At 32.0% G+C, this 56680-nt stretch overlaps 4 protein-coding genes and 1 non-coding gene across 8 annotated transcripts; 1 reads left to right on the top strand and 4 right to left on the bottom strand.

The window, feature by feature from the left end:
* Positions 1-13185: 13185 nt before the first annotated feature.
* On the top strand, positions 13186-15021 carry LOC130997005 (60S ribosomal protein L38-like). Its single transcript, XM_057922287.1, has 3 exons — positions 13186-13320; positions 14277-14460; positions 14864-15021. The coding sequence occupies exons 1-3, from the start codon at positions 13318-13320 to the stop codon at positions 14884-14886; spliced, it is 210 nt and encodes a 69-aa protein (XP_057778270.1). The 5' UTR covers positions 13186-13317; the 3' UTR covers positions 14887-15021.
* A 1570-nt stretch (positions 15022-16591) lies between these two features.
* Positions 16592-20994, bottom strand: LOC130995833 (probable plastidic glucose transporter 1). The gene is made up of 12 exons (XM_057921286.1): positions 20640-20994; positions 20460-20562; positions 20027-20227; positions 19524-19623; positions 19173-19285; positions 18850-18943; positions 18595-18751; positions 18328-18474; positions 18175-18248; positions 17820-17908; positions 17253-17367; positions 16592-16999 (listed from the first exon to the last, which is right to left on the bottom strand). Exons 1-12 carry the CDS (start codon positions 20836-20838, stop codon positions 16817-16819), a joined length of 1575 nt encoding a protein of 524 aa, XP_057777269.1. The 5' UTR covers positions 20839-20994; the 3' UTR covers positions 16592-16816.
* Positions 20995-27593: 6599 nt separating this feature from the next.
* On the bottom strand, positions 27594-29148 carry LOC130996144 (protein SHORT-ROOT-like). The gene has a single exon (XM_057921653.1). It carries the CDS (start codon positions 29005-29007, stop codon positions 27742-27744), a length of 1266 nt encoding a protein of 421 aa, XP_057777636.1. The 5' UTR covers positions 29008-29148; the 3' UTR covers positions 27594-27741.
* An 11262-nt stretch (positions 29149-40410) lies between these two features.
* On the bottom strand, positions 40411-43943 carry LOC130995846 (uncharacterized). 4 transcript variants are annotated; one of them, XM_057921318.1, is made up of 11 exons: positions 43712-43943; positions 42859-42991; positions 42640-42761; positions 42359-42558; positions 41985-42266; positions 41836-41894; positions 41706-41742; positions 41545-41616; positions 41308-41458; positions 41107-41238; positions 40411-41032 (listed from the first exon to the last, which is right to left on the bottom strand). In XM_057921318.1, the coding sequence occupies exons 2-11, from the start codon at positions 42977-42979 to the stop codon at positions 40637-40639; spliced, it is 1572 nt and encodes a 523-aa protein (XP_057777301.1). In that variant the 5' UTR covers positions 42980-42991; positions 43712-43943; the 3' UTR covers positions 40411-40636. The 4 variants fall into 4 exon arrangements, with proteins under 4 accessions (XP_057777301.1, XP_057777284.1, XP_057777291.1 ...); XM_057921301.1 differs by having other exon boundaries at positions 42859-42988; positions 43712-43918; XM_057921308.1 differs by lacking the exon at positions 43712-43943 and adding an exon at positions 43057-43405 and having other exon boundaries at positions 42859-42988.
* Positions 43944-54553: 10610 nt separating this feature from the next.
* TRNAR-UCG (transfer RNA arginine (anticodon UCG)) lies at positions 54554-54627 on the bottom strand. Its single transcript has one exon. It is a non-coding gene; the product is annotated as a tRNA-Arg (tRNA).
* Between the last annotated feature and the right edge of the window lie 2053 nt (positions 54628-56680).

Genomic DNA, 56680 nt, shown 5'->3' with positions numbered 1-56680 from the left:
TTACAACTTTTCATTAAAACTCGTGCCGTCCCCAAAGAGGAAGCCATTTCAGGGACGGGGGAGTATTAGGTTGTGAGTTGTGTAGGTGGATGAGAGAGAAATGAATATTTTATTAAAAAATGGAGTAAGGTTGGGTTGGATGAGTGTCACGACTGTGGGTAGTCTAAGAGGTGTTTGGCCGACCCTACAAACTTTTCAAATATGAGCTGTTTAGTTTCAAAATATCTGACTAAATAAGTTCTTAAATAACTTATAAAAATAAGTTTCAAAAGCTTACAAACTTCCCAATTATTGACTAAATAAAATTTTAAATAACTTATAAGTTATAAAAATAAGTTTCAAAAGCTTACAAGCTTCCTAATTATTGGGGTGTTTGGCTAAGATTATTTTAAAGAGCTTATAAGATGTTTCAAGAGTTTATAAGATATAGTTTCTTAAGAGCTTATAAGTTGTCAAACTATTTGAAAAACTGAGCATGAATTTTTAGTTAGAGAGAGAAAATCGAAAATAAATTAAATTAGAATTATATATGTTGAAAATAAAAAATAAAAATTACAGTTGAGTTATTTTTGTAAGTTGAGTGTTGCTTATAAGATAATGAGAAAAATAAGTTGGGGTAGAAAAACTTATCTTTTGGAGAGTTTATAAGCTCTTAAAGCTTATTTTACAGCTTAAGTTGTTTTAAAAAGTTTATTTTGCCTAACATTTTGAAGGATTTTATAGGTTTATAAACAATTTATTAGCTGTTTTAAAGAGCTTATAAGCTCAACCAAACACCCTCTAAATAAGTTTTTCTACCATAATTTTTTTTCACGGTCTTATATTTATGCAATAGTCATTTTACAAAAATTATTCAAATGTTATTTGTTATTTCTATCGTAAACTCTTTCAAATTTATCGTTCTACAATTGTCTCTCTAACGGTGATTTTCTTTATTTAGTTCAAAATTAATTCTTTCTCAAATATCCCAACAATTTGATAATTTATAAGCTCTTAAATTATTTTATAAACTGTTAAAAAATATTATAAGCTTTTTAAAGCTTAGCCAAACACCTCCTAAAAATGAACACAAAAATGAGATTATGGAAAAGGTATACTACGTAAAACTCAAGCATACCTTTCCCTGGTAGTAGTAGCTCATAGGCTGCATTCTTAATCAGCTCGCCCTATAATTGACAAACATTTTGGAAGATTATGGAATTAGGGTTTGTGTCGATTAATTTGAGAATTTTCACAAGTTTGTAACAAGAAATTATAGTCTAGCTTGAAAAAGAGTTTGATAGTCTATCTAGCTGGGACCAGCATCCACGTAAAACTCAAGTATAATTTCGGCTCATATAGTCATATACATATTATCTCAACATTTCCTCATAGATTTATGATCTTTCATTTGCATTATATGACATGTGTTTAAGGTCAAAGTTTGATGATACGGACATCCTGGGGCTATTTGAAGCGTGCGCGCCACATGAGATTAGTTTAACTTTGTGTCGTTATTAAATGCAATAATAGTGATCAAAATTGATAGTACGTTGAAATTGGAAAAGGTCAAAAATTGTGAATTTATCTAAGTATATACCAATTTCACGTGATGTGGCATTCGTTAAATGAAATGAAAGAAAAATGTAAAATTGGGGAATAACATTAACATTTATATATATAAATTACATACGTAAATAAAAAAAAAAGGGAAAATTGCACCTAAATACACAAACTTTGCCAAAAATACATATTTGACGCGAAGTTAGGATTTTATATTTTAATACACCAACTTTCGTTGTTGTCCAAATTTGACACAACTTAATTCTTAAAAATTCAAAAAACAACCCCTTTTTGTAAATAATTATACAAAGACCCACTTATGTTGTAGTTTGAGACATTTAAACCAAAAGAAGATATTTCCTTATGATGTTTTCTTTTAAACCATTTTAGGCGCGGATCAAAGATTAAAAGAAAACATCATAAGGAAATATCTTGTTTTGGTTTAAATGTCCCAAATAATAACATAAGTGGGTCTTTGACTCTTTGTATAATTATTTACAAAAAGGGATTGTTTTTTGAATTTTTAATAATTAAGTCGTGTCAAATTTGGACAACAACGAAAGTTGGTGTATTAAAATGTAAAATCCTAACTTCGCGTCAAATATGGATTTTTGGCAAAGTTTGTGTATTTTCACGCAATTATCCCTAAAAAAAATTAAAGACTGTAACAATTAATTAACCTCCAACTACTAGGCCAACAGACGCACATAAAACTTCAATATTTTTGTTTACCCAATAATTGTAATATCTTAGAAAGGAAAGCCAACGTCAACAATCCACGTCAACAATAGTCATTGATTGAGCTAAGTTAATTGCTCATTAATTCATATCGTCCTTCTAGTCAAGAGATCCCTCATGATTTGTTAATATAAAAAATGATCTAATTAAGAAATGTTAATCTAAAAAAGTCTTTAACATTTTACAAGAATTTAGCAAACCTAGCAACTCCCTAAGAAGTTGTTTGCTTGGCTTTAATTAGTAGTGATTAATTTGTTGGATTAGGTTATGGTTGTTAAGTAGTGCATGCACCTAATTTAACTTTTAATTATATCACTCTGAGATTTTTCAAATTAGCTAGGGCCCAATTTGCCGTTTTTGTTTTGTGGCCACGGCTGTAATTTAAATATTAATTGATGGTTTCTTGTAAACTAATCTAGGTCTATTATCGGTTTCTTTTTTTTTCTACCGTAGCCCCAAAAATTAATTAAAAATACAAATATAATGTTATAAACATTTTTAACTCCCTATAACCTCGAACAAAATAAAATAAAACAATATAGTGCACATCATTATTAATCAGGAGGAGTCTAGCTAGTAGTGGAGTGACAAATTTATGATTGAGAGATTACAAAAATTGAATCTCATCAACGTCTCAAAATTCATATCTTGTGTGCATTAATAATAGTGGCGCCGATGAATAAATAAAAATAAAAAAGGCGTTGGTCTTCAAAATCATTAACAAGAAGAAAAGAAGTGTTGGATGGGCAATTAGCCTCATCTAAAATTGGCTTATATATACTTTTATGTTATTGTATTACTATAATGTAGAAACAACATATTTATTTGTAATTATATCAATTGTGTCATTGATTGAATTGATATCACTATGCTTCAAACTTTTTGAGGATCTGTAATAACATAACTGATTAAATGAATGATATAATTACATTGTAATAGCAAGTCAAATAGAGCAAGCACGCAAAAAGTTGATTAAAAAATTAATCAAGTCAAGTTTTGGGATCCCCAGCATCTTGGGTAGTTGTAATACAGCTGACTTTGCGAAAATTAATGAACTACATCACCTAATTAGTTGCTTAAGCACATTTTTATGGATAAATCTCTACGGATCAATTTGATCCGGATCAGTAGGGGTACAAAAGTCATATTTTTTTTTTACTGAAAATATGTTGTACCTTAAATGTCCCTAATTAAAGTTTATTATTTGAAAATACTAAATTTAATATACTATGAATATAAATTTAATGTCTTTTCATTTTTCTAGGCCATAAATTAAATACATGAACATAAAATTAAATGTTTCATCTCCTTAAATCTATGCAATTAAGTGAATTCATTGAACATAGTAAACCTTTTATATTTCGTTTCTTTCATAATTAAAAAAAAAAAAAATCGCCACTTTCACAATGTCTCACTTTATAATTTAGGTGACTCCTTGTTTTAGTGTTGAGGATTGTTTTTAAGAATAAAAAACATAGGAATTTTGATACTCATCATTAGGTGTGAAATGTGAAGATTAACAAGCTAATCATCAGGCATATTAGTAATATTATTTTATAACATTTTTTTATTTGAACACCCCCACTCACTATAAAACATATTTCAATTTAAAAATCAAAATACTTATATATTATTATCATGATATCGGTTAATTTTTCAGTTTGGATTATGCATATGTATATGTATATCACATACTTAATAAAATTTGAATACTTTCTATAAGTAAAAAAAATTTTAATATGAGAAAAAATTTGTGTGAGATTGAGCCTATTGTAATCTTCAAAGAAATTATGAATAATTACGAAGAATATGAGTATATATATATATATAGGGGTGGGCTACCGTGAGAGCACATATTAAAATAAGAAATAAGAGCAATTTTTAATGTATTAATTTTATGTAGAACACGTATGAATTCACTGTATAAAGGTATGATTTGTGAAAAATAAATTTTTGCTACCTTTGGGATTCGAACTCCATCTAACAGGATTACAAATCAATCGTAGATCTTGATGATCTAAGGGTTGAAAGTGATTCTTATTTTATATCGTAAGAAATGCTCTTATTTTAACCCTTCCCTATATATATATATAAGTTCCATGGAGAATGATATATAAGTAGAGAATTGAGAAGCATTGAACATGTCATGAACATGCGGTTGAACATACCAATAATTTTGTTGAACGTTTGGGGGTTTGGGGGTTCGAACCCTGTATAAGTTCAACACAATTCTCGTTGAACGTTAAACGAACGAAAGCTGACCATTAGATTAAATATGATCAACGACTGAGATTGCTTCTCATTTCCTTACAAACATTTACTTTTCCATAGATCTTTCTCGTAAATATCTATATATACAATTCTATTTGTACTTTATAATAGCTATTAGATAAATATAAATTCAAGTGCATGTAAGAATAATATAGTAATACAATGTAGTTGAGCTCATTTCATGAAATGCTCAATGAAATATCAGTGCAAATTTTAAATATAATGAGAAATGAGTAACGCCACATTATCTTAAGATCTAATTTATTTTAAGTTCAAATAAATCCTAAATTCCTTCAAATTCCACCAAATATTCTAGAAAATAATCTAATATTATTTTATGAAAAAATCAGGGTGTTACATTGAGTTTACTAATTTTAAGTATAATTGTTAAGTGCCAATTATAATTTATTCACTCTCAATCATAGAATATTTTTACTATATTTGATTAGTTTTGGTGAATATATTTGGAAGATGACTATCTATATAATTTATAAATTTATCCACGAAAAAAAAAGTTTAAAAGTATACACCATTTATATAGTTATATATATAGATATCTATACATATATATATATATATATATATATATATTCTTGTAAAGAAATCATATATATATGATAATAAAGCGCAATTCAATCTAATCAAGTGTTCCTGTCTTACTTCAATTGTTGATCGAATAATAGGTTCTTGTGTTGTGAAATCCAAAAACTCGTTTATATATATTCAAGAACGACTGTGCTACTACAAAAATTTTGACACTTGATTAGATGTTTAAAAAAATAAAAAAATTAGAAATTAATTATTTTTAAATAAATATATATTATATTTTTGAGAGATTACATAAATAAAAAATATAAAAGTAATTCTTTAAAAAAATAGTATATAAATTATAATGAAACGCAGTTCAATTGATAAGACGTTTCTCATCCAATCTTGAAGTCAATGGATCGACTCATGTGTGCATGTGTTATATATGCAAGGACGATGTACGAAATCTTGAACCATCTGCCATTGACAAAATAGTGCAGTCTTTATTTATAGTTAATAAATATTAATAATTATAAATTATTTAATTATATTTAATAAAGTATAGTTTATTTTCGTCAAGTTACGATATTAAAAAATACAAAACTAATACAATCACTATAGGTAAGTCATTATTCTTATATTTTAAGAGAAAACTTTTGAATGCATTAAGAAATCCACAAAAAAGTATCAAATGTATACAATATATTTTTAAATTATGTTGACGATCACTAGAGGTAAGTCGTTATTCATATATATTAGTGAACAAGATAAATATATATAATATATTTCAATTGTAGAGGAGGTGACAATTTGATTTACACGAATTTATTTTTATTTTATATACGTAACATATTTTTAAAATTTTTGACTCTTTATTTATTGTTAATAAATAAAAAATTATGAATTAAGGTGGTATGAAAGAGTGGTACTAGTTACTTTTTCTTATTCTATACCGAGAATAAAGGTGGTAGCAGGAAGATTTTTTTTTTCGCGCAATAGTATGGCATGAAGAGATCAGTCACTTTTATTTAAAAATCAGACTTCGAATTTGCAACTCTTCCAATCAAATTTGTATGTTAATTCTTAGCTTTAAAATAAATTAAAGTAAAGCATCTTAATTAACACAAATAATAATAATAATAATAATAATAATAATAATAATAATAATAATAATAATAATAATAATAATAATAATAATACATTCATGTATGTCATCAAAATAAATAGATTCATGTGTGTTTACAAAATACATTATAAACTAGTCAAACTTCTTATTGAAATTACAAAGTTATTTAATGAAATTAATGTTCCCAATAATATGTATACATATTTAATTAATATATTAAAATGAAAAATACATAAAGGGTAAAAATGTCTTTTTATGTTGAACTCTAATTAATTTTTGGATTTGATCCGGATCAAATTGATCCAAATAGCAAGGTCCCATTTTTATTTGTTAATGGGACGTCGACATTAATCAAGTACTATGCATTAAGATAACTTTAATTAATTTATTGGGAATAGGTTATAGGCTATTTTCGGTTCTACACTTTAGTTGAGAATGTCAAACTCAATGTGTTTAAGAACTTAAAATAGAAATATTCATTAAGTTGATAAACATATTGAAGACGCTATCTCATGACATTATCGTCTTTAAAATTAAATTAGTTAATAACAAAAGGTACACCAACTTTATTATTCTTTGCTATGCAGTTCAGAATCATCCATTAATTTTCTATTTTCGTATACATAGTCTTTATTTGCAATATTTTTAGAAAAAAAGTTTCAAGTTAAATTGCAAAAAAGTCCTATAGTATTTCCTTTTTCGTGTCCTTTTGGAGTGCAATTTACTGTTTTAATTTGATTAAGGGAAGATTACATAACTTTTTATGATGTGTAAGATAACAAGACCTTGATAGTGAACTTGGTGCAAATTTGAGTGCTTTTTTTTTTTGGGTGGGCTGAAGGTATATATGGATTATATTTTGAGCCCATAAATTTTATCTCCATGACTACCTACTTCCGCTATTATCGAATAAAATGAAAGAAAAGGAACAAATTAATTCTATGAAACCCACTTGTAACATTGAAGGGTAAAATAATGAATCGACAGATCACATAAGCAAAAAGGATTTTCTTTAAAAGTGTTTATAAAGGTATGAACAAAAGAAAATGTATTAAAAAGATCGTGGATTTTATCTAACCATAACTATAAGGGTAATATTCCTAAAAAAAAAAACTATTAGGGTAATATATTCATAGTCTTCGTTTTATTCAGTATAGCTCATCATCTAAAAAAAATACTACTAATACTCATTTCGTCCTTACAAAAAGTATCAATTTTTAAATGGCACATGTTTCAATAAAATAATTAAATATGTTGTAAGTGAAATAAGAGTCACATTTTATTGTGAATGAAAAATTTACCAAAAAGTAATTAGGTTACATTTTATTAAGACATACGAAAATGACAAATTGGATACATTTTATGAGGACGGAGAGAATATTTATGAATTTAACTATTTTATTCTATAGTTCATAACTCCCAAATTAATTATCCTATGATCCATAACCCCAAAGTAATTTTTATTCTTCCGTAATTCGCTTTTAGAGTTTGTGAATTAGGGCTTCGATAAAAAAAGCACTTTTTTTTAAGGGAATACGTAAAATTTCAGCTTCTTTTTCCTATTTATTTGGAGTTTTTGTATGTGTGTGTAAAGGATTGTTTGTAGAGATAGTCGATAGATTTAGATTTGTTGCAATCACTTGTGAAGGTAGAGCTCAAGAAAAAACAAGAAGGAAAAATTGAAACATAAAAAAAATAAAAAAAAAATCAACTCACTCTTTAACAGCCAAACCAATAGACGAATCTGCTCTTAATTAATCCTTTATTAACAAAAAGAAGAGTTCTCAAAAGGAAGAACAAAAATAAAAAAGAAGAACACGAGATGTTGTAATTTCACCAACCAATCCATTTGGCCATGAACTCAATAACACAATAAACTAATCACTGTTACCTAATTGCATTGCAACTTCAGCAATATAACGCATATTCGTCAAGGAGGGTACAAAGATTTATTTCGCCAAAAAAGATAAATATTGTTTGGGGATATAGTGTATTTAATTTGAGGCTATAAGTTATGGGGTAAAATAATAAATTTATAATTATTTATTATTAATTTTTTGATGATGGGCTATACCAAGTAAAACAAGGCTAGACCATTATTAAGTGCTAATTTGGTCCTTTTTAATTTTGATAGATAAGCACGTCAGGGCCGGTCCTGAGAATAATGAGGCACTGGGCAAAATTATAAAAATGGGCCCTCAATATATTAGGGCATCAATATATTAAAAAATAAAAGGCTTAATTGCTAATAAAATACTGAACTTTCGTCCAATTCTAGTTTTGCACATAAACTTTGAACTGTAGCGTGAAAATTACTAAACTTTAGATTTTATCTCATTTTGCTACTAATCCAAATTCCAGTCAAATATTAAGCTAATATGACGTGCCAATATTTGACGAGGCATATTTATTGTTAATTTCTTATTTTAAAAAAAAGAACACTAATATATCAAATCAAATAATAATACTTTTTAATTCTCAAGTTTAAATTAATTTTTTTTAGTTCACTATTACACAACTGATTACTCCAATATATAAAATAGAAGTCATTCAAATAGTATAAATATATATAGTTTATAAAAAAAATCCTTAGATAATGAAAATTTAATAAACTTTATTACTTAGCTAAATAAATTTTTTTATATATTAAGTTATTGATAATTAAAATATTCTTTGGCTGACACACCTAAATTCGAAGAATCCCCTTACTATTATTGAATTTATTCAACTAAAAAAATACTATTATTTGATTTGATATTATTAAATTATGGGTTAATTGCACCAAATATCACCAACTTTGCCCAAATTTCATTTTTCCCATAATTTTAAAAAATTCCATTTTTTTATCACAAATTGAATTAATCGTTCAATTTTCCCACGATTTTTAGCTTCGATGACCGGAAAATTGACGTGGCGCTGATGTGAATTTAAAATTTACACATAATATTGATATGAAATAACTCAAATAACAAAATCACATAAAAAAGCCCTAATATCATTTAGAAAAAAATCACTCACGCTGTCTCCTTCTTCACCAAAATCCGCTGCACGCCACCCCTCTTCTCTCCACGCTGCGGCGTCGCCAGTCGCCGCCCCAACCGTTGCACGCTTCCCCTCTTCTCTCCACGCCGCAGTGTCGCCAGTCGCCCCCCCCAATCGCTGCACGCCACCTATTTTCTCCACGCCGCGGCGTCGCCAGTCGCCGGCCCAACTGCTGCACGCCACACCTCTTCTCTCCACGCTGCGGCGTCGCCAGTCGCCGGCCCAACCGCTGCACGCTTCCCCTCTTCTCTCCACGCCGCGGCGTCGCCAGTCGCCGCCCCAATCGCTGCACGCCACCCCTTTTCTCCACGCCGCGGCGTCGCCAGTCGCCGCCCCAACTGCTGCACGCCACCCCTTTTCTCTACGGCAAGACCACCGCGCCTTTGATCGAGAACCGCTCGAAGAAGAGAGCCAGGTTTTGAAATTGCTTTATGTGATATACCTTTTTTTTGCTGACTTTGAAATATGAGAAATCTGGAAAACTAATTGGAATTTCATCTTGTTAAAGTGGATTATTTGGTTGGGTGGGAGAAGAAGGTCTGTATTTTTCAGTTTCTAACATATATTCTGTATTTCAGTTTCTTATTCTTGTAACTAGGGCTGTCGATTGGTTCGGGTTCGGTTACCCGTACCCGAATTTTCGGTTACCCGAACCCGAAATTGCCAAATTTCAATAACCGTTCCCGAACCGTTTTAGAAGTTCGGTTACCCAATACCCGCTTCGGTTAACCAATTGGGTTATTTGGGTATCCGAAATACCCATTTAAAAAATAAAATTCAAATAATTTTTGCTCTATCCACTCTAAAAGAAATTACAAATATATAATATATATTTACAAATATTATATATTTGTAAATATATAATATATTTGTAAATATATTATAATATATATGTAAATTATTTGTAAATTTACAAATATAATATATTTGTAAATAGTAATATATATTATATATATAATATATTTGTAAATTTACCAATATATATTATAAATTTACAAATTTATAATATATTTGTAAATATATAATATATTTGTAAATATATAATATATATGTAAATTTACAAATATATATTATATATATATATAATAATTTACAAATATATATATATATATATATATTAAATAATTTACAAATATATTTATATATTAATTTACAAATATATAATATATTATATATGATATATTGATAATATATATATTAAATAATTAATAAAATAATTTTTGGTTATTCGGTTAACCCGATCAGTTTTTCGGGTTAACCGATAACCGAAATTTCCAAAAAAACAATAACCGAAACCGATCCATTACCCGAAATTTTCGGTTATTGGATACCCAAACCCGGGAATTTCGGTTCGGTTAATTGGATACCCAAAACCCGATAACCATTTAGACAGCCCTACTTGTAACTGTTGTAAAGTGTTGATGCTTGAAGGAGCATAGCGTTTGATACTCGTGTGTGTGTGATTCTGGGAAGAATTTTAACAAGCTTTAAATTCTCAAATTTATTGGTGCGTTTGATACCTTTGTTGATTTCGACAGAGGCTTATTCATAATTGATCTAATTGATCTAGTAAGGATGCATACGCCTCTTTTTTCATCTTTTTGTAACGGGAGCTGCACTAACCGGAGTGGAACGTGTGTGGCGTGTGCCGGTGAACCACATCAGCGCCACGTCGTCTTCGATTTGAGAGGAGCAAAAAATCGTGGGAAAAATGAACAACTAATTCAATCTGTGATAAAAAATGGAATTTTTTAAAATTATGGGAAAATGGAATTCGAGCAAAGTTGGTGATATTTGGTGCAATTATGGGAAAAATGAACAACTAATTCAATCTGTGACAATTTGAGTTATTTGTTTTGTGTTCTTTTTTTATTGATAAGAAATTAAATAAAAAATATTATTTTGCCAACTAATTGTCACGCAAGAATAAATACGTCACGTCAAAATTGGCACACCATATTATATATTAGCTTGGTATTTGGCTGGAATTTGGATTAGTAGCAAAATCAGATAAAATCAAAAGTTTAGTAATTATCACGCCACAATTCAAAGTTTGTGTGCAAAACCAGAAATAGATGAAAGTTCAGTATTTTATGGGCAATTAACCCAAAATAAAATTTTTCATTACTTATAAAAAATGACTTTATCTAGTAAAAAATTTTACTTGCAAAATCATCGACATGTTATCTAAAATCTCTTAATCTCTTTTTCTATATATAACTAGTATTACTCGCGTGCGATGCACGGCAAACAAAATTATATTTTTTAAAATATTATATTTAGAAAATAAAATTCTATAAGTTACTTATATTATTATATAAAATAACTCTAATAAAGATAATAGCATTAAAATGAAGATAAAATCATCTTATAATTGGAGACATATAAAATGAATGACTAAGATCTTGACAAAACCTTTTTAACTAACAATTATTATTATCTATTTAAAAAATTTCCACCAAAATATCTAGATATTTTTCTTTCAAATTTTCTAGTAGTTTTGAAAGGATTTTTGGAACTTTTAATTACTTTTTACTGATTTGCATTTCATAATATATTTTTTTGAGACGTTAATTGACTGTAAATCCACAAACTATTAGTGAATTTTGCTATTTTTTCAACTATATAAAGTTGCAATATAAATACAAAAACTTTAGCTCATTCCGGAATTTTCCCTGAATTTTAATTTCGTTCATACATGACAAAATTAAAGATGATATAATATATACACATTATATTAAAATAACTTATACAAAATTTCTACTGAAATATACACAGTACTAATATATATATATATATATATATGTGTGTGTGTGTGTGTGTGTGAGTGTGTTAATATATTATATCTATATCTATTTTATATATATATATATATATATATATATTTAATGAAAATATAGTTTAATTTTAAAATTTGTATTTTGATAAAATTAACAAATACAACCTAGCAAAGATGAAATTTAAATTTTGTCATGATCAAGGATCATAACATTTTAAAATTTGTTTATTTTATTTTATTTTTTCATATTTTTACTATATATTAATATTTTTATATTTATATTTTTTATTATAACAATTTAATGCAATTACAAAGATTAAACTTATATTTGTTCATTTTAGAACTCTTTAGCTTAAAATATAAATTTGTAGATAAATAATTATATATATATATATAATATATATATATCTTAAAAATAGAATTTCTAATATGATTTACATTTATTAAATTTTTAGTACGTTTTTGTATGAATTTATTATTATTATTATTATTATTATTATTATTATTATTATTATTATTATTATTATTATTATTATTATTATTATTATCTAGTGTAAACGAAATTGATAAAAAAAATAAAAACAAAAATAGTAAGGTGATTTTTGACAGGAAAACATAACTTACTATTTTTGAAAGTGGTTGAGCTTATATATATAAATATTGTCAAATCATTCAATCTCTCTAGGGACATTGACGATCTCAAATGCGTTTTCAACGATTTTAAAATTGAGAAGCTCCTTTTAGTATAACAGTATGTCAATAACTGGCATTGTCAGTATAATTTTATATTTCGATTTGAACTTTGAAGTTTTAATATAATATAAATTTGACAATAAGTTATATTGCCCAATATTTTTTAGTATATATAAAGTTTATAATTAATGAGATATATTTAAAATTTTGGGCCCTCAAAATTATTTTACAAAATTATCATCAAATTAATTTGAAATTGATTTTAAATTGAACTTTGAATTTTTGACAATAAATTAGGTTATTTAAATTTTTAAATATACATAAAACCTATAATTAATGGAATATATTAAAAAATTGGGCCCTCAATTTTTTGGGGCCATGGGACATCGCGCATGCCCGCCCGCCCGCCCTTAGGGCCGGCCCTGAAGCAGGTAAAATGAAAAATATTATGGGCCGAACACGAAAGCAACTTGCTAATGAATTTAAGCCCATTAGGGCTTTAGATCGCAATTGACGTACGTATAAATCTACATTTGTTCAGAACAGCGCCTCAGGGTTTGGAGCTTGCTCGTCGGTCTGCACGATTCCATCTGCTAAAATGGTAAACTGTTTCTAAACCTTGGATCTTTTTGTATCGTTTGAATTGTTAGCTAATTCATTAGATTGTTGCTTTAGCTCGTAATCAAGCTGGAGTATTGTGATTAATGGTTTTAGTTTTTGGTTTGTTTCTCTGTTTTAGTTTCTGCGTAAATAAAATCTGATAATTTTCTTTATGTTGATTGTTATGCATTTTACGCTATTTTACATTTTCTTGTAATTGTCTATGTGTTTCTGGTATGCCATTTCTGTGTCTGCGGAGAAAACAAATCCGGTACCCTGTAATAGTCTCTTTATATTTTCTAAATTACTAGAAAATCTTGTTTAATTTAGAAACTTGTGAATTGTGCATTTTGTTGAATTTTTGTTACTGTTTCGTTTTTGCTAGAGGAACTAATACATTTCTTAGTTACTAATGTTTTTGAAGTATGTACTTTCTATGTTATGAAACAACTCGAATTTCCTCAATTTCTGTTTTTAGGCTTTGATTGCATGTACCAGATGTGTTGTTTATTCATATTTGTTTCTTGGTGACCTAGGAAGATAAGATATAATAGACAGCCATGGTTCTATCTCTTAATTATTAGTTTGGCTTCGAATGCACCATAATTTGGTAAATAATGTCTCCAAAGCTCCAGTGGAATTATGTGAATGTGTACATTTCCTAACTTGGCAACTCGATTAGTGAAATTTGTTACTATATTATCACGTGTTGACCTGTTTAAAACATTGGGCTTGACAGCCATAGTTAAGAGTCTTGTTTGTATGTTTTGAAGTTGTTGATTTCTGTTGCATGGCATATCAAAGCACTTCTATTGTTTCTTTCCGAAAAATTGTAGACTGAGCTACAATGAAGATAGAACTACTGTTAGGAGCAAAGTGTTGAGTGGTTCGACTGATTAGGTTTGTGCATGGAACAATTGTTTTAACTCTTGTTGTGTTCTGCTATGTAATTTGCAGCCGAAGCAGATTCATGAGATAAAGGATTTCCTTCTGACAGCTAGAAGGAAGGATGCACGTTCTGTGAAGATCAAGAGAAGCAAAGAGGTGGTTAAGTTCAAGGTTAGGTGCTCAAAGTACTTGTACACCCTCTGTGTGTTTGATCCGGAGAAAGCTGACAAATTGAAGCAGTCCCTTCCTCCTGGTATGTTGTTTTCTGTTTGAACTTCATTACTTAGTTGATTTTTTGTCTTTGTATGTATTTTAGGGGATTTTGATCTCAAACATCTTGGTGTCATTTGTATTTCTAGTTTCGTTCTTGTGGAAGAATGTGATCAATGACTACTTGATATACTTCATATGGATTTAAAATATGTTGGCTTATGCTTCTATAAGAAACTTAATTATTATCAATGCACATTGGCTGTGTCCCATCTTTTTATTCATAGGAAAAATGAGTGAGATACTTAAATACTCAAAAATTAACTTAATTATTATCATTGCACATTGGTTGTGTGACTTGTGTCCCAGCATAGCTTTTTTTTTTCCCCAACTTTTCCCATGTGTTAAATTCTTAAAAATTAACTCTTCTTTCACTTTGTTTTCAGGTTTAAGTGTGCAAGACCTGTGAGTACGCCACCCAGAAAGAATTTTGGTTGTTTTTTTCTTGCAACATGTGTTTCCAGAAAATTGGTTGAAAGATTTCTCTAAATGAAATTTTGGACATGTTTTGTAGTAAATCAGATTCTACAATTTTGGTTTATTATTCTCTCTTGCCTCTTTCTTTGTAGCTTTTGTCTTGATTCAAGACCTAGGCATGGTATTGCAGAATTCACTATCTCACATATAGAATTGAAATCATTAGGATTGAATTTTGAAAATCAAATTGGAATTTGAAACAATTGACATAAGACTTTATGCTTATGGGTTGTCTATTGCTGCTGATTTAACATGAGATTTTAATGTATGAGCAGTGTTTGTATGCCAAAGTTTACTCATCATTGCTGGTGTATTTAACGTAAATTGATTTATGTCTATAAAGTTCGGAGTATTATAGAGGTTGTTTGGGTGAGCTTATAAGCTTTTTAAAACAGCTTAACTTGTTTAAGAGCTTATAACAAGTTCCTTCAAAGTGTTTCACAAAATAAGATTTTAAACAAAACTTATAAATTTTAAAAATAAGCCTCAAGTCTCAACTCTCAAGAACCTGTAAGTATTATAAATAATAAATTCTTCTATTCTATTTTATTTTTTATAATTTTATATGTAATAATAATTTTATAAGCATTACTGTATTCAACTTTAATTTGTTATTTGTATTATATAGCTTCTCAATTCTTTTCGTAATAAAGATTTTATTTTTTGTAATAAGATTGAATATTTTTTTATGCTTTTTAAAATTGAAGTAATTTAGGACTTTATTTTATTGTAAATGTAATTTTTAATATCAATTAATGTAGAATTAAATTTTAATTTTAATGAAATTTATATTATTAAATATGGTGTTAAAATTAATTGAAAATAAACATTAAAATTAAATATAAAATGAAAATCAAAATTTAAGAGTTGGGGGTGTGGCTCTCCCATTAGGATTGTAAATGAACAGAGTTACTCGCAAGCTATTCGTGATTCGACTCGAAAAAAACTCATTCGGAGCTCGAATTGATAATAAACGAGTCGAGCTCGAGATTTTTATCGAGCTGACCTGGAGCCTGACAGTGCTCGGCTCGTTGAGCTCGCGAACATGTTTGGATTCGATTGTTCGCGAGCCTGTTCACGAACCTTCAGTCGAGCCTTCAATCAAGTTAATGCACGAACCTTAAACGAGTCGAACTCAAGCTCGAATAACATATTAATTAAGAAAATTTTCTTATATTTATAACAAATTCAAGCTTGAACATCATATATACGAACATCTAACGAGCTCAAGCTCGAATTCGACATTATCGAACATCACCCGAGCCGAACTCGAGCTTGGTAAGTGGATGACGAGCCGAGCTTGATCATCAAGATAAAAGCTCGAATCGAGCTCGAGCCAAGCTCGAACATCCGAATATTTAAACGAGCAGAGCTCGAACCTGCTAGTATTCAGCTTGGCTCGACTCGTTCACAGCCCTATCTCCCATTATGAAGGGTGGACTCTTAAATAGTGGGAACCACATTTAAGAGCCCACCTTGGCTCTCTATTTGTGAATGCCCTAAGCTTATTTAAAATAAGCTTAGCCAAACACTTTATGTCAACGGGCGTATCATGAAACTTTTGTACAAATGCTTTTTTCTTTCTAAAATTTCATGATTCATTCTAAACTCTCCGCGCTCAAAGCTTGACCCAAAAGTCAGAAAATTGGCATTCAACTCGAAAATAATGCCAACAAATAGAAATTGAAATAGGGTGGCTTACAAAGATTCGAGGATTTCGCAATATCTAAGAATTTATAACATATGGCTCACATTTTTCGGGAATTTTCGAACTGAAATCGATGTCAGTTAACATAGTATATTGTGAAAATGATGAATAAGGTCGAATTTACAAGTAGAGATAAGTGGATTGATCATCTCAGCTACCATTTATTCCTCAGTGACATCTCGATTTCTTCGAGCGATCGCCCTTTAGTTTCAACTATAAAATAGTAAGCGAATGAAGCTGCTAGCAAAGAAACGCCACCGAAGCCTGCGTAAACTGGACCCAAACCAAACTTCTCCACCAATTCAAGGAAAAACAGGCCCACCAAGAAGTTGAACACCTGATTAGTCAAGGATTTAACACCTAGAGGTCATTCATTTTAATCCAAAAATAGAGGAGATTCATATTCTACTCTTGTGAGGTGTTTGCTTTGAGTGATAGGATAGATAAATATAATATAGACAATCTACCATTTACTATAATAGATTGATCAATTACAATGCTTCAAATACTCAAATCACATGTCTACCCTATCACACAAAGTAAAATGCACTTGTATGGAGGTAATAATATTTCTGAAGTTGGATACATACCCAGTGAACAGAGAAACTGAAGCCCATGATTTTCCCTCGTGTCCTGCTGCTGCTAAGTTCTGGAATAATAAGCCCAGTTACTGGACCGGCTCCAATGGCAAAGCAGAATATGTACCTACAATAACCAAAAATGACATGCATTAAACTTCATTTTTGGAGACCTCATTTCCAAGATTGGATTCTTTAAATTGTATTCAAAGTCTACAATCATCAACTAAAATTATGCCTTGGATTATATTGATCCCCACCTCAATCATGACATCATCAAAGAACTGAGTTGGAGGATAATCACAGTGTAACATGTTGAAATAATAGATTTAAGTATATTTGATTTCAAATTATAACTAATATCACTCTTCTGTTCCATGTAATCTTATATTGATACATCTAGCAGAAGTGTCAAGAAATTGCCAATTAGTTAAGGGCAACAGAGAATTCAACCGCACAGTTAACATGGAAACGAAGGTGGAATGCATGAAAAAATAGGAAGGCAAATAATCGCATAGAATAGGATGTTATATAGCAATATCTGGTTTTTTACTTGTTGTATTTTGTTAGTGGACATACATGATAGTGCCCAATATTGATAAGTTGCTACTGATCTCTGAGTCAACAGGAAAGCTGGTGGCCCCGGCTGTGACAAACATAGACATAGCCTGCAAAAAAACAGATACGTAAATGCTTGTATGCTGTTTGTGTGTGAAACTAACTAGCACCCTTGAAAAACCAATCCCAGAGGGTGATTAGGTCATATAACATTGTTTTTAGATAGCTATACATTTAAAAGACTTTTTAATTTTTTTATCTCGTATTTCAACATAGCAACATTTTCATCTACTCGGGGCATCGTCCTCTGCAATAGACATTTACACTTAAGTGCCTATAAAAAATATGCTAGTTTTGTCACATTTTAATTAGATACCATTCCGAGGTAACTTCCAATCAGAAGCACTTGTCTCCCTTGCTTGTCCATCAAATATGATGCACATATTGCACCTGAAAATCAGAGCATAACAGAAAATTGAGGCCTTTATGTAGTAATATGCAAACCCGACACATTTGGTAGAGTCTAGACCTGCAAAGTTCGTAAGTCCGACAAATAAACTTGCTAAAGCGCTGCTTGAGATTCCAGCGTCTTGAAAAGTCAACGATGAAAAATATAGAACCCCATTTATGCCAGCAAACTGCTGCAATATAAAAAGGGCACCTCCGATGGAAGCAACTGCAGCCACAGCCAGAGAACATACTCAATAGTTAATTCCACAAACGATAATTAGCAAGTTCTCAAGAACACAAGTGCATACATTGCCAAACAAGAAATGAAAATACACCTTGGTACCACCTCTAAAGTGGGGCTCCTCAATTAGATCCAACCAACTGCTATCTAAATCAGCACCATCGCATCTGATCACAGACTGAATTTCTTCAATAGCTCGATCGACTTTAGATGCCCCCCAGAGGTTACGTATAACTTCTTTAGCATCATCAACTCTCCCTGCCTACAAAGTTTCTCAAAAAGTACAAAGTTATAAGCATGAGATTAAAGAGGCATCTGAATCTAATCACACGGACAGACAAAGAGAACATTATGTCATACTTTACATAGCCAGCAAGGGCTGTCAACTGCAAACTGCATGCCAAGTGCAAGAGCAATCCCAGGTACACTAGCCACGTATAATATTATTCTCCACCTGATAATTACAAGTACAAAAGAAGGATTATAATTCCACATGGATAACATCTCATATTTCGTTAATAGCAAGACTACTTCTTTACCCCTTGATTTAACCCCAAAGTACTTGTTGCCATTTTCCTCTTGTAGTTACTCCTCAAATAGTTATTAACGCAAGCTTCTAAAGAACGTTACATTTGGATGTAGTCCTCTAGCACCAATGAAGATGCATGCCCGTGAATGCTTACCAATGGGGATCATTTTCTGAAGGAATAGCTAGAAATAGTGAAACTATGATTCCAAGGCATGTCCCGATCTGAGAAAAGGTCCCCAATAAACCCCTAAAGTTTGTTGGGGCAACCTATAAAGCAATGAAGAAGTTAACAGCAGAAGTGGAAATCCATGGTAAAGCTATTAAACTTCAGCACTGTAAAGTAAAACTCAGGTGGGCAGGTTATTATACTTCGCGAGACAAGAATCATTTATTTGGTCTGGGGCTACAAGGGGCCTCAAACCTTTCCAATGAAAAGTGGTAGCATGAAGGTACACATGGAAAATCATTTTATTGTAGCTTTAATAATGAAAAATGCTAACCTTACCTCTGAAATATAAATGGGGACAAGTACTGTGTTCACCCCAATACCAAGGCCCACTAGAAATCTTCCAAAGAGTATTTCCTCCAGGGAATGTGCTTGCGCACTGCATAATCATCCGAGACTATTATCATCTATGATCATTCATAACATGAATTCCCTATCAATTAGATTCAAGATTCTAGTGGTTTGATTTATTGGTTTTCTCATGTAATATTCCAATCTTATGATTAAATGCTCTCGTGCATATTTGAAAAGCCTAATATGAATCATTTATGTAATATCGGGTGCTCAACAAATTTGTTTCTCATATGGCAGTTACTTTGTTTCTTTCTTTTTTCTTTTTGGCAGCATAAATGGCCAGATGCACCTTTATAAAACTTTTGAAGTACCATATATGATACCAGAACATGTCCCTATGGTAATTTGTGAATGATTCGAGCAATATTCACGATTAGAACAATATGAAATCATGCTTAATTCAATGAATACTGTCTGAGAAAACTGACCTTACAATTGCACCTAAAACAAGGGGAATAGTAACAAGTTGGAAGGTGCGGCAATAGCCAAGTTTATCAACTAGGTAGCCGCAGCTTATGCTTCCAATAAATGCACCACCGATGAATATACTAACCACAAGTCCCTCAAGAAAGGAATTTGCTTCAAACCCAAGCTCTTTGGCTATAGACACAATAGGGCCATTCATTACACTGCACCATAATGAGATCACAGCAACATCCAGTAATCCTATTAGGCGAATGTCGTGATAAATCAAAAGCAGATATGCACTCCTCATGCTAAATTCAATGGTCTACCAAGTTCTCTTCTTTTTTTTATTTAAAAAAAGCTAAAATTAGCTACGGTGAAGAGGTCAACCAAGTGACAAGAAGCTACACACAACAAATACAGTTATGCCACAAAAAAGGATCTAAAACACCTTACCCAATATGATAACCAAAGAGAAAATTGGACATGGAAGCAGTTAAAACATGGGGAAATGCAGGCAACCACCCAAAATCCACCTCCTCACCGCCATTTTCATCATCTGAACATAAACACCACAGCACATATAAAATAAGCAAAAACCCACATAGAAAAGGGATAAAAAGATCTGATTTTTACCTAGGATTTTATTGCTGTGGGGCCCCAAATCGGGAGCCGGATCCTTCTTCGCAGGGGTGATTTTGAAGTTCTTGTTGGAGAATGAGCGAGAAAAGGAAATAGAAAATGGGTTCTTGAATTTGTTGGATGAAGGATAGAGGGGAATTATTGGGTGACATCTTGGGGTGAAGAGCAATGGAGATGGAGAAGCCCCTAACATCTGAATCACGAGAAGAAAAATCAAGAATGGATGTTTGTGTTGAGGTGAATGAGTCGGTGATGAGTGATCAGTAGCTATTCATTGCAAAGTACAATAAATGTAGCAGGGAGTACGGTTTTCTCAAATTCTCTATTTCCTACCAATGTTAAACAATATGGCGGTTTGTTTGTTTGCTTGCTTAAAACAAAAACTCTCAAATGTTTCGTGCATTCTTTGATTGAAATCTTTTTTCTTTTACTTGCATTTACTTACGGTTTCTACAAGTTAAATTGTAAACAATAATATTATTGAAAATTACAAGGTACTATATACGTCATAGTTCTTTTTTAGTAATCGATTAAAATGATACGAACGTAATATTAACCATTCAGTTTTTCATGCCGTAATCGCTACAGTATTATTAGTACCCTGTACCCATAGTCCATAGATCGATGAAAGTCGAATGAATCATAATGTGAATAACTAATTCAGTGTGAGTTGTCAATTAGAATGCTACAAGTTACAAAATTGAGATACTGAAAAGAGAAAATTTAAGATGTCTTATTCTTTTAAGTTATATACGAAAAATGTTATTTTTTATAAATATAAGCATTATATGCTCTATTTTTTAAAGGGCAAAGGTGCAGATACCCCTGAACTACACCCCCTAGAGCTTTTAGCCCCCATACTCGGTCAAAGCGTGTTGACCTCCCCAAAGTCTCGGAAAAAGGGTGCAATTAGGTCCTAGGGTGAAACGGGCGTTTTAACGCCGTTCACTTAATATATATATTTTTTTCGCTGGGCCCCACCACCCCAGCCACAATGCGCGGGGTTTCTATGCAAATAGAGCAGATGAAGAGTTTATTTTATTCCATTCGAAAACTCAAAGTTTCAGAGGGCAAATCATCGAAGAAGAAGGGAGGTTTGGTTGCGATTTTGTTGATTCCGATCGATGCTTGTAATTTTCATCGAAGTAGACTCTGAAAATAGGTAAGTAATGGCTAATCTTCATTGTTTAATTTTCTTTTTTACAGAACATGCAAGTATTGTTGGATTCCGAATTTTGTTGCGTTCTTGTTGTTTTTGATTTGATGCATGAACGCAGAACATAAGTTATATTCTTGTTTGTTCTTGTTCTTGTGCAGCATGTCGAATCCTGAAATTTTCTTTATTTTCAATTGGTGGGGTATTTGGAAAAAAATGATGAGAATGGTGAATGGATGTATGATGGTTTTAACCATAAGGAAATTAAATCCACACTGGAAAACATGACATTAGACAGAATCGTATCCGAATTTGAGGAGTGTTATGGTTCTAAACCTAAACTAGTTTATGCGGCAGATGCAGACTATACCATAGATAAGGCTCTAGTTCCCCTAAGAAATCCTATCCAGTGTCATAAGGTTCTTGATTACCTAGAATTGCTTGGCCATGGAGAGATTGCTTTTTATACAGATCATGAGGTTGATCCTATGCCTACTTTTGTAGTGAATGAGATGTTTTTAGAAGAGACTGAAAATAGTGATTTAGAGGGTAAACATGGGGTTCAGATTACTGTTGGGTTGTTTTTTTTGTTTTTATTGGGTTGGGTTGGGTTGTTTTTTTTTTGTTTTTTTTTTTTGCTAACAGATGATCCTATCTAAACTATGCTAGTTTTTTTACTATGAAACATATGTCCAACAGCTTATGATGATGGTTTTTTTGGGAATGAATTTCAGAAACTTTAGAGGTTATCTTTGTGCATATGTGAAGTCCATACTTATGATGTCAATTTCTTTGAGAATTTAGAATATAACAGGGGAGATTTACATCATTTCATAAAGTCATTTCATTAACAAAAGCAAGATACATTAACAATTCCATAGCATCAACTATCCCTTGACTAAGATTGGAGATTTACATCATTTCACTAGTTTCATACTATATAACAAGCTTGATTATCACAAACCAAGAAATAATCAAAAAAATTAAAAGAAAACGGCTTCTCCTTCTAACACCCATTGTCTCTTCTTTCCAACTTGCAATTACTGACCAAAGCTGCTCAATTTCAGCTTCCAAATCAATGGGGGCTTCGAACTTTCATGCAACTTTACAAGCTTCATGTTTTCCTTCTTCAATCCGTTTATAACTTCACGAGCTCTTTCACACATTGGTTCGTCATACCAATCAAAAAAACCACAATTTTGGGTCTACGAATTCAAAAATTGAGTATTAGTTCCATGTTTTTCACAAAAACAAAATGAGTGATAAGCAATTGATGTACCTTCCAATTTCAACACCCGTAGAACCTTCTCCCAGGGTTCTCATCGGTCCATGAAGTCATTCTCTTAGCTTCCAACCTCTTGCCTTCGAATTTACAACGACAATGCCTAACCTCAACGTCGTTCATCATCTGCTGTCTACCACGCGACGAGGATGACCCGAATCCTGAGCTGGAACTCATGATAATAGCTCGAATCCTAGTATACTCAACAAACCCTAACCCAATTGCAGAAAATCTTGTCGATTTCTCTCAATTTCCTGCAAGATCGTTCGTAAATTAGGGTTCCTACTATTTGAACCCTAAATCCTAAATATAATACCGTTGGTTGGGGTGGTGGGGCCCAGCGAAAAAAAAAATATTAAGTGAACGGCGTTAAAACGCCCGTTTCACCCTAGGACCTAATTGCACCCTTTTTCCGAGACTTTGGGGAGGTCAACGCGCTTTGACCGAGTATGGGGGGCTAAAAGCTCTAGGGGGGTGTAGTTCAGGGGGGTATCTGCACCTTTGCCCTTTTTTAAATATTCTTTGATTTGATGAATTTGCTTGATTTTTGTGAAAGTTTTAAACATTTGACCGATTTGACAACTATTAAACATAAAAGTCAACGATTTAACAGTTATAAGTCAAGAATACATATGATCGGTGGATGGCTAAATCATGTGTCCGCCCGACCGGATACATGATCTAGTCACCTAGATCATGTGTTCGGCCGGTAAAATTATGTGTTTGACCGGCCGACCACATGATCTAGCCACCCACCGGTTATATGTACTCTCGACTGATAGCTGTTAAATTAATCAAATATGTAAGACTTTCACAAAAAACCAAGCGAGCCCATCAACATCAAAAGGTAAAATAGGTACTTCATATAATTAGGGCATAAAATGCTTAAATTTATAAAGTATGACATTTTTCATATACAACATAAGAAACAAGACATTTTTGCCTATTAAAACTACTCAAAAACTCTTTTTTATAAAAAGTTATGGGTTCAATCTCGCATGCATGCGGATAATTTTTTATTTTTGTATGGGAAGTGGTCCCATACGCGTGACGGTTATTTTCTCACATTTATGTGATGTAGACACTACAAAAAAATTTCTATCAGTGACACGAGGTTTGGTAGTTAATATGCGTGAATAAAAATTAGTGGTGTTTAAAAGTGTAAATATTAATGATTAGCTACATCATCAAATATCACTAATTTTTATAACACACATAATAGCTACCAAGTTTCGTGTCACTAGTTAATTTTTTTTTAGTGAGAGGTCTCACCTGCGTACGATTTGCTTATTTGAATTATATAATAGATACCTCGTAATGCGAATAACGATATTATGTAATGAATATCATAAAGAATTGTCAACGTTATTGGATGAGAGATCAATAAATGAATGATAATTTAATTATATATATTGGAAAATAGATTTTTGATAGTATTGATAACAAGTCATTCGTACAAATATTTCAATCAATGAAAATTTCTAGGTTTCAATTGTAATAGACTTGAATTATTATATAGCATTTTTTAATATATTTTATATTTATAGTTATTTTATACTTTCATAATAATAATAATAATAATAATAATAATAATAATAATAATAATAATAATAATAATAATAATAATAATAATAATAATAATAATAAATATAGATTTGTACCTGCTATAAACTACAATCAATTATTTTATTTTAAAATTACTTGAAATTGTTGCACACTTGCACTACTACCCATCTTCTGTGTAAATTATGTTGAAATTGAACTCGACGCATTAGATATGGAATTTTCTTGTGCAATTATTGATTTCTTGTTTGGCTCCTTTATTGCGTTTCATACTTGTATTTGTGGAAGTAATAAAGGTTTCTTTCCTTTTTTTACTTATTGTACTGTTGTACATCTAAGCGTGAGAATTATTATTATTATTATTATTATTATTATTATTATTATTATTATTATTATTATTATTATTATTATTATTATTATTATTATTATTATTATTATTCGTTTCATATATATGATCATTCTATTCCTATTTAATTACATTTATTCGTACCAATCTCTTCTTTACTTTTTACCCAACATTTACACCATCAACGATAAAATGCCAAACTTCCAAAAATGAAAGCCAACTTCTGTCCTTATTTTTGGGGTTCATTGCAATTTTTTTTCTTTTTCTTCATTTTCGATTTTTCCTATCAATATTTTATTCTCCGTTTCTTCTCTGTTTCCATTTATTAGTTTGAATTAATATGTATTTAGATTTTTAATTATGCATTTCATTTAATATAATTTCAATTTTAGTTTTCAAGTTTTAATTATTAATTAGAATTACGAAAGAATTAATTTTGTTTTATTTAGTTATTATATTTATAATTTAAATATAATACTCAAAAACAAATTTATTAATTATGTAGTGAAAGAAAAAGTTAATCACATAAAATATAAATATATAAAGTTGTGTGTAATAGTGAGATTCATATGAAAGTTGAGTTTGTAAATTAATTATTAGAGAGAAAAGTATAATAAAAGTTGATGGATTTTAAAAATTTGATGTGACATTGTGGAATCCACACACGAAAGTTGGGGTTATAGGCGCATGATTAAAGCCACCCTTGTCAAGGGTATTTTTGAGTGACAAATTATGATAGGTAAAATAATCGATACTATTATTATTATCGATTTTATCCACCAAATCAAACGTACGTACGTAAGCTTTGGAAATTATCTTTTTAGTACACAAAATTCACGACGTACGATTACACGATATATATGTTTGTGAATTTGTATACTAGCTAAACAAACACTCGAATGCTTTGAACTCGATCACTTTTCCACAGTTGCAGCATGCATGAAAAATTTGTGGCGTAGTTAGGGGGGCCTACCCCCTAACATCATTTTTTAATAATATGGACAAACTTTTCTCCCTATACTTATATATCATGAAATTTGGAGCAAATAATTCCCCCCAACAAAAATTTCTACCTCCGCCGCTGACGCTGAGGCACTTGCACGCGGGGCGAGCCTGAAGGTGACTCATGGACACGGTGTGGAAGTAAATAAAAAATTTAAAACTATTTAAAAAATTCTTCCTGAATATATATATATATGTATATGTAGCAAGACCATGAACATTCACTGATCTTAATTAGAAATGGAATAAAGCTTTGACCTAAGAGTTCAGAAATATACATCTTCTTGTAGAAAATTCATAACATGCAGTTAGTTAGAAAGAGAGTGATCAGTGCATGTGAGCATGGTCTATTGAGAGATCAAAGTGGCCTGCAATTATATACTAGGGAAATAATTAAAATATCCAATTGGAAGATTTAAATAGAAAAAAAAGAAATAATTGAAATTACATATATGTGTGTGTTGTAGAGTTGGGAAGCAGGCCAAGGTTGGTGTTGTTGTATCTAAGTAGGGGTCCTAGCTTCTCCGAAAGACTAAGAGAGGGAAGAGGTCCCTACTTTTGCAAAGAAAGCTTACCATCTAAATATAAAGTGACAAAAGCAAAAATTAATAAAGTGTGGAAAGATTAAAAATGAGGAGTGGTCTTATCCGAAATCTGGAAAAGCATTTACCCACTACATTATGTTGGTGGAAATTAAGGGGAGATCAATATATATGCTCTTCATATCACATTTTTCTTCACTAGACAAAAAGACAACTCTGGGATTCATTTGGTGTACCTTTGCTTGCCACCAACACGATTTCATCTTCCCAAATCCCATCCCATCCTCTAATTAATCTTCTCTAATTAATTTCTACCTGCCATGGACTACCACTAATATATCTTCACCAAAATTAATGCACCCTAGCTCCAACTCCATCTACAACAAATGCCTCAATTTCACACGGATTTTGTGACCAAAATTTAAACACATTCATAATATGACTCACCTTTAATTTAACATAATATTGCTTCTCGTCGTGCAGGATATTTTGCAATGTATATATGGCACATCCTTTCCAATTAATTACTATCACATAATTAAATTAAAGCGGATGCATCCAACTGTGCCTCATTGATTAGTTTGTAGATGATACAATTAAGGTAAACTGGATCCCTAGAAGTTGAGAGATAAATTTTACTACTAATTAATGTTTGATTTGTTAGTCAGTCATTATCACCGTTATACCAGGAAATGCGAAAATGATGTACTCCATGTAAGCTAGCTAGCTATATATGATCAAGATCACCACTACATGAAATAACTATATATAGAACGTCACAAGAAATTACTACAAATTAAAATAATTACTTTTAAGTAAATATAATGATATATAGTTTTCAATGGAAACATACTTACGTGATTAAATTTTTTAACAATATATATACTACATACAACATAGATGGATACATATATATATATATATATACAGTAGTGAGCACTACTAGCTACTATAGCTAGCTAGGTTCATTAGACAAAGAAAAAGCATATTCATCCTTCCCCAAAACGATTCGTTATACAAGTGCAAAAGCTTTCAAACAACAACTGTAAAAAACATCGACGAAGAAACAGGCACAAAAATTTGAATAAACTCTTAGCAGTGTAAATATATAATGAAGCACACAACCAATTTTTTTGGTGATAATAATAATGAATATGAAGAAATTAATGTGATGCTATTATATATATGTGAAAATGGGTATAATATTATGATGGTTTCCATACCGATGCCCATACTACAGGTTCCTCTTTCCATGCCAAATAAATCCCATCCTCTCCGGGCAGCAGCAGCGACCACCCCGCCCTGTACCTCTTCAGCAGCGCCCGCACGTCGTCCACAACGTCGTCGCTGTGCGCCGCCGCCGTGAACCCCGCCTCCCGGAGCCTCTCCGACCACTGCCTCCCCTTCTCCCTCCTCTCACTATCACAATCCTCAACTTTGTCGTCGCACGCCAAAACCCTAACTATGCTCCTGGCGCACTCGCGCTCCAGCATGAGCTTCTCGTTGCTGGTCGGCGCGAAGCTCTCCTCCAGCATCTCGAAATACACCGTGTGGAATCTCAGACACTCCTCGAAGCACTTGACGAAGTCCTCCCTGTTGCTCGAGAAATCCGCCTCTTCCTCCACGATCGTCACCACCTTAGGGTTTAGCGATTTGATGGTCTCGATCACGCGATTCCTCTCCTCCACGTCCACGCGCCTCAGCGCGCCCACGCAGTTGACCGCCACGGCCTCGCCCTCGCGCACGGCGAGGTCGTCCTTGGTGAGATCGCCGAGGCGGTTGAGACCGGCGATGACGGTGAACTCGAAGGGGACGCCCATGAGCCTGGCGAATTTCTCCATCCTCGGAGCGATCTCCTTCATGGCGGATTTGGCGGCGGCGGTGGCGGCGACCACGGTGAGGCGGAGGCGGGGGGTGTCGTCGGTGCGGGTGGCGAGGGCTTCTAGAAGGGTGGGCCACTGGGTGCAGAGCGTGTTGCTGATGTCGATGACGTGGAGGCTGGGCTCGCCCTCCAAGGCCTCCAGCGTGGCTCCGTTGGACGCCACGTGGCCGAAGGTGGTCCAGGGGCTGACCTCTTGGAATTTGAGGATGAGTTTTCTGGCCGAGTCGAAGGAGTGGCTCCGCTCCGTCACGGAGATTAGGGTTTTGTAGCAGCGGCGGCCGGAGTCGGTGGCCTTGCAGAAGAGGGCCTGGAGGAAGTAGGCGGCGAGCTTCTGGTCGGTGTCGCCGTAGGGGGAGGCGAGCTCGTTCAGCATCCAGAGGAGGTGGTGGATCTTGGCGGAGTCCTTGTCGGACATGGCGGCCGCGCAGTCGCGGAGGAGCCTCGACGCCCACTTGGCGTCGCCGGTACCCTCCGCTGCGGAGTCGGAGGAGGAGGAGGTGGTGGGCTGCATGTCTAGATGGAGTAAGCCTCCATTGGTATTGATTCTAGGGTTGGCGATGGTGTGGAGGAATTTGGAATTGGTATCCATGGCTGTTACGTTGCTGGGCTTGGACCCAAGCTACGGTGCATTTGGAATAGGATAAAGAAGAGAAAACAAAAGATATGGGGGAATTCAATTCGTATATACAATACAAGGATTCAGTCAGTTTATATATGCTCATTCTCATATTAACTTGTTTCATACTATTTAAAGGAGAATGGGTCCATCATGCATCATCGTATAATATAGTACATAGACAATAAATTAATAAATTATATGGTTGATTCAATATTAATTTATAACTTAATTTAATTTACCTTATATATATATCGCTTTCTTTAAGCGCGCGACTAATTAAGTAGTTGTTATGCATGATAACTGGGAATGAGATTCAGTGTACCACACTTTATATCTCACTTTATGTTTCATTTTCAATTTCGTTTAATTTCTTATATATATTTTCTTCAATTTCAACTTTATATGTTTTAGTTTAATTTTGTGATTATTAATTAGGATTTATTCCATCAATCTAGGTTATATAATTATTTTTTATCATTTAATTTCACTTTTATTAGCTAATAATAGGTTGATAAACTCAAAGTCATGGTATATATTTTTTTAAAAAATTAATTTTTTTGAAATAAAAATTAAATATAAGTCATAGTATTATAATAAATTTAATTTTTATAAAAAAATATTTTTAAAATAATAAATATAAGCATGGGACACATAAGATTATGAGACACTGGATCTCATCCCAACTGCCTAGCAAAATAAAATAAAAGGTCAGAGAAAAGAAAATCAAGTAGTTTGACATCCTTTTATTTTTTAATTATTCTTTAATTTTATATTGTGGGCGATAAAAAATTGAATTCAGTATTTTGTGCTCCAATTAGCATTTTCGTTTCCTGGATTTATTGGTGGAATTTGAAGTAACCTTTTATTCTATTTTGGCTTTGCATGATGTTAATTAATTATATATACTTCAATTGAACTATATATATAAAGCCTAGGAACAAACGGGAAGACAAAATGATCATATGTTACATCATCAAAGGAATATTTAATGATGTTTATGATGTTCGCCTCTCAACGAAAAAATATTTAATCGTTTTCACTATATAAATAAGCATAAATGCAATGGAATCTTTATTAAAATAATGCATCTCGGTTTAACGCTAATTAATAGAGTCCAGGTCGGACTTTTGCTCTTGCTAGGCTAATGAGAACAAGTAGATGATGATAAGAACTATATAGTGAAGACAAAATATATGTATAATTCTTCATTTTGACTTGGTTTTCTCCAAACGTTGTGTATAAATATTTTAAATTAATTTATATATATATATATATATATATCATTCGTCTTGTTTAATTAATGTACTAATTAGTTGTTCATGCACAGCAATATTATTAGTGTACAGTCGAAATATTTCAAGTTCTTGAATTCCCTCTCTTTTATGTACTTAAAAATTTCATCTAAAAAAGATTACTGGCTGATTTCTAGATTCTTGTCAAAGCAGTGGCGAAGTTAGTGTTTTTGCGGGGGGGCTAGTGTAAGTAGCGGCAACTGTGGGAGAGCAATGAATGAAAAGATTATTAGTAGTCTGTATTTTGTTTTGAGTTACTTATATCATTAAAAATGGTTCATTAAAGGGTGTCTGGAATCTGGAACGGCAAGTGTATTGGTGAACGGGTCATCGACGGGAGACTTCAAAATGGAGAGAGGTTTGAGACAGGGTGACCCGTTGTCACCTTTCCTTTTCCTTATTGTGGCGGAAGGCCTCAACGAGTTCATTGAAAGAGCAGCTGAGAGGCAGTTCCTAGTTCTGGCGAAGATTGGCAAGGATAAAGTGCCAATTTCACATCTGCAGTACGCGGACGATACTATCTTCTTGTTGGAGGCAGATGACAAGAATATGGAGAGCGTAAAGAAACTCCTGATTCTCTTCCAGTTCGTCTCTGGTTTAGCTGTAAATTTCGACAAAAGCTGTCTTCTGACAGTGGGAGTGGATGAGGCAGTTGAGAGGAGATGGGCATCGCTACTCATGTGCAAGATCGGATCATTTCCGTGCAAATACTTGGGTACTAAAGTGGGGGGGGGCGCAGCAATAGTGTTGGAGATTGGAAGTTTTTGGTTGATAAAGTCTCAAACAAAGTGGCAAGTTGGAAGAAAAGACATCTTTCGCTGGCAGGGCGAATTACTCTTGTCAAATCGGTGTTGCAATCCATCCCGGTCTATCAATTATCCCTCTCTTTCATACCTAAAGCGGTTATTAAGGAACTTAATTCACTGTTCTCCAAATTTCTGTGGGGAGGAGGTACACAGACGGGGGGTATCACCTGGTTTAAGTGGAATACCTTGTGCCTTAATAAGGATTCAGGAGGTCTGGGGTTTCGGAATATAGATTGGTTTAATCAGGTGCTGTTAAGTAAGTGGCTCTGGAGGTTTTTAGGGGAGGGGAAAGCTCTGTGGGTAAGGGTGATTAAATCGATTTATGGGGAGCTAGTGTGGGGGGAAGGGGGTGAATGTTCGGTGGCGGGAAGAGGTGGACAGAAAGGGTGGTGGCAGAAAATTGTGGATAAGGAAGGAGGAAGGAGAGATCGGTGGTTCATCAATAATTTGAGGCGAAGAATTGGGGATGGGCTGGAGACAAGCTTCTGGGAGGATGTGTGGGCGGTTGACAAACCCCTTAAGTTTGTGTTTCCGAGATTGTATAATTTGAGTCTGAACAAGAAAAGGCTGGTTGGTGAAAGCGGGTGTTGGGAGGGAGGGTCGTGGGTGTGGAGGGTGGAGTGGAGGAGGGAGTTAAGGGAGAGGGAGAAAGGGTTTGCGGAGGATCTCCGGTTGGTGATTGCTGATTTTGCTCCTTGTGTAGATGTAACAGACGGATGGAATTGGAAGGCGACATCAGATGGATGCTTCACAATCAAGTCGGCATATGAAATTGTGGCAAAAACAAGACAGGAGCAACAAGTTTTACCTTTGGAGATGGCAAAGGTTTGGAAGGCCCCAACACCAAATAAAGTCAAGGTGACGGCATGGAGATGTCTTAGAAACAGATTGGCAACATGCGATAATCTGAGTAGAAGAAATGTCCAGATCAGCGTGGAGGAGAGATGGTGCAATGCATGTGTTTCTAATGAGGAAACGACGGAACACCTGTTCCTCCATTGCCCGAAAGCAGCGGCGGTGTGGGAACAGATATTTCAATGGCTTGACATCAAAACGGCAAATCCGAGAGGTATATTTCAACACTTCATTTCTTTCATTGCGGCTGGAAAAAAGAAGAGAGAAAGAAGATTGCTTAAAGCTTTGTGGGCTGGAACAGTGTGGTTGCTCTGGGAAAGCAGGAATGGTAGCCGTTTTCAGGACAAGGCTTGGGATATTGATAGACTTGTATTACAGATTAAGGGGAGACTTTGGAGTTGGAACGAGGCCTACAAAATCGTGGAGTTAGGAATTCCTTTTACTTCTTGGTGTTCCAAAGACTTCAAACTTGTTTTGTTGTTTTGATTGGCATTCCTGATGCCTTGATACATTTTCTTTCAATAAAAGTTTTACTTTACTGATCAAAAAAAAAATAATAATAATAATTAAATAAATCAAGAATTTTCTTATTATATTAGCTAGTGTGTGGGTGGCCACAATATTGTGGCTACATAGATTTAGTGTTAATGGAATACATTCTTTATCTTACAAAAAGGAATTAGTGAGAATTTTCCTTAAATAAAATTGGTTAAACCCACCCCAACCCAAGCATGGCTCCGCCCATGCGTCAAAGTGATCAATAAGTAAAACCTTAATTTCTCAAACTAAAAAAAAAAAAAAAAAAAAAAACTTAATTTCTCAATTAGGTTTAATGCATGCACGTCAACGACAAAGAGGCATTGAGCAATAAATTGCTTAAGTCTGACCAATCCTAGAATTCCGTTTTGCCTTTTTGGGCACGGTAAATTAGTAAGGATAAAAATACATGGACTGCCGAAATTGGTATAGAAGTAAATTCTGTTTCCTCAAAGGAAGTACTATAAAGATATAGCAGCAATTTAGTAATTTAGCATAAGTATATCGTTTTGTCATGTGAAAATCACAATCCGCATTTCATCGATCAAAAATATTAGTGATGATCTTTACAAGGTCAATGATTTAAATTTTTTATTGATATTATTAGAAGTTTAGGTCATATTTAGGATTAAACTTTTTATTAAATTAATAATTTAGAATTTAATATGATAATTATCATTAACAGAATAATTAATTTAAGAGCGCTGAAAACCGAAGGGTACAGAAGATAATTTATTGGAGAGTTGGAAAATCAGAGAAGACGACAAACACTAAACTCATAGTTTCTCCTCCCAATCATTGGTGAAGTGTCTACCGATTCCTAAATTATTCTTAAAAACTAATAGGAAATTCCATTCGTTGGGCCCACCTTTTGCAAATTGGGAATTGACTTTGTCCCCGTCTTCGACATCATCTACTCCATCACACTGCAAATTTATGCCCACGAATTAATTTACTTATCAATTGATCCAATTACATAAATATGAAGAAATTAAATGATTTTCTCTCCAAAGAAAAATTAAAAACAAAACCGGCACAATTATCCTTCGAATCACGTTTTTCTAATCTGATTCGCTTTTTAAATGTAAGAAACAAAGTATCCTAAATCTTCTGTGATTTACTAGCTTAAATTTTGGGGCGGTTGTAAATTGTAATGTTCAATTTTTCATTACCCAAATCATTGACTTGAAAAATTATACTCCCACCATTCCATCCATTCCATTATAAAGTGGTTAACAATTTTTTAATGCAATAATTAAGGAGAAAGTGTATATTTATTAAAAGTGACAGGGCGCACACTTTTCTAAGGATTAAGATTTTTCATTTATGAAAACGGACCATTTATAATTGGACGGACTAAAATGGAATATAACAAAGTAGTAAAATTTAAATTAAGTGGCAAAATTGATATATTATATCTTTATTGAAAAAAAATATTAATTCAAGTCTCATCGTATTAGTTGTATTTTTATTTTATTTTATTTTAATATTGATCTAATCTATACTAGTTAGTGATTTGGATTTGTCTGGTTTATACTAAAGTACTCCAACGATGATTATCCGTAGACCTGCATCATAAATTTCAGCCCAATCAAAGCCCACGATCAAATGGAAAAATTAGCTCAACCCAACCAAGATTTCTTCGAGCCTCTAAAATCATTGTCTAATCCAGTCAAAATTTAGATTTTATTTTTTTTCATCTATACTATGGGTAAGCCGGTTTATCTGTAATGGTTTGTAATTTTGTACCAAATATAACAGTTTGTAAATTATATAAGTAGTATTATCTATTTTTTTATGGTAGACATCAAGTTGTACTAAGAAGCAATAAAATTTAAACTTATTGTTTTGGGGTAATGGCCAAAAAATACAAGAACTTTAAAAAAAATTACTATAATTTTCACCTAAACTTTCAATTAAGCAAAAAAAATATATGAATTTATATTTTAATTGTATTTGTCATCTAAATTTGACTTTCGACGAAATTAAAGCTTACTTAGCAGTCAAAATTAAGTCAAATATATTAATTTTTGCCTTCCTAGACCTTTGAGCTTCTAATACTCCTCATCATCAGAAATTAAACCAACATTATATAAATTTTCGACTGTTAACTAAGCTCTAATTTCACCGTGAGTCAAATTCAGGTGAAAATTGTAACTAAAATATAAATTGATGTATGCTCAGGTGAGAATTGTAACTTTTTCCAAAGTTGTGCATTTCTTTTGCCTTAACCCTTTTTTTTCCTGGTCCTCTTTAATATATTGGTTTCGGTATGATTGATCAAATTAATCAATAATAAAAAAAATAACTTATTTCTAATTCAAAAAACAAAAAGACAATTGAAAAATCAAAGCAATATCAAATTATGGTAAATTTATAATATCAATATAAATTGTAAGTAGAGTTGATTACTTCATATTTTTCCGATTTAGTCATCAATATTTAAAATTACTGTGAAAGCAAAGTTGTGATAGTCGAATGAGTGGAGGCCAAAATGGTGAATTACAAATTACAAAAGACCCTATAAATTTGGTTGTCGCTATATGAAGATGGCTCCATTTTGCCTGAGTCTGACTAGATGTTGTCTCTCAGCATCCATCGCCGTCATATCCTGTGTCTACACCTCCTTTGCCTTTATTTTCTAACTTCTATCAGATTCCTATAATTTTACATTTTGTAATTTTTTCTAACGTCTACTCTTCTTTATTTTGTCACTCAGTCATTTGAATTTTAACTTTCAATTGTTCCTCTTTATTGGTAAAAAAAATAAAATCGCTAGGTTTGTTTTTCAGTACTCCTTTGTACTTGTAGTTTAGTTTGCATATATACGACTCGAATTAATTCTTTATTACAATATATAATTAAGAAAAAATTAATAGGACTTCATAAACACTGCATTTAAACTATTGAAAACTAAAAATTAGAACGGAAAGTAAAAGCAAACATCCCTTTAGTGCCTTAGTTGATCTATCATATAATTCCAAGGGACAATTGAAATTAAAAATAAAATTTGAGACTGTATAAGAATTATTGCTGTTTGTGTTGATAAAACAAATCTAGGAGCTTATACATATACACGTATTATTTCCTCTAGCAGTAAGTGAATCATTGTCTCATGCTACTCACTAATTAATCACTCTGAACTTTCCATATATTGCAAACACGTAACATACATCTGGTTCCCTTTTTGGAGGAATTAGGCTTTATATAATTAGGACCTCATTAATTAATAAACGTATTAATTAAACAGCTGTCATTTTTACTTAGATAGATAGCTAGTGTGTCATCCATTTTATTGGGATGCTCAAATTAATATCTCATGTTAATTTGGATCCTTCAAACACTTTTATATGTATGAGCTTGTTACATCGGTTTTTTAATTTAAGTGTGATTTAATTACCCATCCATAAATTTATTCTTATATGTATGAGCTTGTTACATCGGTTTTTTAATTTAAGTGTGATTTAATTACCCATCCATAAATTTATTCTTATATGTATGAGCTTGTTACATCGGTTTTTTAATTTAAGTGTGATTTAATTACCCATCCATAAATTTATTCAATACTCATGAAAAATAATCGCCACGGATTTTCATGCACCAAAAATGCATCGTACACAAAATAAAAACTTGTTTATAACATAGAATTCGGCACTAGAAATGTATATCACATTAATATTTATGGATTAACTAGAATTATATATAATTTTTATATACATATATATATATATATATATATATATATATATATATATATGAGGTATATATGTTGATGATAATCTAGTTTCAAACTGATAATCATGATGCCGACAAATAATTGAGACTCAAATTATATGAGGGATAGGTAATTGAATGATCATCACATCTTTTCAATATAATGTGATGACAAAGAGAAAATTTCACGCAACCTAAAGAGACACATGCCATGTTTCATTAAATTATAACAGAAGCTAGCACAAAAGTTGGTTGCCTCAATAGTCTTACTTTTTTAAAGGATATATAGCTATAGCTGTAGCAGTGATCACTTCCTTTTAACAATTTTTATATTTTAATTTTTGATTTCGTAGTTATCTTCAATATGTCATTTTTTTTTCTTTATTCAACAAATACTTCCTTATAATGTGATTATTATGGAGCTGCAATCTCAAGCAAATCAAAATGGTCGCATCCGTTCGTGTAACGCTTAGATGGGGGACGAAGATAATTGTTATTTATCATTTTTTTTAGAGAGACGTCTTAAATTTAACCCCGTATAGTTTTTCTATTTTTGTGCGGATAATATTCATATATTTGTGTTGTATAGAGGTTTGTCTGGCCTGCATGTGAATTGCTTATTTTATTATATTATTTGATACCTCTTGTAATTTTAAAAAAATAAATTATTATCATTATCTTGCAACGAAAATTACTAATGGTATTTTAGTGTATTTAATTATAAAAATAAGACAAGCTTGAGTATTTTTTTTTATTTTTTTTTTCATTTAGAAAAGCCATCACACTGACCAATTAATTGTAGGTAGATGTAAATGAGTCAAACAACCCAAATCCGAGTTGCTCGATAAATGCTCGTTTGAGCTTTATTTAAGGGCAAATAGCGTCAAAATTTACGAACTTTTACCCGATTCTCGTATTTACCATGACTTTTAAAAGTTAGATAAAAATACACAGCCTTTTGATTGATTCTGATTTTTTCCACGATTGTTAATTTTGCCCAATTTAAAGCTTAAGTGGCACTCGGAATTGTCAAAATGGCAACGTCGTTCGGCAAATCAAACGACATCGTTTCCAACTGTTAAAAACATTGCCGTTTTGTGTTAAAAAAGGTAAAAATTGGTTGCAATTCATAAATTATGCAAATGGGTCGATCCGGAGCTTGCGTCGTATTACAAGCTCTATTTTCAGAAGTTGAAGTTTGAAAGGGACAATGCTTTGGAGCATCTAAGAACCATAGGGTTGGTGGATAAAAAGCAACATGACGAATGCTTCTTTTGAAGAAGATAAATCAGAGAGAGATAGAATTGTTGGAAAAATTCATCGTGGGAAAAATCAGAATCTATCAAAAGGTTGCGTATTTTTGTCTAACTTTTAAAAGTCGTGGGAAAAACGAGAATCGGGTAAAAGTTCGTGAATTTTGGCGCTATTTGCCCTTTATTTAATAAAGCTCGCCTATTAAACAAATTAAATTTAAGTTTAATGCTTGTAAATGAACAGGCTTGCAAAGATTAACCAAATCTAATATCAGATCCCAATTTTACCAACTTCATATCTGTCACCTTCAATCCTATCACAATATATGCTTACTACTGTAATGTGATAATGATGTTATGTAAGAATTTGCATCGCAGAAATACTATTTAGAAATTTAATTGTTTTCATCGTTCAATTATGTAAGAGGGTATTAAGCTAAAAGTTTATTAGTTTTCAAAAAAGTGGCAACTATAATTTAAAAGATCGATCTCATTTACTCGAACCAAAACAAAAGTTGGAAGTTTATGGTTTATTTTTTAAAATGGACAATTTTGTCATACTAATCCACTCTGTACCACCAACATCATTTATGAAATATTTCGAAAATTACAAAACAATTGCAATTCAAATGTACTAAAAAATGTACTTGTCGTTGAGTACTCTGATGAAAAATTACAATTAAGTTGTAGTTGTAGATGTAGTTGAGACATCCTAATAAATGTAAGGTGGGGTTGTCAAAATTTGAGCATCGATCCCAAGTTGAGAAGGATAGAAAATGACATTGTGTTGTAGCAATTATAACGAATCAAACTCGAGAAAATGTCCAACTTTGCTCAAACAACATGTGGCCGTGTTGTTTGTTGTGGTCAGGGACGGAGCCAGGGGGGCTAGAGCCCCCTCCCAAATTTTGAGTTTTTTTTTTTTAATTTTAAATTTAATTTTAAAATATATATAAATAAGTATATGTTTATACTTATTATAAAATAATTTTGTTTTATAAAAGAGTATTTGGTTATTATATTCTCTCATATATATACTTAATTTAAGGATAATTCCGTTATTTAAAACTATATAATCTATGAAATATTGTTTGTTATTATTACTATTATACTTGTCTTTTAATAAAAAAAATGTCTAATATGTATGAAATGCTAAAAAAAATTATAATGTATTGAAACTAATTTGTAATATATAATCTGTGAACATGTTGTTTGTTATTATTATTATTATGCTTGCCCTTTAATAAAAAATGTCTTAAATATACGGAATGTCCAAAAAAAGTTTTGTGATATATTGAAACTATATAATCTATGAAAATATTGTTCGTTATTATTAGTATTATGCTCGTATTTTAATAAAAAAATACCTTAAATATACAGAATGCCCAAAAAAAATTTCTCGGGGGCGGCCGTACAGTTTCAGCCCCCCTGAAATTAATTCCTAGCTCCGTCCCTGGTTGTGGTTTCAGTATCTGCCAATACTATTCTATTTCAATTCAATTTTTAGTCGGTAATTAATGTATGTACACTAAATGAATTTTAATAAAAAGGAATTAAAACATGATCCCATGAAGATATCAATCGAGCCCTAAAACATGATCTCTAATATTTTGTTATGTGATAAGTTATATCTGTAATTCATATTGTGTCAATGTTGGGTTAATTTTAGTTTCTTTCCATATTCGATTTTATAAAATCATCATGACCTAATAAGAATTTTGTTCATAAACCTTTACATATTGTATCAAATTTATCGTCACATATAACTCTCACCACTAGAAATGTGATATACCTCGCATATCACGTTTATGTGTTATTTCTATCAAAACGTTAATAAATTATGTGAAAATAAAAAGTATTTTAAAAAACAGCACTTTCTGATTTTCTTTTATAATTGAGCATGCATAGTGTAACGTTCTCTAGTTGCTCTTTGAAAAGAAAACAGTTGTTGAAAGCACTTGCAGTTGTAGTTGGCTTTCGTTTGCGACGCAAATAGATAGTGACGACTCTCTAAATAAATTTATAAGAGTCGAAATAGAATCGACAGATGTTCTAAACCCAATAAATAAATCCGGCCCTTATTTCTAGTAATTGGGCCCTTATAGACTCGGGCTTGGGCCGAAGTCTTCATATATTGGCATAGTTTCCATCAACTCATAGCAGGTTGTACTTGAATTAATAATAGCTCCTGTTTTTTCAAAAATAAAATAAAATAAATAGACATAGATACTGTCCCATTTCAGATTTTCAATAGATCATCTTTGAACATTCCATTTTAATGCGTCATTATCTAAAATAAAAATTTAACACATAATTAACAAATATTCTAACATAATTTATTAACTACACCATATATCATTATGATCCACACATTATTATTGTACCACTCACAATTAGTTCACTAACTACACATTGTTTTTGTTTTTGGGTTGTTTCACTTTAAGTATCATATTTCTTTTTATGAAAAAATTAATTTTAAAAGTAAAATTTTTTGGGGTTCACATCTCCACACTCACCTCCAATTCTATGGTTCGAGTATATTCTATTTTTGGGTGTCCCAATCCAAAACCCAATAATATAGTCATATAACATATTATTATTATTATTATTATTATTATTATTATTATTATTATTATTATTATTATTATTATTATTATTATTATTATTATTATTATTATTATATTCTTTTGAAGTTACATATTATTATATATATAATCTTTTTTATGATTATAATAAATTCATAAGCTTCATTACGTGATAAATGAGAAACTCACGTTGATGTACTAAAAATGAGATAAAATTCCAATTGCAACTCTCTCATAAATGAACCATATCAGAGATCGAAGAAGACAGTGACGAGATCATATTAGCCTGACGTTGATTTGCAACTATGTGCAGCTGTAGCAAGATTCTGTATTCAAGAAACTTAACATTAAATAAATGAATAAGTAAAATAAATACATTATTTTTCATTGACATTAAAAAAAAAAAAAAAAAATCCGCGCGAGAGCGGGGGTTTGTTTGTCCCCATTGGCTCCATCTCGTATTCGTATAATCCTACTGTGTGTATTGTATTAATCATCTATACCTGCTATAATCCTGTACAAAAAATCTAACGTTGTACGGTCGTATCCACCTCCAATCAGACGTCCAAATTCGGCTTGCCGTCAACGGTGTCATGCAGATCAATAGAGTGCGGTTTGACAGAGCCGCCGAAAGAATGCCGTGAGCGTTGGTGGTGCGCTCCGGCCGTCCATACGAGGACTAAGGAAACCATGGTTAGAGAGAGAAATAGCAGCGCAGCCCACACCATCTTAGCGTACCTCTTGAGCGGGGCGCACTCGTTTTGGAGGATCTCGGCGAAGGCAAGCTCGACCGTCTCGCACTCCACCAGCGCCTCCATGCCGGGGTACACGTCTAGAAGCTTCTGGATGGACGTCGTGTAGGCTTCGATGGTGTAGTACTCGCTCGCCGCCACCACGATCCCCCCGTTGCACGTCGGCCCCTCCGAGTCGGGGCACACCAGCAGGCGCAGCACCTGCATGCCATCACCAATTCATTAATTAATTAATTAAGCAAAATGTAGCGGGGATGAGATGATTGAGTCGTTACCCGAGGGATGTCGCCTATTTGGATGGAGGAAGAGGGGCAGGTCCAGGGCTGGTACTCGTACAGAGGCGGCGGGGAGAAGGGGTTGCAGATCTGTACGATGTTGCCGTATGATGTGGATATGTTGTTGTTCACCTGCATTTTTTTAAATCTCAGATTTTTGTAATTTTGTGGATTGCAAGAAATCCAATGTGGGAATGGTACCTCGTTTACTAAGTCGTAGATTCCTGCACTCACATCATCCAGGACTGACTTTGCAGACAGCAGCTCGTCGCAGGGTAGGATGGAGCTCAAGCTGTTGTTGTATGGATCCTTCTGGAAGCTTTCTAGCGCCGTGCACGTGTCTTTCGAGAAGCTGGGGAAGCAACACATGTTGAATCAGTATCAAGTAGTATGTGTCTTTTGTTAGTTTAGTGAGAGTTAAGGAAGTGAGGAATGTACTTTTCTAGGAAGAAATAAATTCCAAAAAACAACCAGCATAGGACGGTCAAAATCCAGCATATTGCAATCAGTCTGCAAGAGGGTAAGTGAATTTATGAGAGAAAAAAACTCAATTTTGGCAAATCTTGAACAAGAAATAAGATGGAAACAGTAACACTTACACTTGAACAGTCCTCGGAAATTTTAAGATGCCTAATGCTGTATTAACAAAGAGAATTCAGTTAGTTTTAAGGAATGATTTTGATGCAGTTGATATATTTGGATGGAGGTGAAGGAGTAATTTAGTGTTACCTAGAAGAGCAATGACAGCTACCAAAGTCAAAGAAACTGTGACAGTTGTGATTATATACCTGCAAAGATCAGCAAATAAGCGGTCATTCCTCTGCAGTGAGGCACAAGAGATGGTCATTGCATAGAGAGAGATGGGAGAAGACACATACACAATCTTGAGGACCTTGTCGATGAGGCGCCTGTTCTTTGAAGCTTGCCTGGCTATGTCGTTAGCCTGAGCATCGAGCCTCTGGGACGTTTCACTCAGGAAGCGCGTGGCCTCAGGATCCGCGTCAACAGCTTCAAGTGTAATGCTCATCTCCCTCATGGCTCCAGTTGTGTTGTATATTGTGTCCGAGGCCTCATCTGCTGTGTCGATTATGATGTCTATCACTGTCTTGGCCCTCGCGTGGAACTTGGCATTCCCTCCAAGAGCTAGGCCAATCCCCAATCTGAGATGAACACAAGACATTCAATCCAAATTAACATCTAATGACAAAACATAGTTAGTTAATGTTGTTGGCTTTTGACAGAGTTTACTTACATAGCAAGAAGGGTGAAAACAACAGCCAAAAGAAGAGGTAGGACATAGCAATTTTTGTGACAAAGTTGTCTCTTTTTCTTGAGGTTTCTTCTTCCCTTCAAACAACAGCTTCTTACAAGGAGAAATCCTCCATATAAAACACCACACAGAAGCCACACAGCTGCGATGCTGTATCCGTATATGCCTGTGAATGCAGTCGACTGCACGCGAAAAAACAACATATATAAGACTATAATTCTTGTATGTTTAGACTATTTTTATGCAGAGGAATAGATGCTTACACTCCAATAGTTTTTGTCTGTTATATCATACCCTCCTCTGTATTTCTTGAAACCATCCAAAGGGTCTACTCTCACGGTATCATCCAAGTTTGATCCGTTACTCGTTTCAGCTAATAATCTCCCTGAAATAAATAGTATGTTCATAACTTGATGTGATGATCAAATTTAAATATAGACTTATAAACATGATACCTAAAAAAAATATGTTGAATTAATTACCTGATTGTGAGCTGCTTGACAAGATTGGTAGGGCTGCAAGCAAGGTGAAGTTTAAGGCCATGCTAATGGTGACGATAAGTAGGATTGTTGCCATGGACGAGCCGCCACCTATAGAGACCATATCTTCAACCTGCTGCCACCAAAATCACTAATGAATTTGTGATATTGAAAATACGATAGAAATAATGAGGTACGTACCTAATCTACAACTGGGATTAGATCACTGCCTCCACTAACATGCAGCTTAATTGTTTATTTAATTAAGGCACAACCTATAACTAGGGACTAATTTACCAAGACTGATGATATTTTTCTAATAATCTAGGGATGTAGCCAGGGGCCATAATAAATCAAATTTTGGAAAAAAGGGAGTACTGGAAAAAATATGTGGTTTTGATGTGTGAAACAAATGATGGGAAAAGAATGCAATTAGGCATAAAAGCTATAGTCTTTATCATGGAAAGGATAGTGGGTGCAAGAGAAAAAAAAGAAGCTAATTGAGAGAGAGAGAGGGAAGGAAGGAGGCTTATAGCTTTTTAGAATTAGGTGGGCAAGTAAAGTATATTTTGGTCATGCATCCACCAACATAAAGCACAAAATCAAGAAGAAGATTCAAGGAAAAACAACTTGTTAAAGCATAACAAGAAAAGCTAAAAATCCCAACTTTAATCTTAATTAGCTAGTTCTGGAGTTGTACCATAGAAAGGTCCAAGAACAACGCACTTGGACGTCGGATTTAGGTCGATTTTAAACGTCGTAGTTTTAACTATTAAAGATATGCTCAAAAACCTTGAAGATTCACACACACCGCCATGAAAGGTACATGCAAGAGAAAACCTCAAGAAAAACTTACTGTGAAAAACAAATTAACACTTCTACTTCTTTTCCTCTTGCGTCTTTGGATTTGGATTTGCTTGGTGAAACCAAATTTAATTCGCGTCTTCGATTATTAATGAAGTCTTGTGATAATTTCTTGTTATCCAGTTCGGAGTAGGAATCCTAGCTTGTATTTTCAGAAAGAAACGGGTTAAAGGAGGTTTGGGTTTAATTAATAGGTAGGAAGATATATATATATATGAATAAATATTTTGAAATGAATTTTGGTTCTAGCTCTCAGTCTTGCACTATATATATGGAAATTAAATAAAGTCGTATTGGAATGATAATTGTCATCTAGAAAGTTTGGAATTTTCAAATATTGTTTTATATATTTGATTGTTAGAATTTGCATGAAGTCAAACGCTTCAACAGAGGACCAATCCCATGCGAATTGGACTTTTTTACCCCGTTATCTTTTCCCCGTCTTCTCCTTTAGTCCTTTATTATACCTTCGGTTACTATTTGGGGAGATTTTTCTTAGTTGAAAATTTGGGTTTATATAGATAGATATCATTTGGCTGCTGAATTAAATTTTTCGTGCCAACGGAAAAATAGACTTGTAGTTGGAACCCTATTTAATTAATTGACATGAAATTAAAATTTAAGGTGGGAAATTTCATGTCAGACTTGTCTTAACTCTATATGAAATAAATTTATAATGAAAAAAAGAGAAATAACAAAAATTTATGCTTTTAAATATTTCTTTTTTTTTCCCCTCATTTTCTTCAAAAGAAAAAGTTATCATTTTTCATTCATTCATTTTTTTTATCACTTGAACGAGTGATAACACACCAAAAATAGAGTGACGTCGTGGTGGCTCTTCACGGCGGTCTGTGCCGTGGGGGCTCTTCATAGCGACAAAGCGCAAGAGACGAAGGCGGCAGCGATTTCGACGGCAGGGAGACGGGCCGATTACCGGCGGCGATTGGGAATCGAAGGAAGGGAGTTCAAAAAATGAAAGGAGAGGAGTTCTGAAAATCTGAAAATCAAAGGAGCCCGATTAATTAATTAATCTCCTCAACCTAGGGCTCACTGACGGAACAGAATCCGTCGGTAAATTTTAATGAATAAATTCAATTATTGATTTTTAAATGAAATAACGACGGTAACAAGTCCATCAGTAAATTAAATTAAAATAATTGATTATTAATTAAAAAAATTTAATAACAAAATATTCTTCGTCGGTGCTCAATCCGTCGGTGATTTAAATTAAAATATTGATTCATAATTTAAAAATAGTTTAACAGCGGAAATACGTTCGTCGGTAATTTGTCTGTCGGCAAAATAGTCGACCGGTCGAGATTTTCCTTTTCATCGTTGTACCGTCGTCGGTGATCCACGATGGACACAAGTCCGTCGTAAATTCTGTCGGTGTCCGACACCTTTTCTTGTAGTGAAAGAAGGAACAAACAATGGTAAAATTCTCTTTTATAGAAAATGAGGGGAAAAAATTGTGGTGAAGTATGATTGAACGAGTATAGATTTAATCGGTATATTATCATTGGATTTCGAATTATACCTAGTGTTGCTTGAGAAACGAGAGAGAAAAGTAAGGTTGAAAGCACAAAAATTCGATTGCCACTGTATTGCAAATGAAGATAGCGTCCGTTTACAAGGTACGTGCTCATGGCTATTTATAGATTACACGTTAAGGGTAAAAGGGTAATTTCATCATTGGAGCACGCATCTCGCGTGGTCGGGGGCATAATAGTAATTCTGTCTTCAAGCGGGAGATTTTTCCGCTCTTTTGGTGATTCCTCTGGCGAAAGCCATTTCCCTGGCGAGAATGACTTCTCTGGCGCGGACCGTTCCTCTGATAAGGCCCATCCCTCTGACTTCTCTGCGGAAGCCCATTTCTCTGATGAAGCCCACTCCTCTGTCTTATATCATTTCTCTGCTCTGCACATATTACTCTTCATCAAATTGAAACATTTAAATACATAAATTTTTGTTATTCATTATTTTTCCATAATAAATTAATCAATAAAAAAGAATATACCTTAACTATACATATTAGGGTGCGTGTACTTTGATGGATAAATTTATTATTGGAAAATGAGAGAGAACAAAAATTTATGCCTTTAAATATCTCTTTTCTTTTTCAACATTTGACACAAAAGAAAAATTCACCATTTTTCCTTCCTCATTTTCACTTCAAGAATGGATAATATTATTCCTCTATTTTTGAGTGGATAATATTATTCATCCATTAAGTGAAAATAAGAAAAAAAATGACGAACTTCTCTTTTGTGTTAAATATTGAAAAAGAAATAAGATATTTAAAGGCATAAATTTTTATCATCCTTCATCTTTTACTGATAAATTTATCCATCAAAGTAAAAGCACCCTTAAAAAAAATATCAAGCTAAAATATAAGTAGTTCATCATATAATATGTGGACTGTGGAGCATAGCAATCTTATTAGACTCCATATCGTTTTCCTCTCAAATAAAAAAAATAAAAATAAAAATAAATTACGCCATCTTTTTATAATCATCTTTTATACTTACAAAACGAGGCCCCATTTTCTTTTTCTTTCTATTTTTTTGTTTTCTGAAAACTATCGTGCTGTTTTCAATTGTAAACTTTTTTCCTATTAAGAGTGGTACACACAAAATAATGGGACAGGTGATCTCATGTGGTAAATAACAGATGGGATCCTCAATAAGTATTTCAGTAGTGCCTTCATTTTCGGAGAATCGCAATCTTAAAAAATGTCATTACATACAATTATAATATAGTATATCGATCTGACTATGGATATTTATTATGTATGTCATCTTAACATTTGAGAGAGTATAAAATAGTAGTAGAATTTTTTTCAATTTCTTTAATAAATAAATTAGAGTTCAAATCCGTGAAGCAATTTAAGTTCTTTCCCTGCAGTTGCACTAACGAGTAAGGAGTAAACATTCTTTTAATTTAACACACACTACATATGTTGTTTGTTTGTTTTTTGTGAATATGTTGGGTTAAAGGTAAAGCCCCATGCCATGCCCTATCAATATTTTGAAACAGACAGACAGGAATGGGAAAAATAGAGAAAGGAGTTAAGTATGGATCAACAACACAAAACAGCAGCCCACATGACTGCCAAAGTCTAATACTCTATAATCAAAATCTGACTATTTACATCCTATTAATCAAAATCAAACCACATTTATCCATTCCTACTAACAAAAATCCACCTTCACTAAATTGTACAGTAAAAAACTCTACCTGCCAAAAGACTGGCGCCAAACTCAACAACTCCTTCGCTAATACTCATTTACAACCGATCAATGAATATAATTATCCTTTTTTTTTTTTGGATCAATGAATATAATTATCCTTAAAATAGAAATTTCAATAAAAATAATACTCTTAAAATCTTGCGTAGATAAGTAAACTTCTTTATAAAAGTGGGTATATATATCTTGAAATTTTTATCTAGAGGTGTTATCACGCACATACTAATTAAATGAAAATGAAAAAATAAAATACCATAATCGAACCTTTTTGACGTAGCCACTTTTGGAGTAATTGGAGAAATTAATTAACAGAACGAGGACAAATATATTTAAAAGCAAGTCATAGGTTCTAACCAAAATAAGAATTAAGAATAGACAAAAGAAAAAGTCATTTAATTTAATTATGATGAGATAGAAGTGCAACGAATCTGACTCGTCTTTCCAACCGAATTTCTAAAAGTAGTCAAGTCACAGAAGGAGGAAATTAGATTCCGGTCAATATTAGAGCCTTCAAATAAATACCATCTGATTATTAAAATCCCAAATTATTTTATCAATAGTATCGGAACGTGTGAATAGCGCTTTTCTGAAAATGATTACGGAACTGATTACGTTAGTTCAAGAATTACGATTTTACGTACGTGAAAACGCGAGAGCTGATTCATGTAGGTCTTGTTTGTCGACTAAAACTTAATTAAGAAAACATTATTATTTCACCAAACCAACGCAAAATAATACTGTATATAGTGAAAAAAAGTCACTTCGTCAAAATTACGTGCGAGTTGAAAATAAATGAAAACCAACGAAATATTGTGCCGAGTAATTTTGTAAACCATTTACTTTTTCTCATGGCTTCAAATTTATTTCGGCCAAAATTTGGAACTCCAGAATATGATTTTTTTAGGATAGTGTTTGGTTTGGTGGGTGAAATAAATAAAACTAATAGGATAGAGTAAGATTGGGATTGTTTGAATTATTTAGTTTTGTGTTTGAATTAATTGATTGTGATGTAGGATAAATTAAAAGATTGTGATATATATATATATATATATATATATATATATATATATATATATATGGTTGATTATAGTGAAAATCGCAATTTAAAATGAGATCTGAGACCACTGCACTGAGGTGTAAGTTACTGCATTCGTTGTACAATTAACTGCATGCGGGAAAATGGAAAATAAAAAATAAAAAATTGCTCCCTTCAAAATTCGAACCCAGATGGTGCATTTATCCATCAAAATGATGCATCCACCATTAATATTTATGATCCAAGGATTGATGATGGTTCTCCGTTCTCATTTGAACCCTTCCTATATATATAGAGAGAGAGAGTGAGTGAGAGAGAGAGAACTTTAGTAGAAAACAATAATGTTTATTTTCTATAATATTCCTACCAGAAATGTAAAAAAAAATAATGACAAATGAAATCAATAATAATTTCAGTGAAGGTATGTGTGATTGAAATTTTGCATTATAATAGAGGGTCTAAATAATCAATTTAATTTTAAGATGATAAATAATTATTCAATTGAATTATTAGAGTGTGAATCGAGTTAATTCATCACACATTAAATTATGCAATTTAAATATTTAATTAAATTGAATGATTTTATTAATAACTTTTTTATTATTGAACCAAACACCCCCAGATGTTTCGTTACTTGTTAGTCCGAATGTATTGTTTTAATTTGAAGAAACGGACATTATATGTTGCTTTCACGATAATTGGATACGTCTGATATATAAAGTTACAGAAAACTCTTTTAATTTTTGGAATCCTCCTTTTATAGAGTTTGTGCAGCCAAAATAGGCTTTTTGGGGTGGGGTCATAATTCATAAGAGTTAAAGGTTGGGGGCGGAAAAATTGAGTGATCCAAAGATTTTTATTTTTCATAGAGAAGTAACTAACTCAAAGCCATAATAAATGACATTTAAGTAGTCGTGGACTAAGTTCCGAATTCGAAAATAAATTCTAAAATATTATCAAATCGGTAGATGATTCAATATTGAATAATTGTATTTCTCTTTTTTTTAAGCATCCATGTAACTCATTTGATCTTTCCCCAATCAATTATAGACACCTTCAAAATGAACCAAAATGAATAATCCAGAATACTGTTAATTTATATATATATATATATATATATATATATATATAAGAATAATCTTTAATATTAGCTACCGCTATAAAAAAAAGTTATATATATCGCCACTTTTAGTTACTTTGTCACACTTGGATGCTATATGCTAATCTATGTTTAGTTTGCTGTTTTTAAGCTATTTCAATTATATGATAGTATTGGAGTTATAAATAACCCTCTTTATTGTGTAATTTGACATAAAGCAAACCATTTATGGTTAGCAAGCTGATAGGTTGCAAGTGGGATGCCACTAATGTCATTTTACACAAGTGTGAAATAAAATAGGAGATAAATACTCTACAATAGCTATTGGCCTAAATAAACATCTAGGGGCAAATATTCTGGTCCAACTTCCAAGTGTGACAAAACTTTTGTAGACAAATTGCCAAAACAATGGCTAGAAAAACCTTATGTTATTTTATAAAAGTGGCTAATTTTACAATTTTGCTTATTCAAAATGGCTAAGATTATATATTGCTCAACTAAGTTATCCATCCGTATATAAAGGGTTTTCATTAAATTTTATAACCATAAATATGATAATTAAGAAAGAACATTAACAAAATGGAATTAGAAAAACGAATTAAGAAAAGTGAAGGTTAAAAACCCCAAGTAACAGATAAAAAACAAATAGACTACCAGAAAACAAAACCATTAAGAGAAATACCAAAACTACAACATAAAAGTGGAAAACTCTAGTTCTTGGCAAGTTATCATCAAGATTCTTGAATTATCCAAAAATGGAAAAACTCCACATCTTTAGTAAAGTAGTTCACAAGTAACTGCTAATCTATGTTTGAATCAACAAACTTAGGTACCATACTCACAGCATAAGGTGCACCGTGCATGCAATAAGCCTTTGCAGAATTACCAGAGAATGTCATCATATTCTTTGTGCTTTTCAAGTCTGCATAAGATCAGATAAACCAAAGTGAGCATATCAGAAACTAGCATGATACCGAGTCGAACAAATCATTCTGCGATTCTGTATCTGCATCTCGTTAATGAAGAATTGAGGTCTAAACAGTTGCAAGAAATAAAGATGTGCAAAGGTCCTTATACAAACTCATACACTTGATTACTTGTCTGTTAAGTGTATCCAAGTTAACATCGAATACTAACTAGCAATAGAGAGGTAACATTTTATCAAAATCCACACACACACACACATGTAATGAAATATGTGTTTTCTGAGGTTTAGCAGCCATGAGCTGCCATGAACATTTAAATAATTTCTACTATTGCTCCTGTTCTGTTTAACTCGTGTAAGCATCAATAAAATGGACTTTCTGATACCACCATCATGCATATCAAAGATACAAGATTCTATTATCGAGTAATACAGCTCCTTTCAAATGAGTATAAACAACTAAACTCAACTGCCAAATGCAACTTCAACGCTGTTGTTAACGAATGAGAAAAAAACATAACGAAGCAGGAGATGAGTCAAGAGAGATATGAACCTTTCTATCTTTAGTTCTCCTCTGATCCATGTCTTGCTACTCTTGCTAGCTTCTTTCTTCTGTGATACCAAATTCAATTGATAGATCACTAATTTAAAAATAACTCATGCCCTTCTACATATCCATCACTTAAAAGAGAGTGTGAAATCCAATGAATTATCGTTCTCATCTAAGCGTTGAGATCATCTAAATCATCAAGAAATAAGTTGAAGGAAATAGCATATACTATTTCAGTGATGTTGGAGGTAAGAACAGTTACAAAAGCAAGATCAAATATCTCATAATTTAACAATTGTTGTGGCTCGTGGTTACAAAGTTACAATCTACTAGAATATATACTGAGAAAAGGACTCACACTCATCCTCGCATGACGTAATGCAACATCCCGGATTGATTTTTCATTTAGCAGCGCAGAAATCTTTGCATAGCGCATGACACTGTTTGACTCGGAGGCATAACTGCATGAAATCTCAACTAATAGTAAAATTTCATGGGGTAGAGATCTTTTGAAGAAGCCACATAACTGGGAAGCCATTAATCGAAATTCAGAATACAGAAACCAATCCCAACACAAGAGACATGAAAAAAAAGAGCTCGATCACATTATCAAGATTCAAGAAAGATCAAGAAAAGCATAAACCACACAAGAATTTCAGCTGTAAAATGCAAATACGCTACATTAACGAACTACTAAGCGACTTCAAAGAATCAATATGAGCAATCAAGAAAAAATTCAAATTCCAGCCACAAGAACCAGAAATTACATACTCCAAATCATCAAATAAATCACAGAATCACCAAGAGTAAAAAATCAAGAAACAACCTATAAATAGAAATGAAAATGCACTTACACGAGCAGGCCCTTCTGCAATAAGGCATCCTCCTGTCCTGAGGGCGGGCCGGCATGGTCGATGGCCCAAGGCCCCAAAAAATTGAGGGCCCAATTTTTTAATATATCTCATTAATTATAGGCTTTATGTATACTAAAAAATTTAGATAACCTAATTTATTGTCAAAAATTCAAAGTTCAATTTAAAATCAATTTCAAATTAATTTGATAATAATTTTGTAACATAATTTTGAGGGCCCAAAATTTTAAATATATCTCATTAATTATAGACTTTATATATACTAAAAAATATTGGGCAATATAACTTATTGTCAAATTTATATTATATTAAAACTTCAAAGTTCAAATCGAAATATAAAATTATGCTGACAATGCCAGTTATTGACATACTGTTATACTAAAAGGAGCTTCTCAATTTTAAAATCGTTGAAAACGCATTTGAGATCGTCAATGTCCCTAGAGAGATTGAATGATTTGACAATATTTATATATATAAGCTCAACCACTTTCAAAAATAGTAAGTTATGTTTTCCTGTCAAAAATCACCTTACTATTTTTGGAAATAATTTTTTGTTTCTATTTTTTTTTATCAATTTCGTCTACACTAGATAATAATAATAATAATAATAATAATAATAATAATAATAATAATAATAATAATAATAATAATAATAATAATAATAATAATAATAAATTCATACAAAAACGTACTAAAAATTTAATAAATGTAAACCATATTAGAAATTCTATTTTTAAGATATATATATATATATATATATATATATATATATATATATCTACAAATTTATATTTTAAGCTAAAGAGTTCTAAAATGAACAAATATAAGTTTAATCTTTATAATTGCATTAAATTGTTATAATAAAAAATATTAATATAAAAATATTAATATATAGTAAAAATATGAAAAAACAAAATAAAATAAACAAATTTTAAAATGTTATGATCCTTGATCATGATAAATTTTAAATTTCATCGTTGCTAGGTTGTATTTGTTAATTTTATCAAAATACAAATTTTAAAATTAAACTATATATTCATTATATATATATATATATAATAGATATAGATATAATATATTAACACACTCACACACACACACACACACACACATATATATATATATATATATATATATATATATATTAGTACTGTGTATATTTCAGTAGAAATTTTGTATAAGTTATTTTAATATAATGTGTATATATTATATCATCTTTAATTTTGTCATGTATGAACGAAATTAAAATTCAGGGAAAATTCCGGAATGAGCTAAAGTTTATGTATTTATATTGCAACTTTATATAGTTGAAAAAATAGCAAAATTCACTAATAGTTTGTGGATTTACAGTCAATTAACGTCTCAAAAAAATATATTATGAAATGCAAATCAGTAAAAAGTAATTAAAAGTTCCAAAAAACATTTCAAAACTACTAGAATATCTAGATATTTTGGTGGAAATTTTTTAAATAGATAATAATAATCGTTAGTTAAAAGGTTTTGTCAAGATCTTGGTCATTCATTTTATATGCCTCCAATTATAAGATAATTTTATCTTCATTTTAATGCTATTATCTTTATTAGAGTTATTTTAGATAATAATATAAGTAACTTATAGAATTTTATTTTCTAAATATAATATTCTAAAAAATATAATTTTGTTTGCCGTGCATCACACGCGAGTAATACTAGTTATGTATAGAAAAAGAGATTAAGAGATTTTAGATAAGATGTGGATGATTTTGCAAGTAAAATTTTTTACTAGATAAAGTCATTTTTTATAAGTAATGGAAAATTTTGTTTTTTAATATATTGATGCGCTAATATATTAAGGGCTCATTTTTATAATTTGGCGCAGGGCCTCATTATTCTCAGGACCGGCCCTGCTCCTCAGCAGTCCAGTCAGAGAGAAGGTGGGAGCAGCGCAATCGCCATGCACAGAGCTATCTTTGTATGCAGCCATAACACTACACATGCATTGGTGATTGAAAGTCAGAGAGAAGGTGGGAGCAGCGCAATCGCCATGCACAGAGCTATCTTTGTATGCAGCCATAACACTACACATGCATTGGTATATTTCAATCGCAAAAACTTTTATATTAGTTGAAGAATACCAGAATATAGGAATGAATGTATAACCAAGAAAACGGAGACCCTTTTGGGGTTGTATCCGGAATCAAGGATTAGAATGGAAATTAACCTGAAATATCTGCGGTAGGTTTTAGGCTGAAATTTGAATGAAAATTAAGGGAGAATCTGTAGTGCACGTAGAGACTGCAAGAGTGGGGTTGGGCTGCTGCATACAATTGGGTCCTACTTATTTGGACTGCCTATTTATATTTATATTTTCTCTTTTTTTTGGATGAAAGAAAAATTTGGAGTTTTCCTATTCTCTATTTTTTTTCTCTCTTGCTCTCTGATCTCTCCTACTTATTTGGTCTGCCTATTTATATTTATATTTTCTCTTTTTTTTGGATGAAAGAAAATTTGGAGTTTTCCTCTCATCTCCAGTTAACCCTCTAAAAGAAAGAGTTAAATATATTCCAATAGTAAATATTTAAATATATTCCAATAGTAAATATTTATATTTTCTCTTTTTTTTGGATGAAAGAAAAATTTGGAGTTTTCCTATTCTCTGTTTTTTTTCGTCTCTTACTCTCTGATCTCTCCTACTTATTTGGTCTGCCTATTTATATTTATATTTTCTCTTTTTTTTGGATGAAAGAAAAATTTGGAGTTTTCCTCTCATCTCCAGTTAACCCTCTAAAAGAAAGAGTTAAATATATTCCAATAGTATAATAAAAAAAAATACTAATCGACGTAAATATTATTACTATTATTTTGAGTTTAATTCAAGAGTTAAAAGATAAAAAAAAATACTGATCTCTCCTACTTATTTGGTCTGCCTATTTATATTTATATTTTCTCTTTTTTTTGGATGAAAGAAAAATTTGGAGTTTTCCTCTCATCTCCAGTTAACCCTCTAAAAGAAAGAGTTAAATATATTCCAATAGTATAATAAAAAAAATACTAATCGACGTAAATATTATTACTATTATTTTGAGTTTAATTCAAGAGTTAAAAGATAAAAAAAAAATACTAATCGACCACAGTGGGAGTCGAACCCACGACCTTTTGATCCGAAGTCAAACGCGCTAATCCACTGCGCTATGCGGTCGAATATGATGTATTTTTCTAAATTTGCATTTTGTCATAGCTATTGTTTAAAATTTAACATTCACTCCATTATCTATATTGGCTCTATCTTTCCCACTTTTAGTTTATTACCTGGATGATGGATTGCATTGGGCCATACGATATATTTCAAAATACAAATCATTACTTTAATTATTCTCTAGCGAATAAATGGGCTGAAGTTAATACAACTTGGCCCATAGTTCACTAGTGTCTTATATAAGGTTCATAACAATGCAAATCTTTACAATTTTCTTTGAGTTGAAGAATAGGGAATTGAGATTTGTACCGTGATCTCTCATCTTTAATTAAAAAAGGGTAAGAATACTATTGAGCTATAATGCTTTGGGGTTATCACAAAAAAATATACAAATTTTGATGAAAATTGTAATTTTCACCTAAATTTTTAATTAAGCCAAAAAGTACATAATTTTATAATAAATAAATAATCAAAACATTAAATATTGAATTAAAAATTGATTTTTGTGGATCAGACTAAGCTCTAATTTCACCGAAAGTCAAAACTCATGTGAAAATTGCAACTAAAATATAGTTTTATTTATTTTTTTGGCCAAAATCCCTAATGCTTTTAGTATCTTCACACTTAATATATATATATATATATATATATATATATAGGGGAGGGCTACGGTAAAAACACTTCTTAAAATATAAATATAAACGTTTTTTAATGTACGAATTTTATCCAACAGGGTTACGAATTCATCAAACATGGTTACGAATTGCGAAAAATAATGTTTTGCTACCTTTGGGATTCGAACTCAGGACCACGAATTCATCCAACAGGGTTATGAATCAACCGTAGATCTTGATGATCTAAAGGCTGAAAATCATTTATATTTTATACACTTAAGAGTGCTTTTATTCTAGCCCTCCCCTATATATATATATATATATATATATACACACACACGTTTATGAGACCAAAGCATGGTAAATAAGCAGATAATCACCTACATTACAAAAATGGGGTGAAATCTCGATTTCATTTTTTGGTTTGAGCTCGAGCGTCTAAGAGCATCAACAACCCTTGCACCCACTCCAGCAATGGTATTGCACCCGCCCGGGTTCAATAGATTTTAATTTCATTTTCTATTTACTTTTATTCTTTTTTCAATTTAAATTAAACAACTTCAATTTTAACAACATAAAATTCATTCAACTAAAAATCCAAACATTACAAATAAAAAAAAACAACAAATATTTAAAACATCCAATTTTCGAAAAAAAAAATGGCCGAATTCGACCGTTGAGAAGCCAACGGTCATTTGACCGTTTAATTTTTTTTTTAATTACGGAAATGGGCGCGTGCACTACACCCATTTCCTTCGCTCCACCTTTGCAGCAGGTGCGTTCAGTCGCCCCACCTCCATTGCACCCGGGTGCAACAACGGTGGCGGGTGCGATAGGCCGGGTTCGATCCCGCCATTGCACCCGCCGTTGTTGATGCTCTAAATATAGCTCCAAGCCAACCCTAGCTAGCTCCACAAGTGTACGTGTCGTTAATCAAGCAGATATGGTTCCCAAGGTTGGGTCCAAAGTACTTAGGATGCGTTTAAAATGAGAGAAAATGTATATTTTCACTATTTTCATATTTTTATTATAATATATTTTTTTTTGGGAATGATGGAATATTTTATCAGCAGCCCATTTTCACTCATTTTCTCTCAAATGTTGGATAATATTATCATATAGTAGGGTGTAAAAATATTTTCCAACGTTTTCTCATATTTTCATATCTAGTAAACATACAATAAAAAAAGAGAAAAAAATAATATTTTCTCATCTTTTCTTATCCATCATTTTCCAATGAAAATTTTACAACAAAAAAGTAAATGCACCCTTAATTGTAATTAGAGGTTAACTTACTAACATGTATATATAATGTTCACAAATTTAAATGAATTTTCTAAATATATATGTATATATTACAATTCTATAAGAACTACATGATCAGTTCTTTTGAAAGAAATATCTTAGTTTTATATCGGAAATTATATTTTTTTAACCTATTC

Source organism: Salvia miltiorrhiza, chromosome 1, assembly GCF_028751815.1.
Source record: "Salvia miltiorrhiza cultivar Shanhuang (shh) chromosome 1, IMPLAD_Smil_shh, whole genome shotgun sequence".
Classification (NCBI taxonomy): domain Eukaryota; kingdom Viridiplantae; phylum Streptophyta; class Magnoliopsida; order Lamiales; family Lamiaceae; genus Salvia; species Salvia miltiorrhiza.
The sequence above is the reverse complement of the archived record's forward strand: the minus strand, read 5'-3'. Positions and strand labels throughout refer to the sequence as shown.

Excerpts from the sequence above, each read along its gene's own strand:
- LOC130997005 (XM_057922287.1), top strand. Across the intron at positions 14,461-14,863 it reads GAAGCAGTCCCTTCCTCCTG|GTTTAAGTGTGCAAGACCTG; the intron begins GTATGTTGTTTT and ends CTTTGTTTTCAG.
- LOC130995833 (XM_057921286.1), bottom strand. The coding sequence starts at position 20,838 with ATGTTAGGGGCTTCTCCATCTCCATTGCTCTTCACCCCAAGATGTCAC. Across the intron at positions 20,563-20,639 it reads CCACAGCAATAAAATCCTAG|ATGATGAAAATGGCGGTGAG; the intron begins GTAAAAATCAGA and ends GTTTATGTTCAG. Across the intron at positions 17,000-17,252 it reads TCAGTTTCTCTGTTCACTGG|GTGTTCAACTTCTTGGTGGG; the intron begins GTATGTATCCAA and ends TTGACTAATCAG.
- LOC130996144 (XM_057921653.1), bottom strand. The coding sequence starts at position 29,007 with ATGGATACCAATTCCAAATTCCTCCACACCATCGCCAACCCTAGAATC.
- LOC130995846 (XM_057921318.1), bottom strand. The coding sequence starts at position 42,979 with ATGGTCTCTATAGGTGGCGGCTCGTCCATGGCAACAATCCTACTTATC. Across the intron at positions 42,762-42,858 it reads GTCAAGCAGCTCACAATCAG|GGAGATTATTAGCTGAAACG; the intron begins GTAATTAATTCA and ends TATTTATTTCAG. Across the intron at positions 42,559-42,639 it reads CAGACAAAAACTATTGGAGT|TCGACTGCATTCACAGGCAT; the intron begins GTAAGCATCTAT and ends TTTCGCGTGCAG.